The 68,952-nt window shown below is 47.6% G+C and overlaps 5 protein-coding genes across 6 annotated transcripts; 3 read left to right on the top strand and 2 right to left on the bottom strand.

The window, feature by feature from the left end:
- Positions 1–17,226: 17,226 nt before the first annotated feature.
- Positions 17,227–35,521, top strand: RAD54L (RAD54 like). Its single transcript, XM_005151267.3, has 18 exons — positions 17,227–17,287; positions 17,372–17,452; positions 18,344–18,463; positions 19,218–19,278; positions 21,025–21,160; positions 21,926–21,995; positions 24,385–24,673; positions 25,099–25,223; positions 26,450–26,600; positions 28,133–28,259; positions 30,348–30,422; positions 30,864–30,994; positions 31,099–31,209; positions 31,343–31,466; positions 31,881–31,959; positions 32,062–32,241; positions 33,533–33,696; positions 34,655–35,521. Exons 1-18 carry the CDS (start codon positions 17,285–17,287, stop codon positions 34,854–34,856), a joined length of 2,229 nt encoding a protein of 742 aa, XP_005151324.3. The 5' UTR covers positions 17,227–17,284; the 3' UTR covers positions 34,857–35,521.
- A 27-nt stretch (positions 35,522–35,548) lies between these two features.
- On the bottom strand, positions 35,549–43,957 carry LRRC41 (leucine rich repeat containing 41). The gene is made up of 11 exons (XM_005151268.4): positions 43,927–43,957; positions 43,297–43,461; positions 43,110–43,196; positions 42,505–42,575; positions 40,593–41,730; positions 39,940–40,185; positions 38,906–39,070; positions 38,492–38,590; positions 37,893–38,015; positions 36,926–37,001; positions 35,549–35,948 (listed from the first exon to the last, which is right to left on the bottom strand). Exons 1-11 carry the CDS (start codon positions 43,955–43,957, stop codon positions 35,714–35,716), a joined length of 2,436 nt encoding a protein of 811 aa, XP_005151325.4. The 3' UTR covers positions 35,549–35,713.
- A 45-nt stretch (positions 43,958–44,002) lies between these two features.
- Positions 44,003–45,731, top strand: UQCRH (ubiquinol-cytochrome c reductase hinge protein). The gene is made up of 4 exons (XM_034063618.1): positions 44,003–44,136; positions 44,219–44,239; positions 44,891–45,052; positions 45,502–45,731. Exons 1-4 carry the CDS (start codon positions 44,095–44,097, stop codon positions 45,532–45,534), a joined length of 258 nt encoding a protein of 85 aa, XP_033919509.1. The 5' UTR covers positions 44,003–44,094; the 3' UTR covers positions 45,535–45,731.
- An 886-nt stretch (positions 45,732–46,617) lies between these two features.
- Positions 46,618–51,376, top strand: NSUN4 (NOP2/Sun RNA methyltransferase 4). 2 transcript variants are annotated; one of them, XM_031050892.2, is made up of 6 exons: positions 46,618–46,748; positions 47,317–47,732; positions 47,896–48,050; positions 48,209–48,300; positions 50,092–50,216; positions 50,954–51,376. In XM_031050892.2, the coding sequence occupies exons 1-6, from the start codon at positions 46,641–46,643 to the stop codon at positions 51,225–51,227; spliced, it is 1,170 nt and encodes a 389-aa protein (XP_030906752.2). In that variant the 5' UTR covers positions 46,618–46,640; the 3' UTR covers positions 51,228–51,376. The 2 variants fall into 2 exon arrangements, with proteins under 2 accessions (XP_030906752.2, XP_005151327.2); XM_005151270.3 differs by having other exon boundaries at positions 48,209–48,363.
- A 1,720-nt stretch (positions 51,377–53,096) lies between these two features.
- Positions 53,097–62,092, bottom strand: LOC101881262 (vitamin D3 hydroxylase-associated protein-like). The gene is given in 15 exon segments (XM_034064269.1): positions 53,097–53,144; positions 53,146–53,294; positions 53,645–53,753; positions 54,194–54,233; positions 54,824–54,867; positions 55,709–55,808; positions 55,984–56,081; positions 56,768–56,893; positions 57,803–57,927; positions 58,158–58,198; positions 58,446–58,652; positions 59,030–59,163; positions 60,049–60,192; positions 60,535–60,648; positions 61,883–62,092. Coding segments are annotated over 15 exon segments (1,689 nt in total).
- Positions 62,093–68,952: the final 6,860 nt, after the last annotated feature.

Here is a 68,952-nt window from a genome sequence, read left to right as displayed (position 1 = left end):
TCCAGCTTGTGATCCCAGTGAACAGTGCCAGGATGACTGGTGGTCCGCACAGACTCAGAGCAAGGCGTAGACCTGTGGCTCAGGAGCTGGAAAGGACCATGTGCTGAAGAGAACCATGTACTGGGACTGGTTAAATAACCAAAGCTCTGCTTGTTGGGTTGTTAGCAGAACAGCACTGCCAAAGACTATGTATGCTTCCTTTGGAAGGAGAGAGAAGCTGACTTGCACTCCAGAGCACATGGGAACAGATTTAAAAGCACTTTGCTTTGATGCCCAAAATCAAAGTCAAATCTAGGCTGCATTTTCATCCTTGGAAATCCCTACAGGGGTATCCTATGGGTGTTGACAACAGTTCCAATTTTCCTCCCACATTTAAATGCATTTACAATTCAAACAACACAGGGAATCCTCTTGTAGTCAAAGCAGGGCACCAGGTTTTGTTTATTACTTGCGAATAGCAGACCAGCACATACAAAAGAGCCCTACCTGAATGCAGGAGCCTGCAATGGGGCAATGCTGCTATGACAACATGAGGTGGAATCAGCCAAAGAAGACACACATGGCTGTGTGATCACCTATTCCCTCTTGTTCTAAGGAAATTTTATTAACACCACTGAAAGCACATTTGAGAACAAAGCATAAAGCATCCCCACATCAGCCAGGGATCAGTTAATCAATGCAAGCACTACCTGAGCCTGGTGCTTTAATGCTCATCTGTTCAACATTTCAGACTTACAGAAACTTGTGTCTCTGTGTGAACAAGAAAAACCCCATTTCTACTAATAAATACACATTTACAGCTTTTGGGTCTTGCTGAGAACACCAGAGTTTTGACTGCAAGATGTTTGTGGTCAGTGGAGGGACAGTCTGGATCCAGGATGATGGTTAGACACGACTGATGGCAAACCTGCCTTTTTTAATACTTAAAAACCCCGAAATCCAACAACTAAGGACAGCAGGTGGGAGAGGAGAGCTGGTCTACTGCATTACAGAAAAAAAAAAGGAATATACAAGGTCATTAATTCACTCATCCATACATAAAAATCCATGCTGTTTCTGTGTTTCTGCTGTGCAGGTGCATTAGCCATAGCATCCATTTCCAACCAGTAGAAGCACAGTTCCACTTGTTTCCATCATTTCTCTTAACACAAGGGTGCCAAAATGATGACTCTGATTACAGGACTGCTTCCTATGTCCTTTTTTAGCCATATAACCCCTGGGTAATACAAAAATGGCTTAATCCAGAATATCCCTAAATGTGAGTGTCTGGTGCTCTTTTTTATGTTCTGTCCTTTCCACATCTATTGGTGGTTTTGCTTCCTGAAGTCTTTCATACCTTAATCTCCTTCACGCAGAAGACTCTACCAGGTATTAAGGGCTGCTCAAGTGGAAAGAAGCCCATTGTATTTATTAATCACACTCTTTTTGAAAAGGTGGTCAGAACATTCCAAAGGACTTTTTTTTTTATAAGCATTTTGTCAAGATTCCAACACCCAGTGACAAAAAAGAAACAATTTCAATAGAGCATCTACAGCACTTGAAGATTTTCTGCCAGGAGCATCAATGTCACTTTTACACAACTTGGGGACTTTTCCATCAATGCTCCTTTCTGATACTGCCCAAATAAATATCACTTGAGTTCACCAGGAAGCTGATAGAAGACATTGTTTGCAGCAGCAATAACAGCTGAGATGTTCTTCTCTGTAGATACTGCACATGCATGAGTGTCTCACTGAGAATATTTCCACCTGCTCCATGGTGCTCCATGGAATGGAAGGCATGGGTATTCCACAAGAGCCATGCTGAGACCACTCAACCAACCACTAATAAAACCAGCCCCTGAGTAATCTGAAAACAAGGGGGTCAGATGTACAGACATGAAACAGGGCTGAATGAGCCTGTGCTACAAGCCAGGGCTATTCCCTTCGGTGACAGAGCAAATCATGAAAAGCAGCATCTCTCCCCACTTTTCTCTGTATGTGGCACCAAGGTTTAGCCAGGTGCAAGGAGGGGCTGTTTGAAAGTCAGCTTCAAAAGGCAGTAAGGAAGAAATACAAGAGGGAGGGTAGTGAAGCATGACACTTGTAGACAGAAGTAAGACCTCTGTGTTGCAGAGATGAGCAGACAGTGAGGTGCATTGAAAACTGGCTGAATGGCCATGCCCATGGTGATGGTGATCAGCAGCATGAAGGCAGTAGGTAGCAGTGTACCCCAGGGGTCAATATCAGTACCAATCTTGTTCAATCTCTTTATTAATGATCTGGATTATGGGGCAGAGTGTATCCACAGTAAGACTACAGATGATGGAAAACCAGGGGTGGCTGATACACCAGAGGGTCATGCTGCCATCCAGAGGACCTTGACAGTACAGGAACCTCATGAAGTTCAACAAGAAGTGCAAAGTCCTGCATATGAGAAGGAGCTACCCCAACCACCACCAGTATATTGTGGTGACCAAGCACTGGAACAGGTTGCCCAGAGAGGTTGTGGAGTCTCCATCCTTGGAGATATTCAAAAGCTGACTAGACATGGTCCTGGGCAACCAGCTCTAGACATGTAGATGAGATGACCTCCAGAGGTCCCTGCCAACATCAACCGTTCTGTGACTGTGTGAGTCCATGGAGGTTTTAAGGGGCAGGTTGAACAAATATATTCTCAGATTCTTTTACAAGGATAGAATCATAGAATAGTTAGGGTTGGAAAGGACCTTAAGATCATCCAGTTCCACCCCCTGACATGGGCAGGGACACCTCACACTAAACCATGGCACCCAAGGCTTCATCCAACCTGGCCTTGAACACTGCCAGGGATGGAGCATTCACAACCTCCCTGGGCAACCCATTCCAGTGCCTCACCACCCTAACAGTAAAGAACTTCCTCCCTATATCCAATCTAAACTCCCACTGTTTAAGTTTTAACTTGTTATCCCTTGTCCTGTCACTACAGTCCCTAATGAGGAGTCCCTCCCCAGCATGGATGGACTAACATTGTGAAGGATCCTCCAGCCCTGCCTGAATCTCAATGTGACTACCTTCACACCAGGTCTATACCAGCTGGCAGTGTCTCAAACTGCCACTGGACCAGATCTGGCAGCTGCATTTGCTGAATGATGCTGTGTTGTTAATAGGAATCTTCAAGATGAGATGGTGCTATAAGATTTCTGCTTAAGAATGGGGGAAATATTGATTGTTCTGTTAATATTTAAACTGAAAGTGATCTGGGAAAAACTAAAAAATCCACATTCTTTATGATTTTGGATTCTTCTGGCAACTACATCTCCAGTCAGAAGATCATAATCCTACTGCCCAGCTGCAGAAGAGCAGAGGGACCTATGGGCATGGCTGTCACTTCTTTTCATGTTCTCAGTGCTACAGGTTCTAGTTCGAAGGACAAATTCCAAGGCAGGAATCTCAGAAAGAAGATATAAAAAAGCAACCGTTTGACCTTCCACTGCTTAGAAAACTGGGGGTGCCTTTTGATGGGATCCCCTTGGCATAGGTGAGGAAAACTTAGCCTTTGAACTCAGTTTCCTTCCACGGTTTGGCAGATAATTAGGGAAGGGCTGACTGTAGAAAGGGTCTGCCTCAGATCTCTTCCTTGAACTCTTCCCCTCTCGAACAAAGCTGGTGAGGGTGCAGGGGATGGACAGTGTGAAGTGTGGAGGTGGATTCTGCCATGTCATGTTATCAGTCATCTCCTTACCCCACAAGCCTGACTTCAGAAAGATGGGATCCTTTCTACTTGTCTCAGTGAACAGAGCCATGGGAACACACACGCACACAGAGAACAGAGATAATCTAACCTGGCAGAAAGCAGACACAGTCACACCTCCAAGGGGAGAACTGATACAGCCTCTTGCTTCTGTTTCAAAACCAGTTTCAAGCCAGTTCTGAGAAAGAAATGGCAGAAAGGGCATTAGGTCTGGCAACAGAGGCTGTCGTTCCTGGGTGATGGAAGGGAGTTGAGTACAATTACCTAGATGCCTAGAGCTGGCATACAACCTTTTCTGTTCAACAGGCTCTGGCTGTCCTTCCCCATCAGTAGGAAGATCAAAATTAACTCTGCAGAGCTCTTATGGGACCAGGTTTGGTTTTGCTCCAGCTATCTTGGAGACCAGAACAGGGAGCAGCAGTGGCAGCAGCTTAGAAAAGACCACCTGTAATGATGTATCAAAGATGATCTGCTGCACAGCGATGCAGGGGAACCTCTCATGCATCGACAACACAGTGCCATGGCTGCTGTCCTGCCCTCTGATCCCATACAGTGCCTTGTGGAGGGACCCTGCTGGCGGCACACTGCAGCAGCAGCCTGACCGCCCTAGATAAGAGCTGACACCCCCAAATGGTGTATCCCACATCAGCCTTCACCTTGATAGTGTCAATGTCAATAGCATCAGCCACAAACTCTTCACCAGCTTACCTACCAAAAGATCCTTGTGAGTGAAAACACAGGGCTGTGCTTACACTAGTTGTAAGAGGTGATGTCAAAGTTGTGCCACATCAGTCAAGCATTGAATACAACTCCCTCTTCCTGAAGGAGTCCTGCTGCTCACCCCCAGCACTCCCAAAGGGACTTCCAGCATGGACAGTCTGTTGGCAGGACAATACCATTGTTTCCTATACCTGCCATCTCATCCCTCCCAATCTCACCATCCCTTTCTGTTCTGCACCTAATGAGAAGAGCAAAGCAGAAAATGCACCACCAGTTCCTACATGCACCCTCTTGCAGGTGCCACCTTCTTTGCTTTGGAGGCTCACCTGGCGGTTACATGGATAGAGGGGTCATCGTGAGCTTGTGTGGAAAGCAATACTGAGGTCCTGGCACCATCCATACATCCAGCACTCAGTATGACACATGCTCAAGGGTTGTGTGATGCTCACAGAGTTGACCATGCAGCAGGGAGAATCAGGCAGCCTGGAAGAAGCCAACATGTTGAGCACCTTTAGCCCCTGGATTTCACTTCTGTGGAAGGTGACTTTGTATAGCAAGCAAGGTGTGATGGTTGCTGCATTCCCCCTGATTGCCAAGGGCCCTCCACTGGCTTCTCAGCTCTGCTTCTGTTTGGAGGTCTAATGCAATAGGAAATGCCAGAAAGTGTCCATTCAGAAGATGTAAATAACTGCTGGCTGTGGTTTCTCCCAGGGCAACAAAAGCACTGGGATCTATAGGACCATGGCAGCTCTTGTTTTTTGATGAAACTAATGAAGTCTAGTCTTTTTTCTCTTGAAAATTGAAATGCTTTGGGAAAACTGTATCCTCTGTCTCATGGCTACAGGCAGCTCTCCTGAATAAGCTATTGTCAGGCCTCAGAGATGTGAGTCAGAGCATCTTTAATCTCTGGGCGGGAGTGTTCTCCGTGGCTTTCATGCTTTGGAATAAATCTTCAGAGACGTTCCCAAATTAAGCATGATTCCTTTCTAATCTCCTTGCACTTCTCCCTCTCCCCATTTTACCAGCCAGGCTCAAACATATTTTGCATGGCCTACTTCGAAGCAAACTGATTAACGCAATCGCTTCAGGTTTTAGGAGGGATCAGTGCTTACAGCAGGGGAAAGGGCTCCTACTGTTGCCAGCAGCTCCAGCTCCACAGGGGCTTGGGAGGCTTATAGAGATCTGCCTGTGAGCAGAGCTGACAGCACAGGGTGGCAACAGGGATCACACGCTCACAGAGGCATCTTAGAACTCCAGTGGGAGCCTGCTTAATGTCCAGGCGATTCTCCAAGCCCTCGAGGATCAGAAGCAGCATTACGGTGCATAATGTGGTGGTTCCTCCTGGGCTTGGGGGAGAAGGAGAGCGGAGCTGCTGGTCTGCATGAGGGATGTGCTGTGCTGCTCAGTGGTAACTCTTCCCTTCCTGCCCCTTCCTGGGTGCTACAACCTCAACCTGCTCCTTCAGGCAGAGGCAGCTGAGCAGAGGATCACAGCTCATACTGCTCTGCTGCAGCTGGCACACATCTGGCATAGGAGAGAGGTTTTGGGTTTGCATTGCCACCATGTGAGATTCAGGCCTAGCTGTAGGATAAGCAACTCTGGGAGCAGCTGTCTGAATGTCACACTGCTGCAGGGCAGGGGTAAGAAAGGAATGTTGAAAGCGGGGTGGTGAAATGCCGTTGGAAAAGTACTAGCTCTGGATCCATATGTGTGTATTGATGTTGCTTGCTGGAGAGCAACCCGCTCCTCTTGGCTTTTGTGAATCAATTTTTCTGATAAAAGATGCCATCTCTCACTGCCAACCTTGCCTGCATTCAGCTCATGCAAGTTATCTTCTGTTTGGCTCATGGGGGGGCTCCTCATGCGCAGTGTCCTTGAATAGCCCCTAAGAGTTTACAGCCTAAATAGACAAAAGCTGTGTGCAATGATTAGCTCCAGTTTACAGAGGAGAAGATAGAGATGGAAAAATTATGCAGAAGGGAATCTCCTTCTGCATCTGCAGTCTTGGAAAAACAGGATCCTGAATCTAGCTGTACATTTGTGTGGGGCTGGGAGACACCAAAGCTTTAACTGCCCTTTGATTTGTCACCCGGCTTCCCAGCACCAGAGTGGGACAGGCTGTAGTTTCTGAAGGTGAAATGAAATAATAACTAAAATGCTGAACTAAAAAGTCAGTACACTTTGGACGGATAACACCATAATGGGATATTGCCTATGGAAAGCTGAAGCTTGGAGTTCCATGGAGCTCGTGGAGCACAGTTGATAGGAGGGGAGAAGCCCCAAACCCAGCCTTGACAGATGTGGGCCCCCAGAAGCTGCTGTAACTGCAGAGTCTTTGCCTTTGCCTCCTCAAGCAGGGTTGTGAGGAGCCTCACCAGCTCCTCCTTTTGCAGTCTGGCCCATGTGCCTACACTCTTGGCTTTCTGTCTTGATTGACAAGAGCGGAGGACCCTCGTGCTTTTAGTGAGTGCTTTGATGTCATTTACTGAAGCTTTGGAATAGCTTTCTAATGACTTCTTCCCGCCTGCTTGAAGAGCACCTTTTGCTTTCAGATTAACTTCTTTCTGTCTCTTTGAACTTGTGCCTCTGTACTCCGAGCACCCTGGGGTTCACGAGATCAAGGCAGGCTTGGTTAAGGTAAAAGGCAAGTAGTGATCAAGGTTGTTTGGGTTTTTCTTCCTTTTCTGCACACAAATGTGCCAGGTTTGCTGATTAGACTGTGTGTGGCACAATCAGATGACTTAGGGACCTAGTGCCTTTAGGAGAGACTCTCCAAGAACAAGCTATCAGGCTGCCTTTGAAGGAAAAAGCCTCCTTTCCAATGTTCAGAGGGGCATTGGTAGTGTCCAGCATGTCCACATGCACTGCACATATGTTTTGGACATCTACAGTGGCCACTTTGATGTGCAAAAGTGGAGACTTTTGGTCTGTCTGCTCCCTATGTGAGTGTAGTTTTAGTTCAAGCTGGAAGGGCTGGTTTAATCCAGACACTCAAATGCCCTAGATAGAAATGTCAACGTCCAGACTCAGACTGAATTTCTCCACTATATAGTAGGATAGTGCTTTGGTTGAGTTTAAATTAGTAACAGTTGCATTACTCTTATGGAATATAAATTCAGCAGAGCTTTTAAAATGCTAATTCACTGTAGTTTAGCTGTGGCATGAAGGAAAGTCCCATGGTTTTCCTGAATACAGATAGGAAATTGAGGCATAAATGATAATGTGGAATTTGCAGCATCCTTATTGTTCAGAGCAATGGGGCAGGAGCTGTCCTTGGGCTTTGTGAAGCTGACAAACTGGCATCTTCTCTTCTAAGGTTTATATCCTTCCCACCTATTTCAGGAAGAGAATTAAGCTGCTGGTGGTCTCCTCAGTGACTGTGGCTTTCCTATGGAAAACTAGATATTAGGTCAGGAGGGAGGTCTAGGGGTCACCTCCATCCAAAGTGTAAATCCAGCTGAAAGGGTTTATTGCTTGCTCTTAAAAAACATCCCTGTCTGGAAGAATTATTTTTCCTCTTGGCAAGGTTTTCCTTAGTTTCTAACCCATATCCTCTTGGGCTGCAATTGAAGCCTACCATTTCCTTTCCTACCTGTTGTGATCACAGAGAAGACTTCCTTCTTCACAAGAACTGTTTGCAAATTCACAGATTGCTCTCATATTTCCCTTTTTTGAGACTAAAACAATTGCAGCCTTTTCAGTCTCCTTCTGCACCTCCTATTTGCAAGACCTCTGGTAATGCTGATCACTCTTCTCACCTCGTGACACTGAGATTGGGTACCCAAAACTGGACACAATACTGCACCTATGCAGACAGGAATGATGTCTTGATGCATTTGATGGCTTATCCCTAATGATACACCCCAGGGTGTAGTGGAGCTCTTTAGTTGCTGCACATGGGATGTCTCCAGCGGGTCAGGACTAAAGAAGCCTTAAGCCCGACTTCCTTCCATGCTAGAAATCATTGCTGCTTGCACAAAAGCATTGCTCAGAGCAAACTGCAAAGCTGTGCCTGGGGAGACAGATGGGCTGAGCCAGCACAACCCAGGGAGTAATTCCTGGAGGCCAAACTTTGCTTGGACTCCACAGTGCCCAGTAAATGAGATGTTTTTTGACTGTCGACAAGAAGCATTTTGCACTGGTGGAGTTTCTGTCTCCTCTCCCCAGCTGCCTGTTTACTCCAGACTTGTCAGAAATGCGGATCTGGCTCCCCTGATGAAAAATTTGGTGCAAGCAGCCAAAGGATTTAAAAGTTATTAGGGAAAATTAAAAAAAGAGAACAGCAGCATAATTCTGCTTCCCTCAGAAATAAAGCTTAAGAAAGATGAAACGTATTTGCCTCAATTTTCTGCAGGCTTTACCTCGACAGCCAGCTGGAGAGACTTTGTGAAAGCAATTCCAGGAGCCTGGAGCTCTTAGTGTCAGTAAAACCTGCCGCTGGGACAGCTGAGCCATCTCACTGCAATCCGCTCTCCTCTGCTTCCTGGCAGTTTGAGTTTTCCCCTTGTGGTTTTGGGGGCTGAAAGTCCTCCAATAGCTTGATCTGCTTCCCATGCAAGATTGCCCACAAATGGCAAGTAAATCCCTTGCCTGGCGGTCCAGGTTGTGGCATCGAGGTTCTTTCTTTTTGTTTTATTGCTTCAGAGACTCATAAATGAGCCCTGTGCTCCCAGAAATGCAATTGCTAGCAGGCTGATGGAGGGGGGAACAAACAAGGATGACAGACCAGGTATCACAGCTTTGGAGTACAGCTTGATGGCTGGCTTGTGGTGGGGCTGAGTGTCTACAGCATGGCTGGTTTGGATGAGGCTGGTTTGGAGAGCACCCACATTCAACTCCTCATGTCCCTACTGAAGGCTGTGTACAGAGCCCACACCTTTGTTTTTGAGGCTATTTCCCCTGTGACTGTAGATGCCACTGCATATGCCAATCCTCCTGGATTTCTTCAAGTGCAATCCCAAGGCAGTGAGGGACATTGGGACATTTCTTCATCAGGGCACTGAACCTGGAGGCTGAGAACTTGGGTGCAATTTCTGTATGACTGGGATGAAGGTGCTGGGGTGTCCATCCACAGGCATCTTTGAAGCTCACCCAGACAAAGCCCACAGCAAATTGTCTTAATCTTTGACGTTGGCCTTGCTTGGAGAATGGGGTTGGACCAGAGACATCCAGAGGTCCCTCCTCAGGTAAATGAGGCTATGATTGCAGGAATGATTTGAGATAAGACTCATCTTTATGGACCTGTGGTTTCCATCTCTGCAAGAAGGAAAAGTCACCTTCCTAACTCTGCATTATCCGCCCAGCCAAAATCATAAAGCAGAAAGTCAAAAATAAAATACCCAATCCCCTTTTCCAAGGCTGGGAAGATTATTGTGCTTGTCAGACATTTCATTTTTTATGACATTTTCACGGATTCTTTTTTTTCTTTCTTGAAAATGTTATTGCTTTTTTAGCTTGACTGAAAAGCCAGCTTTCAGAGAGGAGAAACTCTCAATAGCCATCTTGATAATGCTTTCTGGAGCTCTTTCTTGGTGATGTTTTTTTGAAACCCAAATGATTAAAACCACTCATCTCAAATGCTGAAACTCCCTCGTGGTCTCTCTCTTCTGAACCCTGCAAAATGAGAACAACAGATTTTTGTGTATTTTTCACAAAATAGCTTTTCCTCTGTCTTTTTTGAAGTCCTTCCATTCAGGCTGTAAGCTTTTCAGGGCAAATTTTGCCTCTTTAACAATGTCATTTTCCAGTTCCCACTTCACTAAGGTTTTCAATTTGGATGGGAGCTCTAAGTCACATAATCATTCAAGATCACAATGTCTCTGGCTCAAAGCAGTGCCGACCATTTTAGGTCACAACTCCAAACTAAGAAGTTCAGTTTATTAAAGAGTGAAGTTTGAAGGTGGTTTTTTTCCCCCCACTAGCTGAGTTTGTTGGTGCCCTGCTTGTTTTGTGAAGTATTAGTGAAAACAAGTTATGTTTTTTCAGGGAGGTGCTGTAAGTTCTCTGCTTCTCATGAATTGCAGCTATGATCTTAATGCCTAAGAGATATGTCATGTCTGCCCCTTCCCTTAGCACTCACAAACATGTACCATGTTGATGAATTTATATGGTCATTTAAAGGCAAATTGCTTGCCCTACTTTTTGCTTCTTATTGATTGTCATGTAATTAACTGATTCATTTCATTAATATAATCCAGAGTGTCTACAACCCACTTAATCAGCAGAGCCTGATCAGAAGACTTGGGTTTGATTAGGCTGCACTAATTGTCCCAATGAAATGACGTTTCCTCTGTCCTGAGCCATTACTTAGAAGAGCCAGATTTATTTTATTGATATTTAATCAGGGCACAGAGAGGAATATTTTGCCTCCTGACAGAGGAAGGACTTATCTAAATAAAGACAAAGCTGTTGAGGAGAGCAATCACACATGGTTAGAGGTGACACATCCCTTATCAGGTGAGCAATACGATAATTTGCCTACCCAGTGAGACTAGGTGTGTTTACGGTTGCATGGTCCATGCTTTGAGCTCCCAAGCTGGCCCCAGAGCTCACTGGAGCCATACAGGACCTGAGGTAACTTGGTACTGTAGTGGGAAGGTCTGTGAAGGACCATGTATTACCACAAAATAACCTGAAAACATTGTTGCCTGTGTGTTATACTCAACCCCTGCCAGCCCCACTTTAAATAGAGGAGCTAAAGTGTTTGGGGACCATGCACACTTCAGAGGATGCCTTCCAAGGGATGCATATCCCCCATCCATCAGATGGTTCCTTAAACCTAGATCCCAGCATAGTGAGCATCCCTGCTGCCAGCCAGCGTGATTCCTGGCCCTTGGAGGCTGTAGAAATACCAAACATCATACGCAGGGGCCAAACTGTTCTCCCAAGGGAGGCAGTGCTTGGTCTCTGCAGAGCTCACACAGCAGGGAGGGAAGCAATTCCTCCTGCCCTGGAGAAAACCCATTTGCAGAAAAGTCTGTCTTAGTCATGCAAACTGATCAGCAAATGTTTTTAAATGTGGTGGAGGGTGCTTGGAGATTAACTGCTTAGAAAGTAAGTGTGTGTGTATCTGTGTGTATATATATATATAGTATATATATTTATATATATGTTCTGTCCTTCAGCTTTCACACCCAGACTGACTATGGTGGGTGTCACAAAAGTGACATCATGGAGATAGCTGTAATGGTAAGAGGGTTGCAATCTGATTTATTTCAGTCCTGGTCCTGTAACTGTGTTTGCATAAAGGCATGTTCCTATCCATGAGTGCAGCCCCCAAAGAACTCTGGTGGCTGTGCTGGGTGAGTGGTGAGGACCCAGGGACAGCCCCTGGTCCATAAGGCTGAGGTCCGCCCTTGGCTTTGTTCTGGAGGTCTCTGAGTGCTCTGTAAGTGCCTGAGCATGGAAGGAAAATTACAACTGATTGCAAATTCCTTACAAAAATGGACCTTCAGCAGGGCTAAACCAATCTGCAAAATCAAGCTGAATCTGGGAAGTCATTCTGGCTTCCCCTCCTCCCCTTTAGAAATGAGAGATGTGTTTTTGGAAGTGCCAACACAGTTTGACTCTGACACTTCCTAAACCCAGGCGTTTTTATGTGTGCGGGTTGTGCTGTTGGCTTGCCTGTTCTTATGAAGGTGAGGGAGATGACTGGCTAATTAGCTTCTGAACAAAACAGAATGTTTTGCTTTGCATCAAATGAAATATTTTGGGTTGCTGAGTCAGACTTAGGCTTGCTTAAAAAGAATTTGGGGGAAGAATAAAAAACCCACAAAGAGGGGGCAGGGGGAAAGTAGCCCATGGAGACAAACTTCCTCCTAAATGAAGGGCTGCCTCTTGGAAGCAGTCCCATGGAGTGGGAAACAGCTGAAGCACTCAAGTTGCTGATGGTTTTTTCTTGGAGTAGGGGGATTTTGTTTTGTCGGTGAGGGATGCTAAGCCCAGGCTGGTGGGTAAGCCTCTGCCTCCAGGTACTCTTCAGCCAGTGCCATGAGCCTGAAGAGGTATCAGGTGCTTAATGTTAAATCAGCATCAGGGACTGTAATTAGTACTGGATGCAGCAGCAGTGTGGAGAGAGAAAGCCCAGGGCTTTGCCTCTGGAGAAGGCTGTTGCATTACCTGCAGGTCAACCCTATTCCTCTTCCCAGTTCATCCCACTTCTTCCCCCTCTCTGCCACTGGTGTGTTCTCTGCCTCACAGCTTTCAAGCCATGGCATGCAGCTCAGCACTGTGTGGATGTCTTTGCCCTCAACTGGAGGGCATTTTGAGTTACAAAAGAGGAGCAAGGAGGTATTTGGAGAGGGACCCACCAAACCTGTGAGGAAGGAAATGGGTGTGCAGCATTCCTGGGGCTCAGAGCTCACTGGAGCAGCAGCTGTGATTCTTTTCTTTGCTCCTTTTGCCTTTGCTGCTTCAAGGAAACAGGATTTTGTGGTCTTTTTTTGGTAAATAAACAAGATTAGCAAAGATTCCCTTTTTCTTTTCTAACAGTAAGAAGGATTAGGTACCACGAGGGCAAAAGGGACAGCAGTTATAAACGAATGAAAAGAAACTGTGAAATCTAGAATATAATGCGTGATAGCAAAGAACTCAGAGATTGAAGCAGGCAAAGCCAACCCAGCTGTGCCACCCCACTATGGGACACAAAAGCTGTGCCTTTGGGTGTGCTCATCACACAGTGAGGTTCAGGCTGAAGTGGGTGCTGTACAAAAGGCTCCTGCAGGGGTGGCTGGGTGGGATATGGGCCAGCCCCATAGCCACAGCCCTTTGCAGCTAGGCACAGCATTAAGTGCTCAAGCACTGTGGCAGCTCAGCAGCCAGAGGGATGGAGGTGGGAAGAATACAATCTGCTCGACTTGCACCATTCTGAGCTCATGACTCAGTTTTCTTCCGGGTGATATTCATGCAAATGTGCCAAAAGCATCAGCGGCAGTGCTGGGATCCTCCCTGCTAACTTTGCCTCCATGCAGCATGCTGATTGGCTGTGTGTTGAATGGCACACGACCTCCTTAAGGAAAGGGATTTTTCTCCTTGAAGTTAAAGTTTTTAAAGCACTTCATGTTTCCGCTCTCAGTAAGTGGCTTTGGTGGAAGGGCAGTTGAGCTGTCTCTGATGAGGATGGAAAGAGATGACAACTCCAGCTGACAGCAACTTGGTATGATCACATTCATTTTCCCTCTCGTGGTCTGCAAAGGAATTAACTGGAAGGATATTTAACTAATTACTTTCTCAGCTGAATATGTTCAAGCTATGCTGGCGCACAAGTGTTTTCATCCTGGAGTCCTGGTCTCTCCAGAACTTCACCTGAGAAGATCCAGGTGGCACTGCTGAATTGTATTAAAGCTGTAGCTCTGCCCTTCCTATCATGATTACTGATTTTCACCTCTGCTTTTCATTGCAGAGTGGCTGAAGCTGTTAGATGAGGTCTGAGCTGTCCTTCCATCAGGAGACATTTCCTCACATTATCTCTCCCCCATGCTGTTTTATGTCTGCTGCAAAGGTCACAAGCTGTCTTGCACAGGACCTGTTCTTATTCCTGCTTGGATACGAGGCCCCAGCTCCTGCAGCACATCTCTTCAAAGTTTCTGTGAGGAACTGGGGAGAGCCTGTGCTCCACAGCAAAAGGAAAGAGCTACCTCCTGCCCCCAGAAAATGGGGAGATGTAAATGAAGGGCAACCCCACAAATCAGGAGGGTGACGGGAATGTCCCAGGGACTGGGTGGAACAGTGGTCCCATGGAGGTGTGGTGGTCGTTGATACTGAAAGAGCGCCACGAGTTCTTACCATGGTGGTGGCTGGAAGACAAGCTTTGTTTTATGATTTTTTTTTTTTTTAATTTTAGGGGGTCTGAGGTTTTGGGTTTGTTTGTTTTTTTGCCTAATCCAGAGTCTCTGAGGAAGGTGTTTGGAATCCTCCCCTCTCCTTGCTCCTACTGGAGGGACTCAACATCCTGCAGAGACGGCAAGAGAAATCACAGGATTATTCCCCATGGTGATTATCCTGTGATCTCTCAGGGCTGCATAAATGGGGGCTGATTACAGCTAGAAAAGGAGTAAATTGTGTAATTAGAAAGGGGGAAGAGGGGAGGATTTAACCTCTGCCTGAGGGTGCCAGCTTGGAGAGAGGAGTGGCAAAGAGAGCACTGAGCAGTGCCTGTGCTGGGACCCATTAGGCACTGGAAAGGACCATCGCTGACCTCATTCCTGGCTGCTCCTGCAGCCTTGCCAAGCCCTTGGGTCTTTCCCTCTGGAGAAAGATGCAAATTATTTTCTCCTGGATCTCTTAGCCAGTTTCTTTGGGAAGAAAGGGGATTTCCCTTGTGCATGTACACCTTGCCCCAGGCTTGCAATGTGGTTTGCAGTTGAGCGGGCTGGCCATGCTCAAGCATTACCATCACCCCACATTTCCCTCTGGGACTTCTCACAAATGGTCAAAAGAGAAAAGCTGTTGCAGGATGGAGTCCACATGGGTTCTGTGTCAGGTTTAAGTTGACCAAGACCTTTCTTGTCACTCTACACAGAGCAGGAAAAAGCATTTTCCATCCCCTTCCTCTTATTATTGACCCAGCCTGGCCTGGGCCAGAAAATGCATCTGTTCCCATCAGAGACAAAAAAGCACACAGCGGAATTGCTCTCAAAGCCATGGTAAGGGAGGCTATTAATGTGAATATTATTCATGCCAGGATAATTTGCCAATTACCTTCCTATAGAACCACTCTGCCCAGTGAGCCAGTAATTGCACCATCTAACATTTGTCACTGAGCTCTGAAAGCACTTCGGGGAGAAAACAATGACAAATGGCTCTGGACTTGAAAAATACAGGGGGAAACAAAGTAAAGTTTTAAGGTAGTGGATATTCAGGAGGTGTAAGGGGATGCAGGGGAATCTACACCCACCTACACCTCACATCCTGGGGCTGCAAGAATTTGGCTTTATCTTACAGTCACCCTATGTTTTAAAGGTGCATAACTGTACTAACATAGACCGTTTAATAAACTGAAGAGAAAATTAGTCTGTAACTTGAGGTGGGGATACTGCCAAAGGGGCTTCTTGTACTACATGATCTTAAAGTCCTTTCCAACCCTAACCTATGATTCTATGATTCTTGATGATTAAGAAAGTCACTGTTCAACTGGAAGTGACTGAAATAAGTTTGCTCCTTTAACAACAAAGGGGAAATCCATCCTTCCCTTATTCCTTTTCCTCCTTGGAGGAGGCAGGAAAGAAAAAGTCCTTTCGAGAGCTGCAGTGTTCTGTGTGCTGACTTGTTCACTTCAGTGGACTGCACCGAAGGCCACATTTCGCTCCTTGCCTGTCCCTAGGTGCAGCACCTAGAAATTCAATGAGTTTAAAGAGATTTTGGCACACTCTGTCAGCTGCTGAGGAACCCAGAGGCTCCAGAGGACATGCTCCAAGGCCTGTGCAAGGCACATCTTGGTATCACAAGCTGTATGGAAATCTCATTGTGTTAATGAATTGTGAATTAACTGCATGTACGATGGTTTATTTCATGGAGTTGTTTGCCACCTGTGTAGCCAGAAGGAGAATTTAGCTGTCTGTCTCCAAAACACTGTGGTTTGCAGTGTACAAAGTCTGTCCTTTAAATTGCTGAGGTGAGCACCAGTTGTAATTTATCATGTCAGCTGTGACAGAAACAGCCTTGCTCTTTCCTGAGGACGAACCTGCCCTTCTCTTTCAACAAAACCCAATCTACGCTCAAATTGCTGCTTTTCTTCACCCTTAACTCCCTCAAACACCCTTTAGGATGTACCACAGAAATTGTCTTTTTGTGCTGCGAGTGCACAAACAGATGCTCGCCCGTAATCAGGGCCTTAAGTCAGCCATAAACAGCTAAGTACGTAAAATAGCATAAAATAGTGCGAAAATGCCAGTCTATTTAGAAAAGCGAGTGTAAAGGGAAGGCATCTCCCCTCCCACAGCTCTTTCCTCGGTGTGAGGGGTCCTTCACCTGCTTCTGTCACAACACCCAGCTACTCTGCTCTCGTGAGACCTCACTTGGAGTATTGTGTATAGTTCTGGTGTCCTCAACATAAAAAGGCCATGGAACTGTTGGAACAAGTCCAGAGGAGGCCACGAGGATGATCAGGGACTGGAGCACCTCCCATATGAAGACAGGCTGAGAAAGTTGGGGCTGTTCAGCCTGGAGAAGAGAAGGCTGCGTGGAGACCTCATAGCAGCCTTCCAGTATCTGAAGGGGGCCTACAGGGATGCTGGAGAGGGACTATTCATTAAGGGCTATAGTGATAGGACAAGGGGTAATGGGTTGAAACTTAAACAGGGGGAGTTCAGGTTAGATATAAGGAAGAAATTCTTTACTGTGAGGCTGGTGAGGCACTGGAATGGGTTGCCCAGGGAAGTTGTGAATGCTCCATCCCTGGCAGTATTCAAGTCCAGGCTGGACAGAGCCTTGGGTGATATGGTTTAGTGTGAGGTGTCCCTGCCCATGGCAGGGGGTTGGAACTGGATGATCTTAAGGTCCTTTCCAACCCTAACTATTCTGTGATTCTATGATTCATTCCTCCTCTACACCCAGTAATTTCATCCCCTTTACCAGACCCACGAAGTTTCACCCTCAGAACCAACTCCCCATGTGCTCCATTTCTGAGCTCCCGCTCCCACCCTGCACACTCACACTGACCGCCACCGATCGACTCTCGCACCCCCCCAGCCTCAGCGGAGCCCCGAGCGGCTCGATGCGGCTCGGCGCTCGCTTGGCCACGCCTGTCGCTATAGAGAAGAGGAGGGGCGGAGCCCACCCGAGCGGTTTTCCCGCGTTCTCCGCGGCGCGCGCGCGGGCCGTTAACATCTCCGGCGGTCCCGTTCCCTGTGAGGCGATGGTGAGTGCGGGCGGGGCTGTGGGGTGAGCGGTTCCCCCCTCCCCGCCGTCCCCTCAGTGTAAGTGTGCTGTGCCCCTCTTCCAGAGAAGGAGCCTGGCCCCCAGCCAGCTGGCCAAGAGGAAGGCGGGCGAGGAGGAGGAGGAGGAGGATTGGCGTCCGCCGCCGGTGAGTGAGGGGCCCGGGATGCGGCGGGCTCAGGGTTGGGGTGAGCTCGGCCTTGTGGGGTGATGGCGGAGCTGCTGCTGCTCTGGTGCCTGACTGGAGGTTGACATCACCCCCATCCTCTGGGGACTAAATACCAGGCCACAAGTTGATGCTGTTTTCCTTGCATATCTATGGGGGTGTAATTGGTAGAATAACTTAACGGCTTACGGGTTATGAGTTGTGGTTATGGAAAAAGCTATCCCTAGGAGAGCTTCCAAGTGTTTTGTGGGAGGGCTGGTAACTAGGAATTAGTAAGGCAAAGCAATGTTATAGTGCTGTGTTCTGTGGCATACAGGTCAGTGAGTCCTACCTAGTGCTTTCTGTGTTAAATCCCTTTTTCTGTGCCAGCAGGTAGTTAAAACCATGCCTCAATCTGAAGAGGAGTGCGTTAAATCAGGAAACATATCAATGACTTATTTATCTTCATGCTTTGCTAAGTGTTTGAAATCTAGGTTTCAGTGTGAGGCCTTTCACCTGCATAACAACAGGTGCTTTGGGAGCCTCTGGGGACTTTAATATGTTTTGTTCCATGCTATTGACCCTTCTGTTCTTCTCTTCTGCTTTTTGGTGGGGACAGGACAGACAAGCTTGTCTCTGGGTTAGAAGCCGGTAGCTCTTTTCTTATCTAGGAGACTATTTTAACCTTCATGTAGTTAAACAAGACCTTGGTGGTGTTGCTGTCTCTGTCCTTTGGCACTGGGGGTGAGTAATGATTGTGTCTGTTTAGAGGTACTCAGCTGGCTAGATGGCTTTTCTGTGTGGTTAAGTGCTTATCGAGTGTGACAACAGTGCTTCTATCTTCTGGTCTCACCAGATGCCCCTGAGTTGTTTTGTCTTGGTTCTGTTTTTCAGACTCGGAAGAAGCAGAAGCCTGTCAGTGAGACAGACAGTGCAGAATGCTACAGGTCGCCTTTCCGGAAACCCTTGGCTCAGTTGACCAACAGACCTCATTGCCTGGATAGCAGTCAACATGTAAGTGGGTGTTACTGCTGGCACACCATAGCAGGTGGGCTGTATATGGAGCTCATTCATTAAAGGAGTCCAAATGCTTCCATGGGTCCATTTAATCAGAGGTATTGTGGAAGTGCCACACACACCGAGAGACTTTAGGAGCGATGTTTTGCTAGCTCCAAATATTTAATATTGAATGAAGTGTGGTAGGGATTGTTTTCTGTAATGGAGATCTTGAACAAGATTGTTCTGTGTGGCCTAGGTAAAGGTCAGTGCCCAAGGACATGGGTGGCTTGCCACGTAGGTGGCTCAAGTGCTGTCTGCTTGCCCAGTTCTCTCTGTGCTTCCACTGCTGGAGACCAGGGGCTGGACCGGCTACTTACTGATCCAGCATGGATGTTCCTACAATGACAACCCAGCTCTTTTACAGAAAGTGAATTGCCTGACTGTATTACCAGGGCAGAGGAAAGCAATAGCATTTAAAGAAGTGAATAATGCCAGTGGGTTTAAGAAGATGGGAGTTATGAAAGATCAGTTTCACACTCGGAAACCCAAAGGAATAATTTCAAAAAACAGAATTGGTGGGGGGAATTGTGCTGGTTTGTTACTTTCTTTTGGATATTCTTGAAAATAGTTGGAGTTAAAGCTTTAAGAGGTCAGGTAGAGGGACTTGCAGCACTTGGCAAAATAGAGTTCTCAAAACGTCCTGGGCTTGCCTTCTTGAGCAATCTCTGATTTCAGACTTCTTAAGCATGTTTTCTTTCTGAATTCCTAGGAGGCTTTTATCCGCAGCATTTTGTCCAAACCCTTCAAAGTCCCGATTCCAAATTATAAAGGTAAGATGAGGAGGTTTAAGGATTGTCTCTGCTGACTTGGGTAAAACATGATGCTCAAGCCTGTCATTTATATCTGTGGGGATTACTGTTATTTTTTTGCACTGGTGCATATGTTCCAGAAATCCTGACTTAATTTTGAAAGAAAAATACTGGCATATTAGCAAAGTCTTCATATTTCTTACTAGTATTTAGTTTGGATAATCCTACACTTCAGAATTGGATTTTGTATTCTTGCTGCTATGTATTTGATGTGCCAGAAGATTGTACAGCCTATTGCAAATAGAAAAGCAAGATGAATACCAAGTTATGAAGGCTTCCCATCCAAATAATACCCTAATGATACTAACAGACAGAAGGCTGTAGGTGAAAAAGATAGTATGTGCCAGTTTTCTTTCTACTTGACTTGGTGTGTTGAGTCTCAAGGTGATCTTCAAAGCATGGCAGTTTTGAAGTTCAGAGCCTCAGCTGGTTTGAATCAGTGAAACACAAGATTTCAGAAACAGATGGGCTTGTTGTGCCCTTCTTCCCCTCCAGCTGAAATATTCAAGTGCAGATCAACTTGTTTCACTCAAACTTTAGTTACAGAAAACATGTCGGTAAGCAGATGCTGACTATGAAATGTCAAGCCCAAAAAGAGTTTGACAAAGCTTGTGGAAAAACAGATCTGTTAGGAGGCTGAAACAGAACTGTAACTAGGGAAGCTGCTTTCTGTGGCTGTTATCTTCCTCTCTTAATTAGGAGATGAAGCTGTTTCATGTGCTCTCTTCTAGAGTGCACTCATATTGCCTTAGCTTGTGACACACTCATTTTGCAAGGAGCTTTAGCATTCATTGGCCAAATTGACCCTTTTTGAATCTTTCCAAAGAAAAATCAATCCTGGGAGCACAGTTGGCTGAGTTTTGATGGGAAAAGGGATTTTTATGCATGCTCGTTTTTTGTTCATCTCCATTCCTAAACTGTGACATCAAAATACAATACTAGGAAAAAAAAATTCATTATTCGTTTCTGCTTTTTGCAGAAATTGGCTCCAAGGCCAAACGTGAATATTGCTCAGCAGAGAGCATGTAATACCCTAGAGTAAGTAATGGCAGTATGGTGCTAACTGTGATACTGTAAAACTTCTGTCATTGTTAAAGATCAATTCCTGAATTTGCATAAAAGATACAACTCTGGCTAAGTTTGGGGTAGCTGATCCAAAAAGAGGATTTGACCCAGTACATATTATATGTGGGAATGTATTTACAGAACTGCCAAGATGTGTTCTGGAATCCTGCTTGTCTCAAAAGATTGGAACAAAAACCTTTAGGTACCAGCGGTAGTTCCTATGCCCAGAGAGTGCTGATGGAGATGTGCCTGTCTGTGATTGGATGTCAAAAGCACAGATTCAGGATGAAACCATCAGTCACCTTGCAAGACAACTTACACTCTTGTGTGTCAGCATATATGTCATCTGCTGCACCCAGTTGTGCCCATTTTGGTGCACCCAATGTGGCAGACAGCCCCGTTGCTCCACCTTTGCTTCTGTTCCTTTGTTCCTTCCTGCTGCAGAGCTTTCTGCTGTGTACTGGCAGAGTGCTGCCAAACAACCACGCTGCCTAGGTTTGCTGTCTGCACCAGTTGTGCTTGCATCTCCATTCCAGCACCCAATTAATTCACTGTTCCTAAACATAATCAGACTCTTCGGCAAGTCTCTGCTTTCTTCCAGGAAGAGGTTGTTCTTTGAGTGATGCCTTTGTTTGCTTTCAGGGCCGCTGGGCTTGCGTGCGCTGGGTATCAAACGAGCAGGGCTGAGGAGTCCTCTCCATGACCCTTTTGAGGAAGGAGCTCTGGTTCTGTATGAGCCCCCACTGCTGAGGGCCCACGACCAGCTGAAAATAGACAAGTGAGTCATCACCTGGTACAAGTGCTTCAGCTCTGACCTTGTTTGTGTAGGGTTTATGTGCTTTCTTCCCAAATGTGTCAGAGCTGGGGTCTAAGTGTCAAAGGAGGTTTAGTTCCAAGTATTCTGCCTCTGAATTGGTTCAGGTATGGTAACAATTGAAGAAGGAGTGTGCCTATGCTGGATTGTTTGTGTTCTTCCTCAGGCTGTTTCCCATTTTCCAGAAATTCAAACCTTTGGCAGGGGATGAGCATACACACATAGAGAAGCTGCTTAGAAAATCTTATGGCTTAGTTGTTAATCAGGAAACATCAGCATCTATGGACAAGCAAAGGGATATGACTGACAGCCAAATGTTAGGCTGCCTAATGGTCGTTATTCTGAAGTAGTTCCTTTTGTGCTGTGTTTGTAACTTAAAAGGGCTGACAGCTGGATCTTCGTGGGCAGAGCAGGGGTTTCCTCTCTAGTAACACAATATTGCTACTGAAACAAGGAAAATAATGACTCTCTAACTGTGTCTCTGGACCACATTCTGCCCTTCCTTTAACTACAGCCTGAATACATGGTTTCATTGATGTGTTTGATTGTAGAGCAGGCCCCTGTGACTTTATTCTCAAAACTCAATCCATTTTTCACTTTCTTGTTGGCAATTACTTCCCTCGTGCCACTGGGGAGTCTTTAGTATAGCAGTGAGATTTAAGAAACCTAAACATAGGCTGTGTTGAGTTCATTAATCACACTGTTGTCTTCCTTGACTGCCTCCTGCAGGGACAAAGCACCTGTACATGTTGTGGTGGATCCTGTCCTCAGTCGTGTTTTACGGCCCCATCAGAGAGAAGTAAGTTTTCCGTTGGGACCTAAGGGTATGGCTGGAGGACTTCTAAAAAGCTGCAGTTACTCTGCTGGAATTGTTACCCACTGTGAGGAGACTAACAGCCTATTGCAGTCTAAGAGACTAATCTGCTGCAGATGCAAAGTGAAACATTTGTTCTAACTGTCCTCTTAGAGGTCTGAATGCTGCCCATATTCTCTGTCCTGTGCTGGCAGTGTTACACCAGTCCTGTTTGTCCTAAAATAATGTGGAAATTAACTGCTTGCTTATGGATAAGAACTTTCTCTTTTGCCTCTGATCTAGCAGGGTCACAGCACTCTCAGCCCAAACATGATGCTGCCTAATGCACATGTGTCTTCTCTGTGGGGCTGGAGTTCAGGTTAGCTGGTAGTGGAAACCAGGGAATTTGTGACTGTTGTGCACAGGTCTTGGAAAGTGCATTGGCTGACTTATGTGGCACAAGTGATACCTTAGGAAAAGACCAGATTCTGCCAGGAGATGGTATCTTGCAGTGTCGGGGTGAAAGCCCAGTCTTTACTTATGTTGAAGACTGGAGATGCAGCTCTGCTAAGTAAAATTTGGTGTGGAATGTGATGGGATATAGTTGTAATAAATTACGTTGCAGCCCAGGCTTGAGTTGGGCAGAGCAGACTGTGTTTTGCTGTCAGCAGAATGAGTTGGATCTGTGGTCTCTGAGCCATGAAACACTGAAGCTCTTCCCTGTGGTACCATGGTTCCCTACACAGTGTGGAGTAGATTCTCGCTTCATTGTGTATTATTCTGAGACTACGCTTTGTAGGTGTGAGCTGTCTGACCTATGTAGACATGGAATTCACCAGTGGAGAGTGTTAAAAAACATTTAATGACATAAATATATATAGCATCACAATATTAAAATAGGAGGTACTAACCTCCAAATACCTAATGTAGGTATCTGGACAGTTTGAAGTTCATCACAGATGCAGTATATAATCATTTAAGCCTAGAGGCAGCACAGATGGAAGCTGTGATTGCTGATCTTGCAGGCTAAGCAGGTCAAGCTGGATGTGTCCCTGTATGGGAGATCTTCAGATGTTTCTGAGAGCGCTGTAGGCTGCTCCTAGCATGTACTTTTATCTCAGCGTTGGTACTGAACCTGTAACCCAGTGTAATGCTCATCTCTGGCTACATAGCTGGGGGCATTCTGGTTTTGGGTAAGATACTGCCTGCTGGTGCTTTTGTCAAGTAACAGTAGTTATGTTGGTGTCCCAGGCACAGTGTCTGTTTTCTGACAGCTAGATATCACTGATAAAGCAGTCTCTGTTCTACTCTGATGAATGAGTCTCTGCCTGCTAAGATTTCTGTGCTGCTTTATTCAGATGATGCTCCCAGGCTGTTGTACAGCCTTGTTCTTTGTAATGTCTTTTGTTCAGTTGCTGGGAGGTCACCTAACTGGATCCCCAGCCAAATGCACTCTTTTAGTCAGTAATTATTTTTTAATTGTTCAGTTGGCTTAAATAAACTTCATTAAGCTGTTGTTAAGGGGCTGAGAAAGAAAAAGGCTTGAAAATGCAAGTGAAGGTGCTCAGTCTTCCAGTCCTAAATAATGAAGCACAGAGGGGTGAGTCCACCCAGGTGTGTTTAGGTTGTGTCCTTCACTCCCTGCTCTGTTGACACAAAGCAGGGAGATTGTATGTTCCCAGCACAATGTCCCTTTTTTTTTTCTGACTCTGTCATCACATGATAGAGGAGTGTTTTACAGAGTCTGTTTGGTTTTATTTTTCCTCTTTAATCTGCCTTGGTGGTGTGTCAGAGCCTAATACAGGGCTAAGCTCTTCTACCATGTGATGTGGGCTCAGCCCTGTGTCTTCGAAGCTAAATCAGCTTTGGGCCTTGAGTTCCCAGGTGAGTCACTGTGCTTCTAGACAGAGGTGATGAAGGCTGCTGAGGGTATTCTGGGAGCTAGCGGGGCAGCAGAAACAATCTTGCTCATTCTGATTCTGTGTTCTTAGAACTATCCGAGTGTTGTTAAGATGATTAACTTCTTTGCAGTGATTGATGTAGGTTAGCTGATGGCCTGGGCCTGTCTAGTGCTGCCAAGGGTAGAAATTTCTGGGAATTCATGCCAGAAAGCTAGTTATAATTGTACAGCTAAAACTTAGTAAGATTGTGTGCATGTTATGAGGTACACGCTGGCACCAGTAATGTTTCAAACCAGATGTGGCTGCATTTTAGCTATTTCTCAGGTGATTTCCCTCTGTCTCATTAGAACACACCATGTCCCCAGGGATGTGCTACACAGATTTGCTGTTTGTTATAGTATTAGTTCTATGTGTTGTGGTAATGAAGCTGTAATGAAGTTGACATTTTGCTGATGCCCCCCCCATACTGCTCTGAGAGAACAATTTTTTGGCAGGGAGTGAAATTCCTCTGGGACTGTGTGACGAGCCGGCGCATCCCTGGGAGCTATGGCTGTATCATGGCAGATGAAATGGGACTGGGCAAAACCTTGCAGTGCATCACACTCATGTGGACGCTTCTCCGGCAAAGTCCAGACTGCAAACCTGAAATAGAGAAAGCCATGGTGGTGTCTCCCTCCAGCCTGGTGAGAAACTGGTACAATGAAGTAGAGAAATGGCTGGGGGGAAGGATCCAGCCACTAGCCATTGATGGAGGCTCCAAAGAAGAGATTGACCGTAAACTAGGTACAGAAATGTTTGCAAATGGGGTGGTTGACTGTCTTTAGGTCAAAATCTTGCATTGGAAGAAGCCTACAGCAGCTGGTGTGAACATGTCTGAGCTATCATTAGAGCTCTGGAGACTGACGAAAGTCTCTCTACTAACATGTTAGGTGATAGTTGATCTTTTGCAATAATCTGAGTCTAATGTACTTAAGTTAGGGAGGTCCCAGTGCCTCTTCTTTGCTTCAGCCAAAGAAAAGATTGGGCAGAGGTGGGAACAGGGAATGGAACTGGGGACAATTGTGGGGAAAGGAACATGAGATACTGCAGAGTATTGAAACAGATTTTCCTATATATTTTAGGGCAAAAGTTTTGACTACAGAGCTTGAACCCTTTTCTATTAAATTTCCTCATCCCTCTTGTTTTCTTTTTCCCCTTTCCATCTGCAGTTGGCTTTATGAACCAGCGTGGCCTGCGAGTGCCTTCACCCATCCTGATCATCTCCTATGAGACCTTCCGTCTCCACGCTGAGGCATTGCAGAAGGGCAGTGTTGGACTGGTCATATGTGATGAGGTACAGGAGAATGTTTTCCTGATGATTACTCTGCTTTCTTAAGAGGGGAGGGCAGGAGGAAACAAGGTTTAGCTGTGAACAGCACCCGTTCTCATGTTTGAGAGGCTCTGGGTAGCTGGTTTGTCCATACTGGGTGAGCCCAAGCAAGAGAGGGTAGTTTCAGGAGCTGAGATAGAGTTAAAATCCAAGCCATGGTAACTATGGCTGCTTTGTTGGACCCTGGCAGGGTGGGAGAAGCTACTAGAGCCATCTCAGTGTGAAATACTTAGCAGAAAGTAGGTCCACTGCCTGTTCTCTGACTCTGGAAGAGGCCTACTCTGTTGGGATGGGAGTGCCCTGGCTCACAGATCCCCACATCAGGTTTTCATTTGTTTCTGCCTTTTCTAAAGCGAGAAGTACTTTTTGTTTGACACGGCCTCATGTTCAGCCCACTAATTTTTAACTTGTCTCTGTTTTAAGCAAGAGGTTGGACTGGAGACACCTGAAGTCTCTCCCAGCCTAAATGATTCTGTGATTCAGCATGCTCTTGTGTGCAGTGCTGGCTGCTGTCAGCCATTTTATCTGGTTGTCTTATTCTGTGCTTGTGGGGCAGTGTGAAAGGCACTTCCATGGCAGGACCCTCTTCCCCACTCTGAAGTCTCTTGCTTGGGGCAGAGAGGTAGGAAAGCTGGGTGAGGAGTTACCTTGTATGCTGCGTGTTCAAGAGGAGACAGACCTGGCTTGACTCCCTGCTTCAAGCGCTGAATCTAGCTTTGCCAAGCCTGTGCTGCCAAGCTCTCCTTTCACACGGCTGGAATTGAGTTGTTTTTTGATTTATCGTTCCTTCTGTGTGGTTAAAGGTAGTGAGAGCCAGAGATGCTCTGAAGGACAAAATAAAACGCATGCCCTCTGCCTCCTTGAAGTGATCAAATGGGGGCCTCAGCCACTCCTGAGTTCTTTGGTGCCAGTTAGAGGGAATTTGTTACTTAGCGGTGCCACCCAGTGGTTTGGGTTTGTATTTGCTAGAACACTGCCGAGAGAAGCTTAAAAAGAGCAAACATCCTCCTAAGTGTAACAGTTGAATATACATACATACAGCACTTAGTCCACTACCAGGAATGGAAAGAGTGGTGAGATGCTTTGTAAGAGATTACAGTATATCAGTGTTGATGAGGATGTCCAAGCTGCTTGACATCAGGGCTACTGTATTTATCAGCTTCATTACTTTTGTTTTCTCATTTTCAAAGGGCCATAGACTGAAGAACTCTGAAAACCAAACATACCAAGCTCTCAACAGCTTGAATACACCTCGACGAGTCCTTATCTCAGGCACCCCCATTCAGAACGACCTGCTTGAGTATTTCAGCTTGGTGCACTTTGTCAATTCTGGCATCCTGGGTAAGAGGTGAATGTGTGAGAGACATGAGGGAGGGAGAAGCTGCTGGTGAGGCCTCCCCTAGCTACCAGTGCCAGCAAAGGCAGCATCCAAGCCATTACTGAGAGGAAAGGTTATGTACAGATTGAAGGCTTCTTCTCATAGAATCATAGAATAGTTAGGGTTGGAAAGTTTGTATCCAGAAAGTCTAGAAGACTGTCCCCTTTTCTGGAGGCTGTATATAATCTTGTATGTGATGGGAGGCTGAAGTGACTGGTTCAAGGTGGAATGGTGTATCCTGTGGCGGAGGTAGGCAACAAAGCCTGAATTTCTGGCAGTTGGCCCTCCCACTTTCAGATAGTCAGAAAGCCAAGGGTGATGTCTAGCATATCTGGATTTAAAACTGCTCTTGATTTTTAAAGCAGTGGAGGTATTGTGAATATGGGGTTAACTTCACCTGAGAGAAAACAGTCTGAAGGAGAGATACTGATAAGTGTGAGTTTTCAAGATCAAACACCACCTACAGTTGCTGGTAGCAGACTGAAATATTCTGTCTCTAGTTCTTATATTCTGCTTATGTCTCCAAGCTCTTTTAATTTTAAAAGCAAAGTAGTCTTTGCATCCTCTCCTACATCACTCGATTAGGAGCAGGTCTACTTCTTTCCAGTGTGGAACAGCTTGCTTTTGTCGAGAGGTCATTTTTTTCTGTCAAGGAATGAAAACAAACCAATCTGTAAATAATTTCCTTGTTGCTGTAATTTGTCACCTATGTTTGTCTTGGATTGTTGGGCATCAAGTCCAAGAGGCTTCTCATTAATTCTAGTTCATGCACAACTCCAGTTAAACACCATTTGTCAGATTCTTAGTCTTGCTAGCAGCATTTGGGACATATCATTTTCTGTTCAGCTGTTCTGCCCCCAGGATTTCTCAAGTAAAGGATGGAACGGGGTGGCAGATGTTCTACATCTGTTTCTTCCATGCACTTCGATTTTGGGTAGTTATTACAGGGAACTGATGTGGTTTCCTCTGCCCCCCTGGACCTGTACTTTGGGCAAGACTAATCTGGGTGCTTCCAGTTTGTTCTTTCTGAGGTGAGATTGATACTGTAACTTCTGCCAGCAAAGCTGCGTGCATGCAGTAGTAATTTTTTCCCCACTTTCAGCCTGTGACCAGTATTAAGCAACTGATTACAGATAATTTTGGAACAGGCACACATAATGCCTATGCTGCTGTTTGCAAGGACAAAATCTGGGAGTAAAAGTATAGCTGGAATGTGAGCAAAACCAGTGTGTGCCTGGGTGAACTCAGATTTAACTAAAATTGTTTGACCTTTAGCAGTGTTGTTGTTGGAATGCAAACTGGTTTTCTGCTGTACTCATTTGTCTGCCTTGTTTGAATCTTTCCTGGCTAGAAAGGAAAACAAATTGTGCTGATGGGGCGAGAGTTTATTTTATCTGCTGGCTCCTGTGCTTGTGGTATGATAACTGGGGCTGTGGGGTACTGATCAACAGTTATGCAGTAGTAGTTGTCACCTTTTAACTTCTGTTTTATACAGGGACTGCACAGGAGTTTAAAAGACATTTTGAAATTCCCATCTTGAAAGGCAGAGATGCGGATGCAAGTGAAGCTGAGCGACACAAAGGAGAAGAGAGGCTTAAAGAGCTGATCAGTATTGTGAACAGGTGAACTTCATCCCTCTTCTCTTTTGCATAAGCTCTCAGTGTATGCTGGTATCTTTCCAAATTACAGTTGTAGCTGTAATGAATTCTTTTGCCAGTTACTTCTGTTCAGCAAGTGATTGTGCAAGTATTTATTGCCTAAGAAATCTACACAGCGTGTAGCTTTAGTCTGAAAAATAGCACACTGAAATGGCATAGGTAGCTGCAGCCACCTCCAAGCAAGAGTGCTCAGGTACTGAATCATTGACTGTTATGTTTCTATTTTCTCCTGGGATCTGAATAGCCAGGCAGCATTTTTTTCTTTGTGTCAATGTAACTACAGTGTAGACTGAGTCAGAATTGAGATCTATCTAGCCCAGATGTTGAGTGGCAGACAGAAAGAGTATGAGGAATATCACTCAGTTCTAGTGTTGATTGCTCAAGTCATGAAAGAGTCCAGCTCACGCTTTTATAGCTGTATTGGCTCTGTAGGGATAATGGGATTAGACTATGAGTGTCAGAGATCTGACTTTTGATCCCCAAGAAGCACCTCTGTGAGGTAAAATGCTGTCTTACTTCTCTCTGGTTGATCTTTTGGTATATGTTTAAACCTGGTTTCTTTTCTATGCATGAATACAACCAATTTATCCACATCTGGTGGCAACTGCTTGTCTTGAACTCTTACTAGAGACTCTTGAATTCTCAGCATTGCTGGTGTGTCTTCATTTTTTTTTCTTTTTTAATCTGAGCTTTTGCAACCATCACAAATACAATTCTGCAGTTCACAGTCACAGTAAATTGAATTTCACACTAAATAAAACCTCTCTGTAGAGACAACCCTGACCTTGACTCAGGTCTGCTTGCAGAAGCCCAAGAGAAGGAAAGGTTGGGAGGAGAAGAGCTTGTTCCTTCTTGAGATGCATTTATTTCTTTTTACAGTTGATGGAAAAGAGGTGTAAAAGTGCGTCAGGAATAGTTACACCTGGCTGTGTTGAGTGAGGTCTGTCCTTTCCTTTGTTGTGGATTAGTCCTGATACACAAATAGGGGAGGTGAAGCATGCAAGTAGTAACAGATGAATCTGATGAATTTGGTAGGAATTACAAATAAGATAGTGATGCAAAGATGTGGAATCATAAGTCCAAGGCTGTTAAGGGCCCTGGGAAAGACATCTAATCCATCTTACTGTAAGGTAGAAGTTGTTAGACTTAAATTGTCCCTTACTTAGCCCCCACCCAGTACTAAAGACCTTACAAATTCCCTGGGATGCCTTTTCCAGGGCATCACTGTCTTTGCAGTTAGAAAATGCGCTTAATGTGTAATATAAATCTTCCCTACTGCAGCTTAAGCCTGTTACTTTTCATCCTACTGCTTATGGGTTTGGAGCCCAGATTATTCCTTTCTTTAACAGCCTTTGACAGGTTTGGGGGCTGTCATATATCCCTTCTGTTTTTCTCCTATAGATTTCATAACATATTTATGATGTTTCCTGGCAGAATTGGGTTTCTGCACTTCTTTATTATTCTGGTTGCTCAGTTCAGCACTTTTTTTAGTCCGTTCCATCTTTTCTGAAGTGTGATAGAATTGCTCCGTGGGGGATTTCTAGAGCCCCAAACATTATGCCCTTTGAAATCTTGGGCTGGACAATGAACCCATCATAGCTGCGGGTGGCTACTAAGTTATTACATAGGGAGCTGCCTGCTTGTACTTTGGGTTAAGTCCATAGTGTGTTGTGGTTAAATCCTGTCCTCTTTTGCTGTCCATGCTACTGGTCTGTTGTAGCTCAAGTTGAAAATGAGTCTGAGGAAGAGCTGAGTTTCTACTGTAAGGGACTGGGTTCTGTTAGGTGAAATCATGCATGATACCTCCAGATCTCCTGAACTAAATTTGGAAGCCTCACAAAGATAGCAGGTTATACTGTGCTCTGTACCATGGGCTGATGGAACCTCTTAGCACAGTTTTGCATGGGTGATAGTGGCCTTTGCCGTGTGTTGGACTGTCCCAAATTTTTTGAGATATCAAACGAACTGTGTGTTGAACTCATGAGGAATAACAGTGATAAAGCAGGAGTTTGATGTTATCCAAGAACCTGATCTTATTTTCCCTCCCTCCAGGTGTTTAATCCGAAGAACTTCAGACATCCTGTCCAAATACCTGCCGGTGAAGATTGAGCAGGTGGTCTGCTGCAGGTACTAGAAAGCATGTGCTCTACGTGGGAAATGGGAGGAGCAACAGGAAGGATTAAGAAGTTGCTAAAGTCCTCCAATTCTTGTGGTGACTGGGACTACTTCCCTCTAGCAATAAGACTGTAGTCACTGGCAATATGTTGCTTTTCCTTCTGAAGCAGGGATGAACAAGCCACAGCTGGTAGTTCTGCCAGCCACCTGATGTGCTTTGGGCATCTGTGTACAGCAGAACACTGGGCGGTGCAGGGTATCTGTAAGCTTCCCTTCCAGCTCTGGGATGAGATATCAATGCCCTACCATCAGCCCTGGGGGAAGTTCTAGGCTTTCTGTGCTGTAGCTAAAAAAATAATAGGGCTAAAAGGAGCACACCTCAGCAGATGAAAGAGGAAATGTGGGCTTGGTTTGGTTGCAGGCTGAGACTGCAGTGCTCTTGTTCCATTTCAGACTGACACCTCTGCAGGCTGAGCTGTACAAGAACTTCCTGAAGCAAGCCAAACCAGTGGAGGAGCTGAAGGAGGGCAAAATCGGTGTGTCGTCTCTCTCTTCCATCACTTCCTTGAAGAAGCTCTGCAATCGTGAGTTGTTCTACTCGTGTAATATGCTTGGGGGTTACACTTTCAGGTTTTTTTTTTGGGTCTCCCTTGTGCACACTACAGTCTGAGCTCTGTTTGCTCTCCAGACCCTGCTCTTATACACGATAAGTGTGTGGAAGAGGAGGAAGGTTTTATGGGAGCCCTGGACTTGTTCCCTGCTGGCTACAGCACCAAATCTGTGGAACCCCAGCTTTCAGGTACTGTGGAACTGGGCAGTATGAATGTGCTGCCAAACAACCATGAGACTGTATTTAGCATCTTTTGCCCCTCTAAGGTTTGGAATTCTGGAACTTCTGCTCTAGCTTTCTTCTTTCTTTCCCTTTTATTCAGGAAAGATGCTGGTTTTGGACTACATCCTTGCTGTTACAAAAAGCACTAGTAATGATAAGGTGGTTTTAGTGTCTAACTACACTCAAACACTGGACCTATTTGAAAAGCTCTGCAGAAACAGAAGGTTTGTCTTTGGATTCATTTGTTTAATCCTGCAAAATGGGATGGGTTGGGGCAAGACTTGGCATCATCTTACCTTTAATCAAACCTTACTGCCAACCACCTAGCTTATACACCATGAGTGATCTGTTTCAGTGTAAGTTTTAACTCTGGAGCAGCCTGCACTGTAAAAGAAACTGGTTATTAAAGTTTCTGTCAGCAGGAACTGGTGATGTGTCATATACCTCAGACATTCCTGAACTGGAACTAATGTGCCTTGTGCTTTGGCTGCTGAGGTCACTCAGCAGAAAAGTTCTTGCCCTCTGCAAAAGCTCTTAAAGCCCAGGCCACTGTTAAGCTTTTGTGAAAGATTTCTCTTTCAAGTAGGATGCTCTAAAGGTTGCAGTAGTATGATTGTAGTAAATGCTGCGTATTCCAGGTATTTATATGTCCGGCTGGATGGCACCATGTCCATTAAAAAGAGAGCAAAGGTTGTGGAGAGATTCAACAGTGCCTCGGTAAGTAGAACTACCATGTGTGAGCAGCTTTCCTGCCAGCATTGAATGCTGTGAGCTAAAAGTATGCCTGCCTCTGTAGTTCAAGCCTGCCTTTCTCCACAGAGCCCTGAGTTTATCTTCATGCTAAGCAGCAAAGCAGGAGGCTGTGGTTTGAATTTGATCGGGGCTAACAGACTGGTTATGTTTGACCCAGACTGGAATCCAGCAAATGATGAGCAGGCCATGGCTCGTGTGTGGCGGGATGGCCAGAAGAAGACATGCTACATCTACCGGCTGCTTTCGGTGAGTCTTACTCCTCTCACCTCTTCAACATGGAGCTCTTGGTGCCAGCCCAGGCTGCAGCTGCTGTGATTGGGATCAGAAGGTGAAGAACTCTTTTATGTTGGTGACCAGAACTGATTGGAACTTAATTGTTTCCTGCCTTTAGATGTGTTGCTGTGAAAAACCATGAAGGTTTAAGCTGGAGGGTTATTGCTGCAGGCCTTGGTTTCTAATGGTGACTGGCTTATCAGAAATAGAAACAAAAGTGGCTTTCCAGACAAGATGCTCCTTTGATGTCATTTAGGCATCTGAGTTATTTAATTTTGTGGGGTGTCTGATGCCAAAGTTGCTGTTTTCCAGTCTGGCTGCAGTCTGTTTTGGTTGGGTGTATGTGTACTTAATAAACGATTCCCAGAAATATAACAGCTTTTGGAATAAAGCTGCCAGTTAGCAGGTGGAGTAGCTGCTCTGTACAGGAAAAACACAGAGGAGACTAGTCTTGCTTCTTGAATGCTTTGTCCAGCAGTGCCAATAGTGATTACTGCTCAGAACAGTCCCCTGTCTGCCCTTGTTCACCTTTGCCTCTCATTAGTTCAGACTCTGTTTTCTTGTTTTGGTTAGTTCTTTGTTTATTTTGTAAGCTTGTGTTCCTTTGATCAATTATTAATTTACTTTGACAAAACACATACTCTGTCTTTTTCTCTGACCTGGGTGCACCTCAAAGCAGGTTGCTTCTTTGGTTTTAGAACTAGGTGACTGGTCTGCAAATCATTACTAATCACCCCCTCCTTTGTATTACATCTGTTTGCAAAACAGACATTTTGCTCTTACATTTTTGCTTTAACAATATAGTGTACTGGGCTTTCTGCACAACTGTTCTAGAAGTAGGCTTCTCTCTCCAGACAGCATGGGTGAACCAGCAAGTACTGCTGGTGTGCCTCTCACCCAGGGCAAGCCCTTGTTTTTTGGGGGAGGTTGTATTTGTTTTAGTTTTTTGTCGGAGTGGTTGTAGCTGCTCAACTTCTTTCCCTTCCTTCCTCTCTGTACAACCCAGTGCAATGTGTGAGTTCCAGCCACAAGTGACAGCATCACCTCTTCTTTATCCACATTTCTGTTGAATCACTCCTGTAACCACATGAGATGTGGCTGGAGTGCAGCTAATAAAACTTGCCTGTCACCTGGATTAGTCTGGCAAGGCACTAAATGGTCCTGACAGCTTTAATAGTGTTTGATCTGGGACACTTTCCCTGTGTAGTGCTCCTTTAACACTAGTGTCCCAACTGTGCTTCATCTCTGACTCTCTCTCCTGTAGACAGGGACCATAGAGGAGAAGGTATTCCAACGCCAGACCCACAAGAAGGCCCTCAGTAGCTGTGTGGTGGATGAGGAACAGGATGTAGAAAGACATTTCTCACTTGGGGAGCTGAAAGAGCTCTTCACGTTGAATGAGTCCACCACCAGTGACACCCATGACAAGTGAGTATGCTGAATAACTAATGGCTAGGTTCAGCAAAGAAAACCCCTCAGTTTGGTCAGTGATGCAGGTATTCCTCAGGGAGCAGGAGAAAGCTCAGAGAGAGAGAGAGGGCCTCTAGTGTGTCTCTGCTTCTCAAGCTGTTAAGCACCTGGACATGAGCACTTCCTTGCTGTCCTCCCTTCCTGTTGTCAGAAAAACTCTGCTGGGTGGACAAGTGAGCAAACTGCCTTGTTGCTACCTGTGTTTGGAGGCTGTAAAATGCTGGAGCTAATTAAAACAGAGGAATTGATCAGAGCTGTTCAAATCAGTGGACCCCAACTTGGTCCTTCCTTGCTGCTCTCTTCCTGGTGGTTTGTGACCCCCAAATGCTGAATTGCTTCCACTGCCAGGGTTAATCCATCTGCTATGAATTTATGAGGCCAACCCAAGTGCTTTTCTGGGGACTAAAAGAATCCTCTTCTCCATCATCTTCCCTTTACCCCCACCTCTGAGACCTGTGATATTGTAGCCACCAGAAAGAGGACAAGGAGTGCAGGAAAATGCTTCACTGCAGAAGTTAAGATCTTAGTTCAGGCAAGAAGTGAAGAGGATTAGTTTTAAGCTGACTCAAAGCTTAGCTCTGTGGGGGTATCTTGTCTGCATGGCAACAAGGCTTGCTGGCAGGGCTGCTGCTGCTCTTCTGTCTCCTTGTGTAGTAGTTCAGTAGGGCATCTCCAAAACAGCCTGAGCACAACCCATGGCCATGGTGGGAGCCAGGATGGAGTGGTTTGGAGCATGGTGTGCTCTCTTGCACATGGGAAGTCTGGCACAGGGCTAAGAAGGTGTTAGTAGGAGGGATGTTCAATTGAGATCTGCTCTAAGCAACATCCCTCATCATAACTAAGCATGGAAGGGGGGTGTTGGAAGGGAAGGGAAGTGGAGGACTTTTGCACTGATCTTGCACTGACTCTGTTCCAGGATCAAGTGTCGTCGTTGTGTGAATGGCCACCAGGTCCGGCCCCCTCCTGAGGGATCTGACTGCACCTCTGACCTCTCCCAGTGGCACCACTGTGCCGACAAGCGGGGGCTACAAGACTCTGTGCTGAAGGCTGCATGGGATGCTGCTGTCACCTTCACTTTTCATCACCACTCCCATGAAGAGCAGCGAGGGATACCCTAACAGGAAGTTACTGTCCCCTGTGGGGGCAAGGGCAGGCTGCTGTTGCAGTCCATCCCACTTTAATCCCTTTCAAGGAAAGGGGAGGAAGGTAGCAGTATGTGCTAGGCTGTTCTGTGGCAGAAGGGCATGCTGAGAGGCTGGAAGGCTCTCAGCATTGCTGTCTACTACAACAGCAAGGAGTCAGTGGCTTTTCCCTGACGTGGGTATTATGCACCTGTGAAACAGCCTCTGGGAACTGAGAATAACTGGACCTGGTGTGTTTATTCAGGTTCAGCACTGGTTCTCAAGCTGTTGGTGTCTGTGCCTTCCACTCAGCCAAGTTTTGTCTTCAGGTTTAAGTTAAGCCTGGAGTTTTATAGTACTTGATGTGCACAGTCATGCTATTTTCCTTGACAGCTATGGCTCAGAGCTGCTGATCAGAAACTTGCAGGATCCGTTTCTTTTGTGAAATGTGAACCTTGTTGATTACTCAGGAACAAGAAGATTTGTACAAGGGGAAATAATTTCAGCTTATGTTGAACATTTAGCCTGAAAGATCACGCGTGCAGTATTAAGGTAACTCCATTTCTAAAACCAGTTGCTTTTTTTATGGGCAGGATCCCCTGATCTAGCAGTGTTTTAATTCAATCACATTACATACCAGTAATAAAAATCACACTTTGGTATATTATGGGTCTTAACATTTTTATAACAAAAATATAATTACAAAAGAACTATTCAAAACCTCTGTAAAATGCCTGTTAGAGGGGACAACATGACTGCAAATAAATAGCAGGCTACTTGGCCAGGGACTGAACTGCTTTGTTCAGTCTGTTTAGCTTTCTCCCTCTCCTGTGTCCATCGGTCCTGCAACACCATCACATAACACTGATGTAATCAGCAAAGGCCTGGGAGGAGTCCCATGAATCATTGACCACACTGCACAAAGCTCTGAGACGCCGAAGTGCTTCTTGAGCTGTTTCAGCATCCTGGTCCAGCCAATTCTGGAAGAGGCGAAGGTGTGTGAATTGAATCTGTCCCCCTCTCTGCTGGATGTAGCCTTCCAGCTTCTTTGTGAACTCCAGGAGCCCATCAGGTTTGATGCAATTTGAGCTTTCCAGGCAAAGAAGGACAAAAAAGAAGTCATTAAGAGTCTAGGCTATAATTTGAGCAGTTTAAATCACTGTTCCTTGTAGTACCTGCTAGTTTTGTTGAACAATAAAACTAAGCACAGCAATATGAAAGGCTAGAAGCTTTTTAAAACTAAGGTGGTAACCACTATCAAGTTAAGTTCAGGATCCTGGCCTCCTTTATACTGACTGAAGTAGAGTTAGCTGTGGCCTTAAAATGTTGCTGGACCCAAGCTGCTGGTTAAGTGGTGCCAGAAGCACTGCAGTCTCACAGCAGCTGTCAACTGCATGGTCCAACCTACAGGCCTCAGCAGTAAGTAATCATTTATCTCTTCCTTGTAAGAAAATTGGGAGAGCATGTGTCAGGTCCTGGGGGTTTCTAAGAGATTAACTTATTTCCCCTGCGTAGATGTGTAAATAAATATGAAGTTGCATGCTGCACTTAATCTGGGGGAAAGCCATGGTGACAATCAGGATTCAAGGCAGCTGAAGGTGTGGCCATAGTTAAACTGTCCAACTGTACTCTCAGCAACCTGAGCCTTCAGGCTCAAGAAGAGAGAAGCAGTTCAGCTGGAAGACCAAAGATGATTGAAAGAATGCAGAGGCATTCACAGGCCCTGAGAGGGGCAGTGGGAACAGAGTTGTTCATGCTGATGCCCAAGAATAAATGTACACAAGGATGCAGAAAGTGCGTGCAGCAGCCTCCTAAGGGAGCAGCAAACCAAAGCTGCTTTTATAAAAGTTTATGGAGTTTTTTGACTCATTTATAGAAGTGACAATGAGATGTCTCAAAGATGCTGGAGATCCCTGAAGTTGTATGTGCCCACTGCAGCATTCGCTAAGCTTTTCTTGGGCATGTGTTCCAATGAAGAAGGTACAAACCCATTCTCCTGCTCTCTGTGCCCAGCTTAGCTCTGTCCCTCCTGAAACAAGAAATTCAGTGCTAGAGAAGCAGAATACCTGACATCCAGCTGGCAAAGAGAAGAGGAGGAATCTTCAGAGAAAATGTCTGCAAGGGCAACCAGCCTGTGATTCCCTGAGAAGGGAGAAATGGGGGTGTTAGATGCTAACATTTAAATGGCTACAGGGCTGGATAACAGTGCAGAAAGAAGGTTGTAAGCACATGCACACAGGGCTCATCTCTGCACCCTCAGGTTCTCCTCAGTGGCCTAAAGTGAGTTGACCCTTCAAAGCAGTGTTCAAGGCAATAGAAACATTTGCTCATAGAGCAGTTTGTTTCAGTAGAAAAGTCCTGGGTTTGGCTGAGGAATTAATATACAGCTTTGTTTTAAAAATTACCAAAATAACAGGGTTAAACCCATAACTTAGAAATTAAGTGTACTTGGGTGATCCCAAGTTTTCCTGCTTCAGGTCATTAAGAGAACAGAAAACAGAATTCTGGGTTTACATGAAATTCACTTCTCAAAATATTCCTACTTGGCCTGTGATCCCAAAAGCTTATCATTTCTGTAAATTTCACTTCCACTTCCTTCACACAAATCCTTCCTTTACTTGTTCCTATCCCTCTAGTGGCTGCTAACAGCTTTTAAGGCACAAAATGCCCAAACTTAGGCAAAACCTGCACTGCTTCATTCAGAGGTGCATCTGCTGCTGGCTGTGTTCCTGCTAAAGAGTCTGAAGCACATCAGAGTCCAGACAAAGCTGGAGTCCTGCTGAGACTTGCTTTTGATGCAGAGAAAAGCAACCACAGTGCCTGCACAGCTCCTGGTACACTGCTGAACACAACTGAAATTCAGCCTTTAAAAATGAACTTGGTACTCCTTAGAACTAAATCCATTCTGTTCCTGTGTGTGTTTAGCTCAGCACTGAGGTCACCAGCTAGCAATGGTCCTAACTCCAATGCTGAAGTTATCTCTGAGCGATAGCCTTAAGGTCAAGGCCCCATAGCAACATTCACAGTACTCACCAAGGCGATTCCCAGGCAGTTTGAGACTCTTCAAAGCTGAGTTTCTTTTCACTGTATTAATTATTTCTGACAAAAACTCGGTAGTAGAGCTTTCAAACAGCCGGCAGAAGGAAAATGTGATTTCTAGGGAAGAAATTGATTGACAGTACATGTTAGTACTCCCTGTGTGCTTCATTATGCCATAATTACATCCTGCAGACAGCTCCAACCCCTAATCCGTATGCAGGAACAAAGCTTCCCCAGCAGTGGCTTGCACACAACAGCACAGGAAGAGAGCAGAGATCACACCCAGGGAATAGCTTTGCCACCTGACCCAGTTAAAGGCGGATGTGCTCTGCAGGTTAAAAATCTTTGGTTTATAGCCAAGACTATGGACTCATCTCTCCAGCACACGACAGCTTTGCAGCTGCTCCTCTCTGCCCTGCTGGCACGAAGAACTAGATGTGTTCCCACTCTGCCAAGAGCTACAGATCTGTTCCAGGGACACTGACATTTGGCTAAACTTTACACACCTAAAGATCACCTCTTAAACACCAGCCAGCCCAAAGCAGCCACCTGCAGCATCCTTCCAAGCAACAGCACCCAGGAGTTTCCTGTACCTTGCAGGACAGGATCCTGAAGCAAAAGCAGAACTTCTTTTTGGTGCTCAGCCAGGTTCACATCATGAAAGCTCAGTTTCTTCAAATTTGGATTACACTCTAAAAGCAAAATAAGTTCTCAGGTAAAATATTCTATGGCCTTGGGATAAAAAGACCCTACCCAGAAACTGAATTTGACTGTGGGTAATTTGTGTGGGATTGTGGGGAATTCAAAAGGAATCCTGCTGTGCAGGATCATTCACATGCTCAGCACAAAAAGGGGAATGGCTGATGCCCACTTCCTTTTCTTGGGAGACTTCAAGGATGCCCACACTGAAGAAATGGACCCACCTAAGCTGGCTTCATGCTAAAGGATGGAAGATCCCAGCAAGGAAGCTACTCTGTGTGTCACAGTGATGCAGGTGAGCAGAGTACCTCTGAGAGCCTCCAAAAGGAGCCCAGGCTCCTGAGAAGAAGGCAGTGTAGCACTGTCAAGGGACAACTGCCGGAGGGACTTTGATGCCTTGAGCACTGGCAGCAAGAATGAGGTGTGCAGAGGTTCCCTGGGGAATCGGATCTCCAGCTGCTCCAGGCAGCTCTCTAGGGAAAGAAAACCAAACAACAATGAAAGAGCTTGGCCTGGAGTGCCTGTCTTCAATGTAGCTAGGTCCTACAGCAAGCAAGGAGTCTGTATACCTGACCCAGCTATCATTTAGGTTGGTAGAAAGTGCCTGTGTGATGCGCCCTGCCATGCAGAGCTCGATGGCAACTCAATCCTATGGTAATGTACATCACTTCAGGCTCATTTCAGGACTCCCACCACGCCACAGGGACACCAATTTCTAGTGTGTTCTGGCAGTAAAACTGCTTGAGAAAAGGTCACACTTCATCCACAAACCAGCCAGTGACTTCCCAGAGCACAGCTCTTTCCTGACCCCACTCCATACTCGCTCAGGCTTTCCCCACGGCTTTTCTGGTCATTCCAGGGCTAATAAAGGTGATGGGAGACCTGTGAACTGAGAATACACCTCTATAGCTCTCAGACTGCAATCCAGAGGCTTGGGCAGTTCTTTGCCATCACCTGTGGTACCATAACAATCAAAAGATGCTTTTCCCCTGCTGAAGGGTCTAAGGTTTTGAGCCTCACAGTCAATAGCAGCAGAAGCTCCCAACCAATTCAGATTTTGTGGGACACACTCCCCATGGCTATGTGGACAGTAGGTTATGACTAGTTCCGTACAAAGCTGCTGTTGCAGCAGGTTAGCCTACAGCAACAAAATGCTTTGTCCAAGACTTGGGCTCCACAGAGCATGTCACAGACTGGAAATGACAAACTGCAACACCATCTAAATCAGAAAGGTGAGGCTATAATTGCTTAATTACACATCACTGTAAGTGCAGAATTCAAATCTGTGCCAAGCCTATCTGCCTGCCACATCCTGGCCACCACTCAGAATGCTGATTCCTACCTGGAATTTCTATCTCACTGCAGGTTGGATTCCCCTCCAGCCTGTTCCCTTCCAGCTGGTTTTTGAGATCGAAGCTGACTGAGAGCGTGTGGAGCTGCGGAAAGGCGCTCAGGATGCAGCGAACAAGCTCCATGCAAGGCATGTGGGAGAAGATGTCGCTGATGCGCAGCACACGGAGGTGGCAGTCCGAGTGGCGGGACAGGGCTCGGAGCGCCGAGAGGACACAAGAGATGTTAGCACCCAGGCCTGGAACAGGATTTGTACAGAAAGGTGTTAGCTGTGCCCATGCAGGCACCAATGCACACACAGCTGGTGCTGCACCAGAGGCCAAGCAACCCAAGTGAAAGGCTAAACGCACAGACTGCTTTATACACACGTCCTTAAAGCTAGGCTGTGTATATGGGAGATGGAGATTTGGCTCTTCCCTTCATCCTCTCAGTGGTAAGCACAAGGCCCAGGGCTGTTCTGGGGCAGAAGGGCACCATTCTCTCCCTCAGACAAGTCCTCATACTCATTAAACATACCTACCAATGCCATTCTCAAGATCAATACTCTTACAGTGCCAATCCAGTAAAAAAATCCAGGTAAACCCAAGCAGTACATCAGCCCATTAGACCAAGGCTGGAAGGAAGCAGCCCGTTCATACCACTAACCGTTGTAAGACAGAACCAAGTTTTCTAAAGACACCCAGGAGCTCAGCAGGTTACTCAGAGTCCGACATGTCTCCCCAGTCAAAGGAATGGAGAACAATTCCAGCGTGGACACACTTCGGAAGCGATGAGCAGCTTTCAGAGAAAAGATCCCAGCAGATACTCCTCTTTTCTTACAGCCAGCATGGCTATTGCACAGAGACCCTGAGGAGGAACTAGTCCAGTTCTCGGCGTTTTCTCCCTCTGTGGTACTGTTTTTGTTGAGTAATCCTGAATTATCCTCTTTAGCAACAGTGAAAACAAAATCATACAGGTCTTCTGAGTCAGCATGTGGTCCCCTGCTTCGTCTGAGGCAGCGACGTTTCTTCCCCATGGCAGATTTTAGTCGTCTGCGTGTCTTCTGAACATGCTGACAGGACAGCTGGTCTGAGATGCAACAAGAACCTCCCTCAATGCTGGTGCGATCACAGGACACCTTGCTCCTTGCCTCCTCACACGCTTGGTTATGCAGAGAACTCACTCTAGAGAGGGCACCATCCCCACATCCTTCCACCTCCATGTCAGCCTCTTCCGGGGTGCTGGGACATCCCTTCTGGTTCTCATCACTGCTCTGCTCCCTCTCATCATAACAGCCCCTCTCTGCTCGCTCTTGTGCCAGCTCCTGGCTTTGGGCTTTGCCCTCCTCTCTGCAAAGGCCACACGGGCTGCTGTGATACATGAGGGCATTGCCCGAGCGCCAGAACCCAGCGCTCATGCTCAAAATGAGAATGAGAACAACCGTGTCAGGAACAGGCCAGGAATACATGGACACTTGGCTGACAGAGCCATGGTGAATCAGCCGGTGAAGAAGTAAAACCAGCGAACGCCTGACAGACTGGTCAGAAGCGAGGAGGTGCTGGAACTTCAGGATCCGCAGGGAGCCAGCCAGGTTTTCAAGCACCTTCTGGTTGTGCTCAGCAGTAAGCTCCACCGCGCCCTGCAGCATGTTGCAGAGGGTAAGCTGGGAAACGTGCGGGGAGCTGTGGAGCAGCGGGGAGAAGTGATGGTGATGGAGGCGCCAGTCAGAGGACACATCCAAGACACCATGAAGGACGTTTGAGAAGAACGTTTCAAGGAACTTCTTCCTCCAACAGGTTATATTCTGCAAATAAACAATAGGGACACATTAACAAAGACACATTTTTTCCTCAGTCTTTGTAAATTAAATTACTGCTCTCTGCTAACATGGTAAATGTGGTGTCCAACAACCCTGCTGCTAGCACAACTGGGACTACCTGTCTGGTTCCCAACATCCCTCCTAAGTGTACCTGTTGAAAGAAACAAGTTACTCCCATTGCTCTCACCTCATCCTGCTGCTGGCCTAATTTAAACACATGTGGTTGTTTGAAGCTAAGCCTTTGGTTTTGCTTATCAAAAACCATCATCAGGAATTTTATTCCCTACCATCAATTTATAGGCTGTGATTAAGCTGCCTGATAATGATTGTTTTGTGGTGCTGGATCAGTGGAGCTGCCTCAGTTTACCTATGCAAAGCCATTCTCCCAAACTCAGTTTTCCCTAAGTATTTCTCTAGTGCTTTCTGAGACATCAGCTCAATTTTTGCCAGCATAGATGTAAGCATGATATCAAATACTGGTTTTATCCCATTCCCTAAGAATTACATCTCTGAAGACAGGATTTCCTCTTTGGTCAAACTCGCTGTTGTGAGACGATGGGCATGGTTGTACACAACAGTCCCTTTTATGAACCCCATTTCCAAAACCATTGTACTACCAGGGTCATACCTTGGTCCAGAGCTCTACAGATTCCTATAAACAAGCACCAGCAATGGCTTGGAGGGGGCCAGCAGCACCATGGGGCTTAGAAACAGGGTACCTGCCTTGTGCCCCTTCTCCCATCGGCAGCGTTTCCTCACCTCCGAGTTGGGCGGCCTGGTTTTCATCACATCATCCCAGAGCTTGCGCCAGATGGGCTGCGTCGAGAGCCCTGCGGGGGGACAACAACAACAACAACAACAACCAGGCGCTGTCACCCCTGCTCCGCACCCCAGAGCCCGCAGGGCAGACGAGGGGGGCAGCACTGGGGCAATGCAGACCCAGACCCCTGCAGCAAAAGGGGTGAGGGGATGAACACCCACCGCCTGTCGAGGGATGCGAGTTAAAACCAGCAGGGTTTGTTGCTCCCCAAAAGGAGCGCTTACAGTAGCACCCACACCACTGCATGAACCCTTGAGGTTTGGACACTGGGGTATCCAAGCCCCGCCGGTGATGGTGGCAGGACTGTGTTCTGCGGTGCCCCCCACCCTGCTGAGGGGCTCACTTCTCCGGCCCAGGGCTCCCATTTCCAGCCAGGAGGGCTCTGCTCCTCCACAGCGGGTTCCTCCCTCCAGCTGGGGTCCCTCCTGTGTGGGGCTCACCCCCGCAGGCTGGAGGGATCCCCTCAGTGTGTGTATGAGCGGGGTACGTCCACCCCCCCCCCCCGTATGGGGCTCGTCCCTCGCACCCCTCAAGGGTCTGTCACCTGCTCTCTGTGCTGCGCCCTCAGCCCGCTCGAGGTGGAAGACGGTGAGCAGCGGCAGGAGCCCCCGCAGGAGATGTCCGGGCAGCGCTGTGGAGAGCCAGAGGGAGACGGCAGCGGAGTGCGGACAAGCCCCAGCGCCCCGCCGCCCCGCGCCGCCCCGCGCCGCCCCGAGCCGCCCTTGCCTTACCCCACACGTCCCGCTCCAGAGCCGCCATGCTGCGGCTCACGGCCGCCGCGCTCAGCGCGAACAGGCTGCGAGGCCCCTCCGCAGCCATGGCCCCTCTCACCGCTGCCCCACCGCCGCCATCTTGGGGGCTGACACGCCCTCCCGCCCGCGCGTTGTCGCCGCCATCTTGGGAAGGAACTCACCCTGTCACCGGCTCCGCCATCTTGGGAGGAGGAGCAGGAGGAGGAGGGAGCGGGCGGCCATGCTGGGGAGGTCGAGTTGGGCTGGAGAAGGATCAGGGACGACCTTATCGCTCTCTAGAGCTAACTGAAAAGCTAGAGCCAGGAGGTGGCTGGTGTCTCCTCCCTCGTAACAAGTGACAGGACAAGAGGTAACGGCCTTAAGCTGCGCCAGGGGAGGTTTAGTTTGGATGTTAGAAACAAGTTCTCCACCCATAGGGTGGTCAGGTATTGGAACAGGCTGCCCGGGGAAGTGGTGGAATCACTGTGGAAGTGTTCAAAAATACGCAGATGAAGCCCTTAGTGACATGGGTTAGTAATGGACATGGCACTGCCGGCGTGGCAGTTGGACTTGGTAATTTTAAAGGTCTTTTCCAACCTAAATGATGCTGTGATCCTAAAGAGGACAAACCGAAGGCAGGCACCACAGCGGCAGCCGCCATGTTTGGAAGGGACGCGCCCGTCCCTGAAGCACCGCCCTATATTGGAGCGGTCCCGGCGCATTTCCGCTTCCAGGGCGGGCAGCGGCGCTTCCTGCGGGTGACCCTGCCGAGTCCTTCGGTGCGGCGGCGGCGGGGCCATGGGGCTGCGGGACAGCGTCGTGCACGCCGGGGAGCCCGAGGTGAGCGCGGCCGCAGCGGAGCCCCGCGGGGCGCGGCCGGCGGGCGGGCAGTCGGTAACGGCTCTGGTTTCTTTCTTCACAGGAGGAGGAGGAAGAGCTGGTGGTAAGTGGGAGTATTGTGTGCGGTTCTGGTGGCCTCCGCCTAAGGACATGGAGCTGTTGGAGCAAGTCCAGAGGAGGCCACGAGGATGATCAGGGGACTGGAGCACCTCCTGTATGAAGACAGGCTGAGAAAGTTGGGGCTGTTCAGCCTGGAGAAGAGAAGGCTGCGTGGAGACTTCATAGCAGCCTTCCAGTATCTGAAGGGGGCCTATAAGGGTATTCTGGGGAGGGACTGTTCATTAGGGACTGTAGTGACAGGACAAGGGGTAACGGGTTCAAACATAAACAACAGAGGTTTAGATTGGATATAAGGAGGAGGTTCTTCACTGTAAGGGTGGTGAGGCACTGGAATGGGTTCCCCAGGGAGGTTGTGAATGCTCCGTCCCTGGGGGTGTTCAAGGCCAGGTTGGGCAGAGCCTTGAGCAGCCTCATCTAGTGGAACATGCCCTGCCCATAGTAGGGGTGTTGTAACTAAATGATCTTAAGGCCCTTTCCAACCCAAATGATTTTGTGGTTGACCGATCCACAGCTTAGCATGGGGGCAGCTCAAGATTCCAACTTCCATAGAGATATGTGGCTTAAAGCAATGGGCCTATGGGGGGAAATGCCATTTCAGGGTGTCCTTGTCCTCACAGCAGCCTTGTGCCTGCAGGATCCTTTAACCACGGTCCGGGAGCACTGTGAGCAGACGGAAAAATGTGTGAAGGCTCGGGAGCGGCTGGAGCAGTGTGATGCGCGGGTGTCCTCCAGGTCCCATACGGAAGAGCAGTGCACAGAGGAGCTGTTTGACTTCCTGCATGCCAGGGACCACTGTGTAAGTGCAGCACCCGCAGGTGCAACGTCCCTGCTGGTGCCTGGAGAAGCTTTAGCCATGCTTCCAAGAGTGCAGGCGGTTCGGGTGTGAGACGTGGTCGGAAGAACTGTGAGCCTTGATGCTTTCTCATGTTAAATGTTTGTTTCCTCCTTGTTACAGCAGTTCCAGCTGGAATTCAGTAGGTTCTTAAGAGATTAAATAAGTCATACATGCAGTTTCTGCCCCACAGATAGCACTCTGCTGTTTCAGTGTTGTATTTGCCATTTTAAAGTTGAACTTTTTTAAGCTGAGTGAAACTTTGTGAGAGATCTCAGCTTGTTTGTTCTCTTGAATGACCTGTTGCAAAACAACAGCTGTGGGGCTCAGAAAGCCAAGCTGCACGTGGTAGCATCCTGCTGCCTTCCAGCCCCAAACTACAAGTTACTGAGGGCTTTGCCTCTTCTTTTCAGGTTGCTCACAAACTCTTTAAGAACCTGAAGTGAAGGCGGGCGCCATTGTCCATCTGTTTCCATGGCCCATGCTGGTGGTTCCTGGATTCACAGTTCTGCTCCTGCCCGTTCCTGGCAGCAGCCAAGCATCAGCCTGTCTCTGCGTCTGTTCTTGTGGAAGATGTGCAGCTACGCAAAAACCATGTTGATGTTCTGTAGTTTTCCATATTAAACATTGAGTTCCCATGGAAGCACCCTCTGTTTATTTCCTAGTTTCCTATGCTCCTCACTGGTACTGGGTTACGGTGGCATTAATGGATGTTAGAGCTCAGTGTGTGGGGGAAGACTTTTCCTCACTTGTGGGAGCGGTTTTTTTTGTGCACCCATGAGGTGGAGTGGCTGGATCCTGATCCCACAGGGAAGAATTTGTCTATTGGAGCCACAGAGATTGATTTCCAAGCCCCACAGACCAGTATTGTTAATGCAGTAAGTTAATCACATTAAATTAAAGGGAGTGACCCATTTCTAGGAGAGGACAGTTTCATCTCCTTGGGGGGAAAAAACTGTCACCTGGCCCTCACTGTCCCCTAATGCTGCTGGAGGAGCCTCTTGGCTGTGGTTGGCTTTGCCACCTTACCCAAAACGACTGGGCATGGTGGGACCTCCACTTGCTCAAACTCCAACTGGAGCACTAAGGGGGGGAAATGAAGCCCCCTCTTAAGCACAAACCACCTTCTACTGACCTGGGACTGCGCTGTGCACCCTCTGCCCGTTTCTCTCCGCACTAGGGTGTTCAGTAGCAGGAAAACGGCTGCTTCACAGGGCAGTAAGTACTTTCTCAGCTATTCATCAAAGTGAGAAGAAAACCACCACCTTTTAGATTCGGCTGCTCTTTATCAACGCAGCAGCCTATTAACGCTTTTGCTGGTGGATTCCTGGTTCAATCCGTAGAGGGCTGAAATGCAGCTTTATTAGGGTAACCCTTTGGGAGGGTTGGATGTGTTTCTCCTGCCGCAAAGCCCATGCTGTTACTGGGTCCTTCCCGGCAGCTGATGCCCCAACTCGCCTCCTCCCGTCCCGCTGTGCGCTCTCGGGAGGCGGAGCGGGATTAGAGCCGCTGCCGGTCCCGCCCCGGAAGGAGCCGCTGAGGAGTGCGAGTGATGGCGGCGCTGGGAGGCTGCGGGCCGGTGGTGGCAGCGCTGCTGCGGCGGGGACCGGCACCGGGGCTGCGACCGGTGCCGCGCCGGTACCTGTACAAGAAGAAGTGGGTGAGGGTCCCTACCATGCACCCCGTGGCGCTGCACCTTCCCTTTTATCCCTCCAGTCTCTCCATTTCACCCCCCTGCACCTCGCTGCACCTATAGCACCCTCTCTCCCGTTACATCCCCGTTACACTGCTCTGCACACAGCCGCTCTCCTCGCATGCTCGCTCTGTGCTCCCAGCCCCATTCAGCTGTTCCCAGTCCTGAACCTCCCCAGGGAACCATCAGCCCATGGGTGTTTAGGACATAGTCACTCTTTGGGGCTGCAGAAGAAGCTTCAGGGACTTTTAGAAACATAGAATGGTTTGGGTTGGAAGGGACCTTAAAGCTCATCCAGCTCCAGCCCCCTGCCACGGGCAGGGACACCTTCCACTAGAGCAGCTTGCACCAAGCCCCATCCAACCTGGCCTTGAACACTGCCAGGGGTGGGACAGCCACAGCTTCTCTGGGCACCCTGTGCCACTGTTTTGGCAGCACAGAGCTTGGCACTGGATTGTCAAGGGAAAACATTGTGGATGGGGGGGATATTGAGGTATTTTGTGTTTTAACATCTCTGATGTTTTTCTCCCCCAAGGCTGCCACAGCTCCTCGCATCCCATGCACGCGTCTGGCCCTGCACCACTTTGACGTGAACTACAGCCTGCAGCTGAAGGACCTGTGGCCCTCTGTCCGCGCCAGCCTGCTCTGTGAGCAGAAGTACGGTGCCCTCCTCAACAACTTCTCTGCTGATGATTATGTCACTCAGGAGCTGGAGCTGATGAATGCCACTGATTTTGTGTCTGAAGGCTCCAGAAAGGCACAGCAGGGTGCAGCTGCAGAAGAAGTGAGAAGAGAGGAAAGCAGGCCCCAGGAGGTACCTGGGAAGGTCAGGACAGTGATGCAGACAGAGACACAGGCAGAGATGTCACCTCCACTTCGTGCCTCCATCAGCTCCAACATCAAGTGTTACACCTACCCCAGGGGGGACATCACACGTTTCCGCCCTGCACGGTGAGACATCCCTGGGACGCACCTCCTGCTGTCCTTGCCAGCCTCATGGGCTACACGTGTGTGAGCACCCGCTGCTTCTGCACATCCCCATCCTCACTTCCAACTGCTATTTTCTTTCCCTCCCTCCCCCCTTTGCTTTTTTTATACAAACTGGTGTTTCCAGGCAAGACTCTCTGGGGATCCTCGACTATTATCTCATGGATGCAGCATCTCTCCTGCCTGTCCTGGCGCTCAACGTGCAGCGGGGTGATTTGGTCCTTGACCTCTGTGCTGCTCCGGGTGGCAAGACTCTGGCTCTGCTGCAGACTGGGCTTTGTGGTAAGTGGGTGTTCTTTGTCCTCCATGGGTAAAACAAGGCTGGAAGAGTGTGCTGAGTCCATTAGTGTCTGACCGTTAATCATTTCTGGTTATAAGAGTTGGGATTCTGGTGTGGTTTTGTGAGTGACATTCCCAGTGTGCCTGTTTTGTCCTCCCAGGGCATCTGGCAGCCAATGACGTCTCCATTTCCCGGACAAAGAGGCTGTACAGCATTCTCAACAGCTACATTCCCAAAAATATCAGGGAAACTGTGAGTGTTACTTCCTATGACGGAAGAGACTGGAAGCAGCTGGAAGGTGGCACTTTCCATAAGGTAGATGATTGGGAGCCAGTGAAGATAAACCGACCTATTTCACTTCCCCCTGTTCCAGAGGAAGCCAGCAGCTTATCCTACAGTATAGAATCACAGAATAGTTAGGGCTCAAAGGACCTTAAGATCATCAAGTTCAAATCCTCTGCCAGAAAGCTGTGGGGGCACCTCATAGCAACCTTCCAGTATCTGAAGGGGGCCTACAAGGATGCTGGAGTGGGACTCTTCATCAGGGACAGGGGGTAACTGGTTCAAACTTAAACATGGGAAGTTCAAATTAGGTTTAAGGAAGAAGTTCTTTCCAGTAAGTGTGGTGAGGCACTGGAATGGGTTGCCCAAGGAAGCTGTGAGTGCTCCATCCCTGGCAGTGTTCAAAGCCAAGTTGGATGGAATATTTGTGTACAGTTTTCCATAATCTTAAGTGCAGAGGAAGAAGGCTAAACCACGTAAGGAGTAGTATTGCCTTCCTGTAGGATCTGGAGCATATGGGTATCCATAGTTCTGCCTTTATTTACCTGTGTAATATCCCTTAAAAGTCCTGTTCTAATCAATCACCCTCAAGGGATTAAATGTGAAGATTAGATAATGATTGTTTCTCAGCCTGTTGGGGATGGAGTGACATGCTGTACTTGTAAGAGAGAAGTAGCAATAATTGAGATAAAAGAGTGATTTAACCAAACTGTTAGTAAATGTGACAGTGGTTTAACAAGATTCACTGTTGATGTACACTTGGTTATTTACCGTATAGAGCACAAGGTCAGACAAAACTGACAGGGAGACTTCCCTGTTGAGTTGAGAGGTTCAGAAAGGTCTCCCTTGATTTCTAAACTGCTTCTCAGAGGGGAGTCTGGAGCTGGATCCAGACTTAGTACCAGACTTGGTCAGTGATTTATGTCTAAAAGATCGTACATGCACAACCCGTCCTTCATATCACTTAGCTAAGATGGCAAATTTAGCATGCTGTTAATAATCACCTACCGAGAATCTGTTGTGGCAAGGATCCCCTCAGCCTCGAGGTGTAACCTTACTCAGGGGGAGATCCTGGTGTGCAGCCTGTTGCCGTGCAGGAGAGCTCAATGGGCTGTTCACTATTTATGGACTAAGATGATTGACTTAGGTCACATTTGCACACCAGCTGTATTTCCAGCTGTTGAGCAAGGTTTATGGCCCTTAGCTACTGCGTTATCTGTCTTCCCAAAGTACAGCTTAAGCCAGATGGGGGCGTTATGACCACCCCTGGTAGCTATTGCTTAAGCAGGAAAAAGGGTGTGTTGCAGAGCATGCTGCCAGATATTCACATCCAGCCTTAGGAGCTGAGTTTGTTTCTCCAGGAGATGTCACTGCAGGAGCTCCAGCTGTGTGTGGTTGCAACCATAGGTGCTGAAGTAATGCCTACCAGAAAGATGCATAGAGTAAAAATGTTAAAGGAAGACACATGTGAGAGAATGATGTTATCCCAACATAAAAAAGACACAGGATTGTTGGAGCAAGTCCAGAGGAGGTCTACAAGGATGGTCATTTCTGTGTCTGCATGTTCCTGAGATGCAAAAGCAGCCAGATGAGTTGCAGTTCAATGTGGATGCACAGTGGTGTTTGGGCAGTATCAGCCAGGCAAGGTACCAAGAGCTGCTTGGAGTATGGCAAGGGTGGAGGAGTCGGGCAAGGTTGCAGTGGGAGGCTCACTGAGCTGGACTTTATCTGAGGGCTGATGCAGAACCTCTGCTGCTGCAGGTCCTGGTGGATGTGCCCTGCACAACAGACAGACACGCTGTCATGGAGGAGGAGAACAACATCTTCCACAAGAGAAGAACCAAGGAGCGCCAGATGCTGCCCATGCTCCAGCTGCAGCTGCTGATGTGAGTTTGATGCTGTGTTTTGGGGCTGTTTGTGTTAGGGTAGCAGCTCTCCATGGCCAGTGCTGAAGCCTCTTCTTCCTTTATGTGTCCCAGACTGGGAAGTGTGGAAACCATGTGTAGTTTTCTGGAATGACAATAGCTGAACACATCAAATTGTAGTGTGTGTAAGAAAGGATAAATGTTCTCGGTCAGAGGGTGGCCACAGGACGTAGGGAGGAGGGTCCAAGGAGCAGGATGGGTGTAGTGTTGTCCTTTTGTGTGAGATGAGCTCCTGGGTCCTGGCAGTCAGCCTTGGAGGTTTTCTGAGTGTCCACATCTCCCAGCACATGGCAGGACATGGGAGCACTTTGTCACCCCATTCACCTAGGAAGACTGAATGGGCTGACTGTGAGCTAGGGCAATAAGGAAACAGAGCCCCACGGCAGCACTTGAACTGCAAGAGCCTCTTCCCTGCATGTTCTCTTATCCCCTTCTCTTCCAGGTGAGTGCAGGATGACTCCTTCTGTCTGCTCTCCTGTGTTAAGTGCTTTATCAGTCTTACAAATCTATTTAACTCATATTGCCCTGGTCTAAAACAGTCCTTAAGCTGCAGTGAGAGTGCTGAGCCTATGGGGTTTGAGATTTGTCTCTGACCTCCTATGAGTTACATGCTGTCTTCCCAATACTGGTGGGTAGAAATGCTGCTGTCCCACACAGTCCTTTTCTCATGACTCTGTGTGTGTTCACCTTGCTCGCAGGGCTGGGATCCTCGCTACCAAGCCGGGAGGAAAGGTGGTGTATTCTACGTGCTCCCTCTCCTCGCTGCAGAACGAGTGTGTGGTTGAGAGAGCAGTGGACATTGCAGAAACACAGTTTAACATCAGTGTCCACGTTGAGGACTTGAGCCATTTCCGGATGCTCTTCCAGGACACGTTTTCCTTCTTCTCAGATTGCCGACTGGGGGAGCTTGTTCTGCCTCACCTCACGGCCAACTTTGGACCTATGTATTTCTGCAAACTGCACCGGGTGTAGAAGGGGTGACAGACTGTGCTGGGTACCAGGAAATGCTCCGGATTTCCAGGGAAAGCAGAACTGCTTTGTATTTATTTTTCTTTTTGGAATGTCCTACAGGAAGTCTGCTTTTTTACTGCAGACATAGAGAATAAATGACAAAGACCTGCTGTGGAGCCTGCTGAATATTTATCTGTTTGAGACTGAGGTGTTTAATCTAGGAAGGAGACAGGGATCTTATCAAGGGGAGTGATTTATCCATCCATCTCAGGATGGGGTAAATGTCCCTCTGTAGATGCTGTGGTCTCACTCCTGTCTGACTGCTTTGATCGTACAGGCACAGGTTTGGGTTAACAGACACCATCTGGGGATCTCAGCCTCTGTGTCTCAGACCTCACGATCTGCATAATTGAGCTGCATCTGTCTCTGCTTATCTCCTACCTTCAGAAAGAGCAGCTTGAGGTCCTGAAGTAAGAGATTCCTAAGAATGTGCTTGCTGTGAGGTTGGAAATGTGCTTGGGATGCTCGAGATCTGGTGGTGGAAGGAGCATGGCCAGTGACTGTTGCCATCCCTTGTCCTTGTGGTTGAAATGGAAGGTGGGAACACTCCCACGTTAGATGCTATTTAATGGCCAGTGGGAGGGTGTTTGTATAATTTTGAGTAATAACTGTGCATTCATATAATCACAGCCATCAGTGAACAATTACTGGAGTTTATTAATAAGAGTTGCTCAATAGCTACATTTGTATTTTTGTGTGCAAAAGGCAGTGATGGGGAGGGTACACATGGCTGTGTTCCTTATGGGGCAGCCGTAGTTATACCCATAGGAAGTCACTCCAGTGTCAGCAAGACTGTACTGTTCAGCTTTTGTAATCCTTTACTCTCAGCATCACCCTGCTTCTGCAAGAGGCAGCACAGATGAAAATGAGGGTGAACCCCATCCATGTCCATCCATCCAGGAAGGTGTGGTTCATAGATGTATCATCATTTGAACCCAGCTTAAATCAGTCCCACCCTCTGCATAGCATCTTGGTTCCTTACAGGATCTGCGGTTATTGGCAAGGAGGATGGGGCAGGAAATGGCTTTTCCTTCCTCCTTCCCTCCTCGCTGTCATCTCTGCACTGCTGATTGCAAGAGAAATGGTGCAGTGCTGTCATCTCCTCTCCTCCCCGAGCATGGCGGACCACGGAGGCTACACCACTCTCTTCTCATGGCTGAGGGTCTCCACTTCCTTCATGAACCGGAGGCACAGCTCCTCCTGCCACGGCAAGGCCACGCACTGCACGGCCACGGGCAGCCCCACAGCTCCGGACACAGCCTGCAGGGAGGGCACAAGCGGTGAGGGGGCACCAGGGGGCTCAGACATCCAGCAGCTCTTGGAAACTTGGTTTAGGAACATGGCTCCTTTATCCTGCCATTCAAGCAGCATTAGTGTGCTGGGGCAGAGGGGAGGATCATGCTGTTCTCATGACAGAAATGGTTGCTAAAGCTTGGGCAGTGTGTTTAAGTCATTCCACCACACACAACCACAAGCGATGCTGCTTTGAGCTGTCTTGCAGCCAGATCCCTCTTTCTGCAGCATGTTTGCTCCTGGTCCATATTCTACTGACAGCATGGGCCTGGTGAAGACATCATGGAGCAGGAGGAAAGTGCATTGCAGTGCTGTGGTTCTGGCTGTCACAAGGACCTACTCAAAGAAGCCTTGCTACATGGCTCCTTTCTGGTTTCAGCCTATAATCTGCTCCCCCAGTCTCCCCAAAGCTTAGTGACTTACGTGTTGAGAGCTTGGAAGAAAAGGGATATATTAAAGTGGTATATAAAGGTGATTTACTTTTTGCACTGTGCCCATGTTGATGAGCACATTTAGCAGCCCCTGATTTCAGTGAAACTATTGAACATCCACCAGCAGTCTCTGCTCCACCACTTCCCATGCTGCATACCTGTTTCAGCATCCGGTCCCAGGGGTCACCACAGTATCCTTGGTAAAGCTTTAGCTCTTCCTCATCAGCTTCTGTCACTGTGCTGACGGGTACAACCCCAGCAGGGAAGTTCAAGACATTGTACAGCATCGTGGAGGAGATGGCAGCTGAGAGAAACAGAAGAGAGAAATGCAGGTACTCACAGCCTCCTGCCCTCCTTCAAACTTACACATTGCACGTTCACATGTGGCTTGGCCTGAAATCCCAGTGTTTCTGATTAGAAACTGCAGATTGCACAAGCCTGGTTGTCTATAGGTCCAAGTTCTACTGCAAGAAACAACTGCCATCAGATGACTTCATCCACATCTGTCTCCATCTGCTTAGATACATTTATGGTAGTTATTCTTCCTTCCTGATGCCCATAAAATGCTTCGGTGGGGGGTGAAGCTCCTGGTCTCCATCCAGTCTCAACCACTGTGATGCTCTGCCCTCCCAGGAAGGTCCCAGGCTCACTTACTGAGGAGTTTCCCAGGGTATCCTGTGGTGAAGGCAGGCCCCAGGACAGGGCACAGCACAACATCCAGTGCCAGTTCCCTCCACAGCGTGATGAACTCAGTGCGATACACCTTGGGGAAGAGAGGGGAGATGACATGGAGGCTGTGCCCATGCCTGGAGCATCTCAGCTTCACATGGGTGTGCATCAGGCTGTGCATGGCCACGAGGCAGCAGCAGGAAGCTGTACTCGAGTCAAGAGCAAATGAGAATGTGTTTGCCTCGACAGCACATGGCCAGACAGCAGCCAGGAATTGGAAAGGACAGCCTTCATCGGGACCATGAAGTGTGGGCATTTGGGCATAAGTACAGTGAACAACTGATAAAGTCCTGGCTGGGTTGACCCAAAAGCCCATCTACCCCATTCTTACCTCTCTTTTTGTGCCCTCTGTCTTGTCTCCTCCCCAGCACCCTGCTGTACAACCCCTTTCCTAACTGATGACTCTGACCTAGCACTTGTCATAAAGCCTCAACTTGTAGCATGATGCCAGAAAGAAAATGCCTTAAAACATACCTCTATTTGATGTTGATGATTCCACATCTCCTTCATGGAGCTGCAAGTGGAAATGGTAGCAACATTTCTAAGCTTTAAGAAGAGGAATTGCTTAAATAATCCCCCGGGTTGATAAGCACCAGGGATTTTATCACCGAATCACAGAATTCCAAGGGTTGGAAGGGACCTCGAAAGATCATCTAGTCCAACCCCCCTGCAAGAGCAGGGTAACCTAGAGTACATCACACAGGAACTTGTCCAGGCGGACATGATTCTATGATTCTATGATTTGATCAATTACTTAATACATCTTTCACAACTTGTCTAAAGTTTCCTACAGCATTTGGCCAAGCAATTAAGCAACAAATGTCTGGAAGTGGTAGAAAAAATAGCCTGGATTTAGTACTCCTCTCCACCACTGGCTTCCCGAATGGTATCCACCCAATTCCCATAATCCCTTCAGGATAACACTAGGCATAGTGCAGCATGGGGGAGACGTGTTCTTAAAGGCTGAAGTAGAGGATGGAGGGGCAGCCCCTGCAGAGAGCAGGTCAGAGCCTGTAATGGACCCAGCCCCACACCACTATGGACACTTAGAGGAGAAGGTACCGCTCATTTCCATGGACATCCCTGGGGATGATGCCATCTCACCTCATTCCACACAAGGCATTCAGATAGTCAGCCAGGCGGGGGAACTGAAAAGGAAAGAGGTTCCTGTTAGGGACATGACATGGGGGTGCAATAACTTCTGACATCCTGGGAAACTGCCTTCCATCCCTGGGGATGCTACACTGAGAGTGAATGGTGATTAAAAATTCTCCTCATGGTTCTGAATTTACTTTGCCTCCAGCTTCTGGTTGTTGTTTCCCAATGTGTTCCTTACAGCCTGGTGTTTCCTGCTCACAGAGGAATGAACTGATTTGAACCAAGTCACCTTTCATTAGTTTTGGTAAATCAAACGTTTTTTAGCTCAGTATCTCACAGGAGCAAGACCTCCACAAGCACTTTGGCTGCCTCACACTTGCTGCTGCCTTTCTGATCTTCTCAGCTGAGAACCACAGAACTGGACAGAGAGGCAGAGAGAATGGAGAGAATCCCTGCAAAAAGATGCTTGGCTGATGAAAGGAGTACAGTAAGGGCCACCTTTTATTGACCATCAGAAGTCTCCATGAAGCTGTGATATTTGGGAGCCCTCCAACACAGGGAGAGACCTTCAGCCGTGAGTCCCTCTGCTGCAGTAATCACAATGCATGACTCTGGGAAACTGGGCACTGCAAGGTCTAGCAATTGAAGAACCACTTGCTATAGACTCTGCATCAATCTTTTACAGCCCTTGGCTAGTCCTTCTCTCATTGCCCTTTGCATTAGATAAATCCCATCAGGGGTCTAGGAAAGACCTTCCACAGTGACAGCATGTGCCTTGGCCGGAAACCCCAGTGTTTCTAGTTAGAGGTGGCTCTCAGTTCCACCATGCTTTCAAGCATCTCAAGGCATTGCTGACACTCCTCAGCTTTGATCTTGAAGCCAGGGACTCACCAGAGGTTTAAGAATCAGAGCCAGCAGCTTCTTCCCCAGCGTTGGGATCCTGCAGCAATTCACCTGGGATTTCAAGCTTGGATCTACGATATCTCCTGTGCTGAGAGAAGACAAGAGGAGCGGATCATGCCAGGGAAGCTGTTTGCCCTTTCTCAGAAAGCTGAGTATCTCCTGTTTGGGGTGGGAGAGCTGGGCTTGTTTTGCCTGTGTGTTGTGCTCATGGGCACGGGGATGGATGTGTCTTACAGCACTGCTGCCCCAGGACTCCTACTTACAACAAGTCCAACCAAGCACGGCCTCCATCAGCAAAAAAGGTCTTCAGAAAGAGTTCATTCATGACATAGGGGATCCGAGGTGGAGAAAAGGGCACCAGCTGCACCAGAACACAAGATTATGTGGCAGCCTGGGAACGTGATAAGTTCCAAAACCCTACTGTGGATATGGTTCAAAGGCAAAGCAGCACCTTCCCAGGCTCCACATGTCAACAGAGCCCTGGTTCAACCCTTTACTAGCCTAGACATTTCACCATGGGATTATTCCTCCCTGACAGCTGTTTGGCTCCACTCTCTCCAGAGCCATTTCCTCCTCCACCAAGCTCCAGGCAATCCCTGAGCCAGAAGTTGCACCAGATTCCCACCTCTCCCAGCACTATCAACATCTCAGACCTGGAGTCACTTTGTTATTAAGAGCCCCACTGGCATGTTTCTGCAGGTAGGTCTAGATGGAGCGAAAGATATTTCCCATCCTATGCCCCATGGCTCTTTTCCTTCAGTGATCCAGGATGGCCAGAGGTCTCCATGGGCATTGGGGAGGAAGGAGTAAAAACACCTCTCAGAGCCCTGCTTGGAAGAACAGTTCAGCGTAAAACACAGCACTTTATGGATGCTGCTGTCTATTGTGGACCACAGCCACCAGGAGAGCAGAGATGGGTTTGTTGCACCCCTTGCAGGTACAGGTTCTCCAATTGCCAGTGCTGTTTCCCCATGAGATGCACTTCTACCCCATGTGGGACCATGCCTGTGCTGTATTACATGGCTGCAGTAATGTGGCTGTACTCACCTGGTGCCCAGCTGCCTGCAGAGCCCTCCTGGTGTCCTGCACTGCCCGCCGCATGCAGGGGGGCAGCGGGAAGTAGTTGTCTGTGTCGTAGTACCCGACCCGCAGAGGAGCGGAGCTGGAGTACACCTGGAGAAAAGAGACACCAGTGAAGCATCTCCAACCCTGCTGAGGGTAGGACTGCCCCATACGGAGGCTCACTGCAGAGGGGACAAAAGCGCCCGCTGGAGAGGAGCCTTTTACAAGGGTGTGTAGTGATGGGACAAGGGGGAATGGCTTTAACGTGACAAAGGGGAGATTGAGATGAGCCCTTAGGCAGAAGCTCTTCCCTATGGGGGTGCTGAGGCGCTGGCACAGGGTGCACAGAGAAGCTGTGGCTGCCCCATCCCTGTCAGTGTTCAAGGCCAGGTTGAATGGGGCTTGGAGCAACCTGCTCTAGTGGAAGGTGTCCCTGCAAATGGCAGGGGGTTGGAACTGGATGAGCTTTAACATCCCTTCCAACCCAAACCATTCTATGACTCTATGTCAGGGAGTAACAAATTTTCTGTTTGCTGCCTATAGTTTCCATAGGTTACCCTTTCCAAATGCCCACCCTCGCCTTCTTCTCCAGCCTCCCATTCCTCCCTCCCTTCATATAAAGCACAGCCACTCAGGACCAGTAATTCAACCAGTGTTCTGAAGATGGAGATGGAAAAACCTCCTGAAGTTCCTCTGCTACAGAGGGAAAGGAAATGTCCTCAGCCAAAAGATTTCCTGATCATGTCTCATTTTCCCCTAAAAATTTCCAGCTTTTTGCTCCTGGCATTGCCTTCTTTTCCATTCTTTTCTGAGGTTTTCAGCCTGACAAACTACATGCCAACTGAGCTGAGAGAAAAGATAACTATTTATAACCTATTTCTTGTAATAATTACTAATTGTGCCCTCAAAGAGAGCTAACAAGTTACAGGAAACCAGTACTATAAAGATAACTGGGCTCTTAAAGAATGATGCTTTGAGCATGCAGCACCCTCAAAAGAGCCTTGCTGACATAAGACTCACATCCTCATTGAAAGGGATGGGGGGCACGGTGGGGTCCAGCCGGAACAACTCCTCACAGAGCAGCGCCTTCATGCAGAGGGCCAGGCTGTCCACATCCCTCGCCATCGGCCCCAGAGCACAGGGAACTGGATTGGGAAGGGGGCAAACATCCGTGTTAAGCAAACGGGTGTATCAAACACTGTTCCACCCCTCTGCATGGCCATGTTGGCTGCAAGGGATGGTCAGACAATGAGGTGGGATGTTTCAGATGGACTTCAGACAGATCTTGATTGTCTCAGGCTTCCCCTTGGCCTAGAGGAGGACATAGGGCTCTTCACAGCATGTAGAGAAAAGCAATTAAACATAATTCATGTACCTGCCAGGATCCCACTGAATGGGCCACTCGCTCCAGACAGGCTGTGGGAAAAGAAAAAGGAATGTATTCTATTTTCAGTAATGGTGAGAGATGCCAAATATGTTTGAATAGCAGAGCAAGGTCTGCAGTTCAGGACCTGAACCAGTGGGAAGCTGCTAAAAGCATTTGATTTATGTGAAACAGAAAACCCAAATCAAAACAAGCTACCCTGACCCCCAATAAATCTTAGCCTTAGTTTAACAAAAACCACTCGATTTTGGCATTATTTAACTATTTCAGCCCCCCTACCTGAGCCTTTCGGCCGTGGGTTTGAGCCCACACAGCCCGCAGAAGCTGGAAGGCAGGCGGATGCTGCCGCCGATGTCTGAGCCGATGCCCAGGATGGAGCCTCCCCCTGCGATCAGAGCTCCCTCTCCTCCCGAGGAGCCCCCGGGGCTCTTGTGGTGGTTGAAGGGATTCAGGGTCTGGCCGAAGATGGGATTGCTGCAGTCATAGCTGGGGAGAAGAAAACCAGCAAGTGGGCTGTCAGGAGTGGCACAATGCCTTCAGTTGGTTGGCTTTCCCTTCCAACGGGAGTGTGGCATAGCCAAACCTCATCCTTCCATCCTGTAAATCCCTCAGGACATGGCTCATGCTCATAAGCCTCTGCTTTCCCTTCCAGGCATAAGTACACCTGATTTCTCTTATGTTACGGAAGGTTTTTTCATCTTAATCTTATCTGAAAGCTAATTTCAGTTGTTGGCAGCTGGCAGAAGAAGGATTCATCAAGGCAGCATCTCATGAGACAGGAAGAAACCTGTCCCAGGACCTACAGGGTGGGTTACAGCTTCATTAGCACAACCAGAAGAAAGATTTCTAACGATGTATGTTACTTGAAGAGGGATTGTGGCACGTTGGTCATTGCAAAGGGGATGGCCCCCTGGCTCTTCAAAACCTTCACTAGGATGCTGTCCTCCTGCACCACAGTGCCCAGGCACTGCACAAGCCCACAGGTCGACAGATGCCCCTGTAGAGAGGATAAATAACAGTGGACATCGTCAGCAAGCTGTCCTTGCTCTTCCCCGTGCTATTTCTCTCCCCTGTCCCAGATGCCACTCCATAGGTACGCTAGCTCAGGATCAAACCTAGTATCCTGCTGCCCAAGCGGACTCACCAGTGGATGTTCAGGGAGGGTATATACACCCCATGCCAACACAACACAGTACTTTTTCAGTTAGCCTTGGTGCTTGGGGCTTGCTTTGGGCTTAGAGCCATTTAACTGTGTTGGTAAGGCAACATGGAGGAGACTGACTGACAGATACAGCTCAGGAGTGTGTGGTCAGTCCTCATCAGGGTCTGTCTGTGAGGGGGGCCCTGGTGTGTCTCATGCACAAGCTCTTTGCTAAGGGGCTCAGTGGCCAGGCACAACAGGGGGTTGAGGTTTACAGGTCCTGCTACTAATGACTTTCTAGAAGCTGAGCCACGTTTTAATCCCCAAGACTGCAAAGCTCCAAGTAACAGTATGAGTAATGGCCCAAACAACCCAGCCTGTGCCATCTCATGTATCAGGAATCATTTGAATCATAGAATGGTTTGGATTGGAAGGAGCTTTAGAGATCATACAGTTCCAACCCCCCTCTCATGGCCTGGAACACCTTCCACTAGACTGGGTTGCTCAAAACCCTATCCAACCTGGCCTTTGGTTGTATTTGTATGTGTAACTGTTCACCCCCTGGGGGTTGTTGCTACAGGGGCCTTCTAACTGCTAGGGTTGCAGCTGCAATGGCACGTACAGCTATAGCCTCAGACCCAGCATGGGGGGCTCAGGTCCATTCCCCATTCTCTGTGTCCCACCACTTCACCACCCAGCCCAGCTCATGATGGGACACTTCAGGGGCACAAAGGGAAGCACCTTGTGGCCAATGTGGTCCTTGATGCTGACGGGGATGCCATAGAGCAGTCCTTTCTCCCTCTGCTGTTGTATTTCCTGGAGGTGCTCCTCACACTCTGGGATGAAATGTTGCAAGCAGTTTGTCTGCTGGGTCACTTCCAGGGCCTTTGCAAGACACGTGGAGGAATAGGTGTTAGCTAAGAATAGCATCATTACCCAGCTGCATTCAGTAGCTACCTGGATCTTCAGAACAATGACTAGTGGCTTGACGTGAATGATAACCACCTTTATGCAGATCATCCCAGCTCAAGCCATCTCAAAGGACTGTCTAGTCATGAGTCTGACCCAGGAAACAGAGAGATCCCTGCCTTTCCATATCTTTCTCCTATATCTGGTATATTAAAGACTTGCCATAATCACCAGCTCCAAGTCTTCTCAGCCACCTGCCCACACTATGGCATGGAGAACATAAGTGATTTGCCCATCACATTATGGCCAGGCACTCACCTTCTCTATGAAGGTGTAGAGGACAGTCTTGGGGGACAGAGACCCTTCCCGCAGTCTCCCAGTGAGCTCCAGCAGGGGCAGGGACAGGATGGCATCTGTCTGGACACTGGGGACCTGCAAGGGAGAGATGAAGGGGATGCCAGGACAGCAGTTCCAGTTACTCTTTGGCTCAGGGGGGACAAGTCTCTTGAGTTGTGCCAACATTATCATTGTCTGGCTGGAAAAATGAATCCTGCACGTGGGGCTTCAGACCTTTTGCTGCTGTTTCATCCTGAGTTTGGCTGCACACACAGGAGTCCAGCTGTCTCTGAAGGTGTACAAGAGCTTCATGCATCCACTGCATCAGAGGACAAGGCAATGCCTCGCATCAGAGACTTCCTCCTGGCACTGTAGGACTTACCCACTGACCAAGAGTTAACCTTAACTAAGAAAACACCATCCTGGGCAGAAGGTACCAAAGCCATTGCACACAAGTCTCAGGCTGGCCCTTCACCCCTCAGAATGGGTACAGGCAGCGTGGGTCAGCCTGGTCTGAGGACAAAGGTCTCATAGCTCAAGCCCAGCAAAGTACAGATGAGTCAGTGGGGACTCACAGGTGGGTAAGGTTTATTTATGTGATGAAAACTGGCCGTTCTCAATACCACCACTTTTTAAAGGTTTTATATAATAGTTATAGATACATGTATTTAAGAAAAAATGTTGTAAAGATACGTATCACTTGTAGCAGCTATGCTTCATCTCCAGGTATTTTACCTGCGTAAACATGAGCTGGTTTAACCAGTATCCCTACTCAGAAGTGAAAGGAGCAGGGAAGAAAGGTAGCTAGATATCAGTATCACAGTAGGAATTCAGGGCCACATCCATGCTGGTTGGGTGCCTGCCTCATTCATCTGTGTTGTGTCCTGGTTGTTCCCAGGGGACACTGAATGCCCTGTGCTTCATTAGTGTTATGCCAAACATCTTCTGGGCAGCCTGCTGGGGCAGGTCTCACTTGTTGGGAATGTGTCATCCAGAAGCCAGGTTTTGGAGACAAGGATCTAGGGATGTGGACGGATGTGTGACCTTAGAGTTAGGAAGAGGAAAAAGTTTCCTTACTTCTGTGCATAGAGTCAAGAGGCATTTCTAGTTTCCAAATGAACTGGGTTTGCATCAATGAATGCCTACAGTGCTTCTTCATTTTGAACCAGTGTGGTTCCCTTCCTCCCAAGGCAGCCTTTCCTCTTGTTGAGGGCAACTTCCTGGACTCCTTGTTATAAAAGCTATGGAGGGATGAGCTGGAAGGGGGAGCTGAAGAACACCATCAGCAGACACCCCGGTGGCACTCAGACCCCCCAGAAGGATGGGTTACCTGCTCCCTGAACTGCTGGACAGCCTTGGCCATTTTCTTCACACCCTCATCCCGGGTCCTCCGAGCTTCTTCCATTCTCTTCTGGATCTGCCTTTTGCCCAGCCATTTCCAGACCGCCACGGCTGCTGCGGAGCCACAGAGCAGGGCAAAGGCAGCAGAAGGATCCACCTCCCTCTCTGGCAGGAGCTGTCTCAGGTGTTGCTGGATCATAACTTGGCCTTCTCGGCTTCAGGGATGGAGTGAGTAAGAAAAGAGACCTTCCCTGCCTTCCCAGACCTGTCCCTTCTCCCAACACTGCTGTCTCAGGTCAGCAAACAGTTTATAAGCCTAAGGCTGACCTCTGCAAAGCTGCCTTCAGTAGAGCATGCAGTGGAGAATGATTGACTGGGAAATGGAAACGGTGAAGTTTGGCCAGTGAACCTTGGGGCACTGGGTTTGTAGGGGCTTTCTGGGCTGCAGGAAGTTCTGTGCTGGGGAGGAAGGGCTGTGGGATCAGCTGAACAAAAGCAGCAAGGAAATAGCTGGTCTTCTACTTCCTGCGTAGCTGGAGAGGACAATGGGAGAAGGGGAAAAAACAGCTTGAAAACACAAGACTTCCCTGCACAGAGGTGGGGAATGGTATGATGAAAGGATGCATGGCTGTGGGGACCCACTTGCTCACCAAATCCCTTAGCCTGTGCTGCTGCTATGGTGGCCAGAGGCTGTTTCAGGCAGCCTGTGGGATAGGGCTCAGTACTGCTGTGATTTCTTCATGCATGATAAGCAGAGGCTGTTCCAGCCCATGACACAGCACACCGGCATGGCCTTCAGAATGGAAAATCCCAGAGTGTTGCAGGCCAGAAGCTATTTCCAACAGAGATTGGGATGGCTGGTGTCTGAGGTCTTCCCAGCACACATGCCTCTCACTACAAGCACACAAGCACCAGGCACTGAGCTGAATAACCCAGCAAACATCAGCCCCAATACAAATGCCATGGTCTGTTTATGATCTCTGATGGTTTTGGATGACAGGCTCTCCTATGGGTCCCACCTTAGAAAAGGGTTTTGAGCAGCCAGATTGTGCATTACAAAACTGTGAAAGGTTGCACTTGATGGAAAAGAGGCCCAGAACCTGGTCCTGCTCCAGCAGAGTGTAGAACTGGATGTGGAAAGTGAAGAGTGTTCTCCCATGAGGACTGGCTAGACCTCTAATAATCGTTTTTTCACCCATTGTCATATCCCTTCTTTGTGGTTATGAGTTCACTGTTGTTTTCTCTAACAATTTGTCAGCAGTAGTTCTTCTCTTGGGTCTTAACTGGGGAAATTTATGGACTCTGAACAGAGGAGGCCAAAGCCAATTCTAAGAAGCAATCCAGAACTGACAGCAATTCATTTGGTAACGAATGAAGCTGGCCTTTTACTGTGTTCCCTTTCAGTGACGTCCTTGCTCAGAGGAAGCCCCATCAGCGAAGATATTGCTGGCTTTATGAAGGCACTGACATGCCTGCAACCCATCCAGCTCCTGCCCCACGCTGCTGGCTGCAGCAGGTACCTCTGGAAGGTGCATGTGGACAGGGGCAGCACACAGCAATACCCAGCACTCTCCCAGCATCTGGGAATCCCTGTGAGATTCCCAAGTCAGAGGTGGGCTCTTGCCTATGTGACAGCGATACAACTTCTTTTATGGGCTGAACATAGGTGGGAGGCTTTTTCCCTGCACTGAGGAGGGTCAGGACATTGGCTTTCCACATCTGGCTGCACACTGCGACCTGTGCTCTGATCTTGCCCTTTAGACACTTAGCAAATGTTTAACAGAGAAAGAGCCAGTGGTGTCCGAACCAACTGGGTGTTTCAAAGGGCAGATATTGGCAGGAACAGCTGCATTTCCAGGCAGCTGGATGCTGCTGAGGAAGCCCCTTTCCCTATCAATGTGTGGGCATCTCCACCTCCTCCATGAGCTGGAGGTAGGGCTCCTTCTGCCACTGTAAGGCCATGCACAGCACTGCCTTGGGACAGTCACAAGGCTCCTGCCACAGCCTACAGTGCAGACACATGCGGTGGGGAGTGACTGCAAGGAGTGAAGGTGGAATCCACCTTTAGGATGGGGATGGTTTCAAGACCCACCTTTTGCACCCTCCAAGTAGATCTGAAGTGCTCCGGGGGCCATATGAAATGAATGAGTTCCTGCTGCAGAGGGGAGCAGCTACACAGAGGTGAATGGGCTGGGTCACAGATGGTGGCTTTGTGTGGACCCACATCCAGACAAAGAGGAGCAGGGGGTGCTTCAGAGAAAAGCCTGCTGAGAAAGGGACCATTTGTCCCATGGAGAAACTGAGGCAGGGAAGCAAAGGGATGTCCCAAGTCAAATCTCAGGTCCATGCCAGAGACCTGCTTGATTCACAGGTCAGCATTCACTCCTCTGCAGCACACTAGTGTGCATCAACCAACCAAGGCCAAACACAACATTTTGGGGATGTTTTCTCACCTGAATCAATCCAGGCCCCACATCAAACTCACCAGTGGAGTTAGGATGAAAACCAAAATGCTTTTCACAGGAGGAGTCAGCCTGTAGCAGCTCATCTGGAATTTCATTGTGGCATCCACAACGTCTCCTTCACTTGGACCATCACAGAAGAAAAGCAGGCAGACCAACTCAGTCCACCCTGTCCCCAGCAAGAGCTGCACTGTCTTTGCTCACAAAATACTGCACTGACTTATTGTCATCACACTCCATCCAACACCTTCAGCTCTCAAGCAGGCCACGTTTGGACAGAAATGTCCCATAATTAAACGGTCTTCCCTCTAAATTAGTGATAATTATTTTTAAGTCAGCTTTGACTGCAATTTGATTAAAGTCATAAAGAATAAATCCTGACAGTTGTATCTCATATTCATGTGTTTGGAACCAAACACTCTGATGTGTTTTTCCCTCACAGTTTACACAACAGCGCATGCAAATTACACTGTTCTGAAAGTACTTTGGAGATGGTCATGATATGCTCAGATTACAGTGAAATGGGCTGGTCCACTCTGCAGAAGTTCTTCCAGTTGACTCAGAGGGATGAATAAATGTTTTCTGGGAACTTTCCAGTTCCTGAGTCATTTCAGCCTGGAGTAGATGTTGAAAGCATGAGACTGTCGTAAATTCCAGTCCAACTCCACCAGCACTCACAGAACACCAACAGCTCTTAAGAAACCTGCCACTACTTAACCTGCACCTTTCCAACCACCAGGAACAGTAGTTGGGAGGTGAGGGTCTATTCCTATCAACCCTTTTTTGTGTTGCTCAGCCAGGACCATGATTGCTCTCCCTGTATAAACTGCAAGAGGGTGGGAAGTGATTCGGAGAAAACTCCAGGAACAAACTTGCCAACAAAGTTTTCAAGCTGACAAGCAGGTATTCTTTATTGTGGGCAGGGAGACATGGGGGATAACTCCTCCTAACGTGTCTCTCTATTGCTACACAAGCCATCCTTATATAGTCCCTGGGCATACATACATATTCATGAGGCTACATATGGATTACATCACTTTTCAGAAAGCTCCCCACATGGTACAGAATTGTGGTGGTGGTCTCTGAGGGGTGTTCACTTCTTCCAACAATCTGCATCACTTCTGGCAGCCTTTGAAGCACACGCAGTAGATGCATATACCAGTTTAATTGGTTCGTTAGCATCAGAGACCCTCCTATAACCCTCCTATCCTCCTACTTATCAGTTAGTTTACCCGTAGCCTATCCTGGACACCTGCTATTCCCAGATACTCCTTATCCCTGCGTCATGTTTTTCTAGACTGTTTTTCTTAAGACTACATCAACTATAACGATTTATCTTGTGCCAGTATGTTCTCTATCTGTACTCTATTTTTTTTCTATGTATTATGCACCTCAGTAATTTTCCACTGCTACTGTTACAAAGCCATTGAACTTAACATTGCTTAAAACTAATTCTAAAGGTTTATATATTCCATTTTTGTGTTCCCCTTGTTTCAGAAGAGAAACCTCTCATACCAACCCTCTGACATCAGGGGCTGCTTTGCCTCCTGACCATCTCTACATCTTTCTCACTTTTGTGCATATTGCATTACTTTCCTTTGGCCTTTCCACAGCCAAGTGGGTTGTGTGGATCCTACTTACAACTTCTCCAGCAAGGCAGACACCGCATCAGTGAAGATACTGCAGAAAGCTGATAGCTTTTCACCAGGTGTCCAGGAGCATTCCTGCTTCTTCTGTCATAGCTGGTGTCTTGCACAGGTCTGTCCTCATTGGGGGACAGCAGAGACTTCAGTGCCCTGATGGCGAAGGGATGTCCCTAGCTGCTCCATAGCTGGGCACAATGCTTATCACAGGAAATTGGGCTTTTCACTGATGTAACCATGGGTAAGTAGGGCAGGAAGGGAGCCAGGAAATCTGAGTGTGAAGCAGGAGACCAGCAATGCAAACAAAGAAACAAAGCACTAATGGGAAAAGAAAGATAAAGTAAAATAAAATAAAGTAAAATAAAATAGATAAAATAAAATTAAAAAATATATAAATAAAATAAAATAGAAAGGAAAAAAAGAAAACAAAAAGCAAAGCATATTGAGACCATGCTTGGAACAATGAGGATCTGTGCAGCTAGCAGCTGTTCCAGAGTGAAACACATACCAACCCTAGTGCTTGCATTTTTGTGTTTTAAATGTCAAGCTATTTCTAAACATTTTATTTTAGCTGCTTGGACTATCTCCCCCCTTGAAACTTGTTTAAAACCAACGTCTGTAATCCTCGGGGTGTTTTTGTCTAACACTCTGCTGCTTTCTGTTACACCACAGAGCTCTGTTTGCTTCCTATCTGCAAGAGGCCAACTGACCTGTTCTAACAACTTCGGATCTGCTCTTATCAGTTCCTCTAGAGAGTTCTATTTGCTCCTAATGATGTGGCTATACAAAGTCTAACCTGGAAACTAAAGAAACCCCCCTGCAGGGTAAAGTAAAACCAAATACTAAAGCTGGAGGTGTTTCCTAACAAACCACTGTCTGATGACTCAGTCTGTCAGCCTTGCTCAGTTACCTATCTACAGGAAATCTAGCTTGAGGAAAACAGGTTTAACTTCTCATTAAAATCAGGAGGAAACATTAAAGCAAAGACCACAGCCAGGATATTGTACTGGAGATAAGAGAAATTAATAGAAAGCAAGCCCTTTTGGCCCAAGCAGTGTTTCTATCTAGTAAGATAGACAAAATCTGGACTTTGGCTGGTGCCAGGCAGCTGGACCAGCACTCTGCAAACAGCACAGGTTTGCAAGGGCTGCATAGCCTGAGCCAGTAGCTTATGGTGAAAGAGCCACAAAAGGGTCTGAAACACAGCAGCACTGTGCTGACAGGAAGGAGCTGATGTCTTTTCTCCAGCCCTGCTAAAGGCCTTTTCCTCCTTGGTTTTCAGTGCCTGCACTCACCAGACAGCTCAGCATCACCATCACCGCTTTTCCCTCCACACCTGACACCATGGACTGCTTGTCCTGAGAAGGATCCTGAGCTTTAGTCAGAAAAGTGCTTTGCTCTCTGCCAAGCTGGGGCACTTACCTGCTCTTTAAAGTCCTGAACAGACCCTTACATCTGGTCCAAGCCTGTGTCTTGTTTCCCCCACACCTCATCCAGTTCCTTCTGGATATGCCTCCATCTCATCCTCATCACTGAAGTGAGTGCCAAGAGAGCGTTGGCAGAGCTGCAGACCAGGGCTGAGATCACCCATGCACTCTGTGTCAGCATCTTCTGGATCATAGTGAGAACTTCCCTTTGGGAGCTAATACTGCAGGATCCTTAGATCTAATGTCTGGCTACAGACAAGCAAGGGGAGAGTGGGAGAAACAATAAATCCACTCCAGAGTCACCCACAAAGAGCAGCTGGATTGTAGAGCACAAGTATGCATGGGGAAATTCCTTTCAAGAATAGGACCCTTTCCCTCCATTCAATTTTTATATGGAGGGATACCAGAGCAAAGGGCACTGTCCTTTCCTTGCAAAACAAGGTCTCTGTATGCTCGGATCTAGCCAGGAATAACAGTTGGGCAGGTGACCTGTTTAATGATGAGCTCCCAACATGCAGGCTTGGAGAAGGCACAGATTACGGCTAACCTTGGTGCCCTGCTTCAAGGTATGCTTGCTTATTAAAAGCATTTTGGTCTCCTTCATCACTCTCACCTTCCCTTCCAGCCTTTTCCTCCATCTTGAGATTGAAGGATGAGCTGAGAAACAGCACACAATTGCTACAGCAACACTGGAAGCAGTAAATAGTGCAAATGGTCAAAGCATAACCACAAAATGCTTAAACTCGGTTTTCCCTCAAGTGTTTATTACTGCCAATAAAAATTCCCCAGCCTCCTTTTCCCATTGCTTAACTGGGACAAACAGTAAGGAACAGCAGTGACGACAGACCAGTAGCCATTTTTCACAGCTTATGCTTAAATAAAACTAAGCTTTCCACTACTCACTGCAGAATTAAACTGCAGAACCCACCACCACCGGATGGTGCAGAGATCAAGAGGGTAAATGCGTTCAGGAAGGGGCCCAGCAAGCTCACGGAGAGCTTTCTTGGCAGCTATTAAAGCTGATGGGCTTACTGCAAGCCTTTGCCAATACGTCTCTTTTTGGCAGAAATCAATGGCACAGCCAGAAGGGGAATTTTGCATTTACCAGGTTATACTCTGCCATGGACATAGAATCATAGAATCATAGAATAGTTAGGGTTGGAAAGGACCTCAAGATCATCCAGTTCCAACCCCCCTGCCATGGGCAGGGACACCTCACACTAAACCATATCACCCAAGGCTTCATCCAACCTGGCCTTGAACATTGCCAGGGATGGAGCATTCGCAACCTCCCTGGGCAACCCATTCCAGTGCCTCACCAGCCTCACAGTAAAGAATTTCTTCCTTACATCTGCTCCTGCCCACTGTTGGAAGTAAAATACTGGGGTAAACAGCTCTTTGGTCTCTTATCATGAACTACAGTTATATATACTTATATATACTGTATAACATATATACTTATATATAACTGTATATATACTTATATATGTATATATGTCCTTTCGAACACAAACCATTCTGTGATTC

This window comes from Melopsittacus undulatus, chromosome 6, assembly GCF_012275295.1.
Source record: "Melopsittacus undulatus isolate bMelUnd1 chromosome 6, bMelUnd1.mat.Z, whole genome shotgun sequence".
NCBI lineage: Eukaryota > Metazoa > Chordata > Aves > Psittaciformes > Psittaculidae > Melopsittacus > Melopsittacus undulatus.
The sequence above is the reverse complement of the archived record's forward strand: the minus strand, read 5'-3'. Positions and strand labels throughout refer to the sequence as shown.

Coding starts and splice junctions, on each gene's coding strand:
- RAD54L (XM_005151267.3), top strand. Junction 25,224..26,449: donor GACTGGTCATATGTGATGAG/GTACAGGAGAAT, acceptor TCATTTTCAAAG/GGCCATAGACTGAAGAACTC. Junction 31,467..31,880: donor AAGCTCTGCAGAAACAGAAG/GTTTGTCTTTGG, acceptor TGCGTATTCCAG/GTATTTATATGTCCGGCTGG.
- LRRC41 (XM_005151268.4), bottom strand. CDS start 43,957: ATGGCGGCTGCCGCTGTGGTGCCTGCCTTCG. Junction 43,197..43,296: donor TCTGGAGCGGGACGTGTGGG/GTAAGGCAAGGG, acceptor GGCTCTCCACAG/CGCTGCCCGGACATCTCCTG. Junction 39,071..39,939: donor CAGTGAGATAGAAATTCCAG/GTAGGAATCAGC, acceptor TTCTTTCCCTAG/AGAGCTGCCTGGAGCAGCTG.
- UQCRH (XM_034063618.1), top strand. CDS start 44,095: ATGGGGCTGCGGGACAGCGTCGTGCACGCCGGGGAGCCCGAG. Junction 44,137..44,218: donor TGCACGCCGGGGAGCCCGAG/GTGAGCGCGGCC, acceptor CTTTCTTCACAG/GAGGAGGAGGAAGAGCTGGT. Junction 45,053..45,501: donor TGCATGCCAGGGACCACTGT/GTAAGTGCAGCA, acceptor TCTTCTTTTCAG/GTTGCTCACAAACTCTTTAA.
- NSUN4 (XM_005151270.3), top strand. CDS start 46,641: ATGGCGGCGCTGGGAGGCTGCGGGCCGGTGGTGGCAGCGCTGCTGCGG. Junction 46,749..47,316: donor ACCTGTACAAGAAGAAGTGG/GTGAGGGTCCCT, acceptor TTCTCCCCCAAG/GCTGCCACAGCTCCTCGCAT. Junction 48,364..50,091: donor AAGGTGGCACTTTCCATAAG/GTAGATGATTGG, acceptor CTGCTGCTGCAG/GTCCTGGTGGATGTGCCCTG.